The sequence below is a fragment of the Nicotiana sylvestris genome, chromosome 5 (genome assembly GCF_000393655.2).
Source record: "Nicotiana sylvestris chromosome 5, ASM39365v2, whole genome shotgun sequence".
NCBI lineage: Eukaryota > Viridiplantae > Streptophyta > Magnoliopsida > Solanales > Solanaceae > Nicotiana > Nicotiana sylvestris.
The window spans coordinates 39,679,585-39,751,673 of record NC_091061.1 but is presented as its reverse complement, the minus strand read 5'-3'; the positions used below and the strand labels follow the sequence as shown (position 1 = coordinate 39,751,673).

The window sequence follows — 72,089 nt, the reverse complement described above, 5'->3', positions numbered from 1 at the left end:
ACTCGAGCGGACAGCTCGAGCCGAGGAGGAGGCGGCAATCCGGGAATACAGAAGCTTCACCGGCTTTGCGACTTATCCAAACCTCGTTCTAAATTGGGACTTGACACTATACAGAAAAGAAGTCGTACGAAGTACACCCTTCTTCATGATTCAGAAGACTCAGAGAGAAGATGGGTTTCGGCACAATTTATATACAGTTCACATAATATCAAAGCGGTAAAAGCAACATTTAGCACATTAGGCTCAAACATGTAAAAATCAGATAAAGTTGAACATAACAATTTATTCTAAGCTCGATTTCTAACCCTGAACCAGTGGTTCTGGGTTGTTTCCCCAGCAGAGTCGCCAGAGCTGTCACACCTCCTTTTTCCGCCCCCGCGAAGGGTGAAGGAGTTTTTTCCAATTAAAGGACAATCGAAACGGGATTTATTTATTTATTTCAGAGTCGCCACTTGGGAGATTTAGGGTGTCCCAAGTCACCAATTTTAATCCCGAATCGAGGAAAAGAATGACTCCATATTACAGTCTGCGTACCAGAAATCCGGATAAGGAATTCTGTTAACCCGGGAGAAGGTGTTAGGCATTCCCGAGTTCCGTGGTTCTAGCACGGTCGCTCAACTGTCATATTCGGCTTATTTATCTGATTTTAATACAATTATGAACCGATGTGCCAATTTTAACTTTTTACCACTTTATTATTATTATTTTTAAAAGAATGTGAACATCGCTTAAAACACGTCTTTGGACTGCGTCACATGAAATGCACCCACAATCCGGAACACATTTTATTTGATGTTTTGGGATTTGGATTTGGGTCGCATGAAATGCACACCCAAGCTTAAGAAAGTAAACTATTAAACACGCGCCTAAAGAGACTATCGCGTTATTATTTTGGGAAGGCCATGAAATTCGCTAAACGGCCCTCCCAAATTCTAAGTAATTAACACATATATTTTTGTGAGGGCCTCGCAATCTGTGTGTTTTATTTGGCGAGGGTCATCTCGTTTTATTTAAAAGGATAAACCTATAGTGACTACATTTCTTCTATTAAGTTCGTCTCTAAAATAAAAGGAAATCCCTCAATTAATTACATGCTGAAAAAGTCGAACTTATTAGTTATTAGTTTACGGCTAATGCAAATGGAAAATTGCAATTGAGTTTGTACAAAGAGAGATTGCTTCCGTTCTATATTCTATTATTTAATAACACTGGAACATGAGATTTACGCACAATAATATCAAAACAGATTACTTGTTCTTTGATTAATTTAAACTAACATTATTAGATGAAGAAGTTATGCAACCTCGTTACTCATTAATCAGTCAACTACATTTTTATACAAAGAAAGGAAAATTATATTCAAACACAAATCTAAACAGGAGGAATTCAACAGGAACAAAGCCTGATTAATATTTCATTTCGCTTCAAGCCGAGAGTGTACAACTGTGTACCTGGAAATGGCAGTACAAGAACAAAAGAAGGAGGAGTAAGCAGCAGCAATAACACAGCAACAGAATCCCACAGCAAATAACAGCAATAACCAGTGTAACAATGGTCAGAACCAAACTAAAAAAAAAACAGAAAGCCTAACTAAAAATCAGTAACACTAAACGCAATCCACAGAGGCAGTAACAAAGTTCTGATTTCAGTAGTAAAGAAAAGGACCTCACTTTCAGTTTTTAGCTCTCAAAGACTGATTTTTAGTTCTGAAAAATTAGCCTATTTCTCCCTTTTAAGTTCTGAAAATTTTTCCTCTCTGAATTTTTTCCAGTCCCTATCTCTATATCAACTCCAACTAAACATTATTTATTCAAATTTTTCACCTTCAGCCTATATATTCCCTCCCATGTGCATCTATACACTTTTATCATTAATCCCATGCTTATTTTCTGATTTTCCACCCTTAAAGATACCAGACAGGGTGTATTCTGCACTACTAATTCCCTTTTCATTAAATAATTCATTAATTATACACTGAATATTAACTGGCAGACTACTAACACTAATCATTTTAAATCTTTTAACACCCAAAAGTACCCCTGAAAATCCCCTATTATTATTGCCTTGCCCTCACTCTTAGCAATATGTATTTAAACCTCTTTGATTTACAACTACACCAAATCACTACACAGCTACAACCAATCTTTAAGTCAAATTCACACAAATGATTCAAGCATCAAAACAGACCAACAAAGTGATTCATGCTGTATTCATCCAAATAAAGCAGTCATAAACTAACTATTCGATGAAGTTGTTCAAATCGAATGTAGCTTATAACGCACACTCAAATAAACAGAAGAAATATCTTGACCAAATAAAAAGGTCTTGAAGAATAAGGAGAACTAATGAACAAAACAAGATTACAAAATAACACTTTAAACAAAGAATCAATAATCCGAAAAATAGAATAATAAAAAAAAACAAGATTATGAACAACATTTAAAACCAAAACCCATAACAGAAGATAAATCAAATGAACTAAATAATCTTGAAAGAAAAACCTAAAACTTAAACGAACCCAAGTCGAGCTCGGAGTTGAACTATTGGAGGTCGAACGGACTGTTTTGTGGACGTCGAAAAAGGACGAAGCAGAAGCTGGACGTTTGGACTGTGGCGGATCAACATGGAAGGACGAGGAGCAGCAGCGGCAGCAGTTGATTCGTTGTTGCCATGGCGTCGCAACAGTTAGTCGACGGGGAGGGGCAGCAGCGGCAACAGTTGATTTGCTAGGCAGTGGGGTGGTCGACGGGATGGTGGTCGACAGAAGCAAAAGTGGGTGGTGGTGAGGTTGAGCGTGAGGTCGTTTTGGACGTGAAAGAAAGCGACGGGGGTGGTTGACGGAAACAGTAGCAGCAGCAGCACTGCTCGCTACTGGTTGACAGAATGAGGGGTCGCTTGGTGGTAAACGACGATGGCAACGCAGCAGCAATTGCTGCTGGACGGAAGCTGAGGGTGAGCGAGTCGTTTTGGACGTGAAAGAAGAGGAAGCAGTGGGCTAGCCTTTTTTTGGTATCGTTTCTTCTTCTACAAAAATGAAGAAGAAGATGAACAGTTGTTCTATTTTGCAAACAATTCTCCTTTTCTTTTCCTTTGGTCCGTGTATCCTTCTTTTCCCCCTTTTTTACAAATCTTTCGCGTAAGTCCAAAAGTGAAAGGCTCTCACGTGTAAAAAGCGTGGGAGACAAATGTCTCAAAATATGAGTCCATCCCATTGTGTTCCGTCCGTGTTCCCCACGCGTGTCCCCCATGTATGGTGGGCTCGGATTATTATGGGCTAGGTCCGAAAATTAGGCCTAAAAACGGGTAGTTTGAACCCAAATATTAATCTTTTGCCCGGACCCGAGAATAAAACACGATGTTATTCAATTAATCCTGTCACACCTCCTATTTCCGCGACCGCGGGAGGCGCGTAGGGAGTTTTCTCCAATTAAAGGACAGTCGAAACGGAATTTGTTTATTTGTTTCAGAGTCGCCACCTGGGAATTTTAAGGCGTCCCAAGTCACCGGTTTTAATCCCTGAATCGAGGAGAATATGACTCTGTTTGTTATTCTGTGAACCAGAAATCCTGAGTAAGGAATTCTGTTAATCCGGAAGAAGGTGTTAGGCATTTCTGAATTCCGTGGTTCTAGCACGGTCGCTTAACTGTTTTTATTCTTGGCTTAATTATCTCGATTTTACATTTTTATTGCATGATTTTATTACCGCTTCTATTTATTTTGTTTATATAATTAAAGACCCTTCTTCGAATCGAATCACGCGTACGTATATTCGTTTTATATATTATATATTTTTAAACATGAGGAATCGTGTCACGCGTACGTGTACACAATGATATTGATAATATATTTATTAAAATAATTATTTTCGAAATTGTGTTTTAAATACAATCAATAACATTCACACTTTTTGTATGATTAAGTAGTGAACCGCACATCTCGGGTTTTTATGAAGTTAATATTGATAGTCTCCGAAGAATCCCTTTTATTAAATATTCGCTCGAAGTTGCGCGAACGCATAATCCGAATTGCTTTTAGAAATATAATCAGGTTACGCGAACGTATCCCTAATTACAAAAATATTCTTGATGGTAGTATAAATTTGTTTACAGATTGTTTATTATATCCACGTATTTTTATGTGAACATCATGAGAAATAAATATTCCTCTAGTCTCTAAATTCCTTGAAAAGAATTTACAATTTATTGGACGTTGATTGCAAATTATATTTTTCGCGTATGAATTATATTCTTCAAACCATTTGAATTTAAGGAGTAAAAATAAACAACGTGTGATTAATACTACCATTTAGTGAATACAATATTTGCCTACCCAAATAAACAACGTGCGAATTACGTATAAAATTGGGAAAGAATTGATGTAAGAAAGGAAATGATATTTTCGAAGAATTTTCATTATTCTATTTGAGGCGAATGCTATTTTTATATTTTTTTTAAAAAAAAAAAGTTATAATGTATAAACCTAATCACCTTCTACATTACTTGTTTTTAATCCAAAATTGTAATCGTTTGGTTAATTTGTTTACGATGGTAGATAGGCATCAAGTTGGTAAGAAAGGGAATTATTATACAAATCGATTCAATAAAATTTCCTTACATGCAATATAGTTGTACGTCTGAAACATTCATAACACTCTAACATCGTAATGAGCTATATCAAATCACCTTCCACTTATGGTTCTATATATATACCTGTTACCATGCCATATATGAACGTACAACTTACATCATTCAATCCACAACTAAATCAGATATTAGAATAAACTAGCAATATGGTTTTTGACATTTTCATACTATTCTTTATTTAACTAACAATGCCACAAGGCTTAGTTAATGGCCAATCTTTATGCCATATTTTCCTATCTTGGCAATCCAATCATAACTATGCTTTTAATGAGATTCCGAAATAGGCAACATTATTACTACGCTCATACGAATTTCAAAAGAGAAATGATCAACTAATAGTTATTCTATCAAGCATATTACTATATTAATCAGTATGAAACAAAACTGAAATTTAAAATAATGAACTTAGACGAATGGAAAACAGAATTATAATTCCCAAGCTTCATTTATTTGTCATGTTGAAGCTTTTCACAACATGAGTTTAAAAGATATGTACCTGGAAATGAAGGTAGAAGGAGTAAATTTCAGCAGTAGCAGCAGTAACAAAATCAGCAGAATACCAGTATTTCCACAGATTTGAGCAATAATAGGACCCGAGGAACCCAGATGCACAGTAACAGTATTTTTAAGAAATTTCAGATTTTTAACTGAACAATGGGATCAAATAAATCCGGACAGATTCAATGAAAGAATAATATTTCTGATTTTGAGACTTAGGACAAAGCGGACTGAAAAAGCTTTCAATTTCAAAACACAGAATCAGCTTCAATACTAGTTTCCGATGTAGAATTCTGTTTTACTGTTTCTGTTTTCCTTTCTTAACTTCTATCCAGATTTTTCTCTCTGTGTATATGTATTTCTGTGTGTATTAAAATCTCAGTCTCTCTCTCTTAAAAAAATCTCCCTTCTTCTTCCTTAAAAAAACTGCTTCCTGTATTTATACAGGTCTGCCCCTTTCCTCTTAGTGCTGCTTGGACCCCTTTCTTCTTTTAAAAATCAGAAAGTCCCATTAAAATCTGCTTTTTCTACTTTAAATCCGATTAAGTGATCTTATCCTGAATTTCAGCAGCCCCATTACCCTTTGTTTCCCATTATCTCATTAAGTAATAGTCATAAACATTCCACTTTCAACCCACTATACTATCATATTACCCTCACTGTTCTATCCCAGAAATACCCCAGAAATCCTACTGTAATTACTGTTATTACTGCCTTTAAACTAAAATTCAGAATCTGATATAGAACAGACTTTATAATCTGTTTAAGCATCTATAACCAATCCTATACTTAACCTCCTAATACAATTGTATCTAAACAACACTTTGTAAAAATTGAAATTAAACCTAATCATTACAATAACATCACACTGAACAACAGAACAATTTAAACTGAATTTCAACATTGGACTAAAATCAAACAAACACAGGAGCATTGTCAATATACTGACAATGCCCTGAAACTTAATGTTCAGGAAACAATATATATACACAACATTTATTTTGACAGACTCATTGAAATATAAACAAGGGTGATTTAATTGACGAGTATTAATTAAACTGATTATCTACAACAATTGTCAACAAACAGTCTATAAAAATTGAAACAGATTGTTTCAATCAGTATTATCATAAACGAGAATTCATAATATAACTAATCGACGAACTTAATCGAGTCGATTACACACATTGTAAATAATCATACCAATAGAAGCAATAGTATAATTTTGATCAAATAGACGGGTATGAGACAGAATCACAGAACCAACTAAACAAATATGAAAAATTACACCAGCTACTGAAACAAACAACATTACACACATAGGAAACAAAAGAAAAATAGGGAAAATACCTTTACTTCTTCAAATTCACACGGACATAGGGGCAACTTGGATTCGAACTTTTGAAATCAAACAGACCTTAGTCGAAGTATTCTCAACTGAAAATACTTCGACTAAAGTCGATTAGACCCCAACCTTTTATTTAATTTTGGGCAGAACCCAAAAATTGAAATTTTTAGGGTTTTTGATTCTTTGATTTCAAATCCGAACATTTCTAGGTATATTCGAATCAAACCAATGGTATTCTAGGCACGAGAGAGGTCAGGTGGGTAACTGGTGTGAGTTTGAGGTAGGTTGGGATAGGGTCAGGTTTCACTCGAATCTTCAAATGAAGATTCGAGCAGTTCCAGGAGGATTCGAGCCATGCTACTAACAGATCCGTGGTGAGGGTATTTAGGGGAAGCTTGTGGTGTTACTTTGGAGGCCATTGGAGAAGATAAGGTTTTCAGGCCAACCTTCGATTTAAGATTCGAAAAGTTGGGGCCTGATTCGAAGGAAACTAATGCCAGATCCGTGAAGAAGAGGTTGTGAGGAGTCTGGGGTGTTAAGGTGGTGACCGGCGGCGTTGTTGCCGCCGGGTTTCAGGCAATGGGGAATTAGGGCGGCTAGGGTTAGGGGTGTGTTTTTGGAGACGATGATGAACAGTGGAGAGGGGGGGTGTTTAGTTAGGGGGTCGGGGTATGGTTTAGGATTTATATAGGGATGGGGTGGATTGATACTGGCCGTTAGATCAGGCATGATACACGGTCAAGATCAGTTCATTAAACCAAACGATGTCGTTTGGTTTAATGCCAGGGTCGGGCTGAGTCGGGGCAATGGGTCGGGTAAAAGTTATGGGTAAGGGATGTGGGATTTCAGCCGTTGGTTGGATTTGATCCAACGGTCCTTGATAAAATATGACCAAACGTCGTCGTTTGGTATTGGCCTTGAATTGGACCGGACCTGGGGTTGTTTGGACTGGGCTGTGGGGGGGGTAACTTGGTTTGGGCCTGGATTTCAGTCCAGTTCCGATTTTTTAGTTTTAAAACTTATTTTACATTTCCTAATTTTAATCCTAAGTATAAAAAATCCTAATAAAAATTATAAAACAATTTTAACCTTACAAAAATATTAATTACTTTTCAACAATTATTTAACACATAGACAAAGTGTTAATCACACAGTGAAACATTAAAACTAGAACAAATGCATATTTTTGTGATTTTATTTCAATTATTTTTTAAATGCATAATTAAATCCTAGATATGCATGCAACATGTATTTTTATTTTCGTTTAATTATAACAACGTTAACATTTACGGACAAAACACAAACATTTAATAAACGCAACATAAATTCTAAAATTGCACACTAAAAGAAATTAATTTTATTTTTGATTTATTTTGGAGTAGTTTTCGTGAGGCAAAAATCACGTGCTCACAGCTGCCCCTCTTTGTGCGGAAACTCGAAGAGTTTTCGTGCAAAGATAAAGTGAGCGGATACGAGCGATTTTTGCCCGTTCAAATACTCCGTGGGAAGCATTTTTTGAAAGATTTGACCGAACCTCTGCTTCAAAGGTTTCCTACATATCCTTGGCTATAAAGGAATCAGGTCAATGTAGTTCGGGAAGTTTTGGGTAGCTGGGACTACCATGGGACTGTGATGCTACTGCTGTTTCGTGTTGCTTTTACTGCTTGCTGACCTCCTTATTACACCTTGCTTCAAAGGTAAAACAAAAAGCTAAATCAGACTATGGTACATGAATTATAAAATCTTATCTAGATCATGCCCTTGCGTTTCTTGTTGTCTTGATATCTTGACGACTCTTGGGCATTTTGCTTATTCTGCATTTCCTTTCATTGTGTCCCGTATTTCCTTTCTCTGTTTGGGACTCTTGTGTTTCCTACTGGGGATTTTGTTGGACTCCTCTGCTTTATTGACTCTAAGTGTGCTCCTTTCTTATATGAGCGGGCTTTTGATTTCAATACTTCAATTATATTCTCTTGTTCTCCAGGTGGGCGCCTGACTTCTGTTGCTTCAATTGTATTCCCTTATTCTCCAGGTGGGCGCCTGACTTCTTAAATTCTTCATCCTCATTCTCCAGGTGGACGCCTGATTTCTTCTTCAATTGTTTCATCCTTATTCTCCAGGTGGACGCCTGACTTCTTCTTAATTTTTCATCCTCATTTTCCAGGTGGACGCCTGACTTCTTCTTTAATTCTTCATCCTCATTCTCCAGGTGGACGCCTGACTTTTCCTTTAATTTTTTTATCCTCATTCTCCAGGTGGACGCCTGACTTCTTCTTAAATTTTTCATCCTCATTCTCCAGGTGGACGCCTGATTTCTTCTTAAATTCTTCATCCTCATTCTCCAGGTGGACGCCTGATTTCTTCTTAAATTCTTCATCCTCATTCTCCAGGTGGACGCCTGATTTCTTCTTAAATTCTTCATCCTCATTCTCCAGGTGGACGCCTGATTTCTTCTTAAATTCTTCATCCTCATTCTCCAGGTGGACGCCTGATTTCTTCTTTATCTCTTCATCCTCATTCTCCAGGTGGACGGCTGATTTCTTCTTTAATTCTTTATCCTCATTCTCCAGGTGGACGCCTGATTTCTTCTTAAATTCTTCATCCTCATTCTCCAGGTGGACGCCTGATTTCTTCTTTAATTTTTCATCCTCATTCTCCAGGTGGACGCCTGATTTCTTCTTTATCTCTTCATCCTCATTCTCCAGGTGGACGCCTGATTTCTTCTTAAATTCTTTCTCCGGGTGTTTCCTGACACAAAATGTTGTTTTTGCCCCTGTTTCAAATCAAAGAAAACTTTGTTAGTTTAAAGCAGGGTGGTTAACTGGGGCATTCTTGCCGACAGTGGGGCTTCTCTTCATCTTGTTTTATTGCCTTGGAATGGTTGAAAAGACTGTTTTGTCCTTGTAATTGATCCTTGATTATAGGATCCCCAGCTGTATGTTTTCCTTCAAACCCTTTTAACCGTAATCATATGTCTCTCCTGACATTGCTGATCCACTTTTGATTCCACTTTTCTTCCACCCATATCTTATTTTTTATCCTATTACCTCCTGCCCATCATGGCCGTATTTCTGTCCTATGCAACACTAAATTTTGGTAGTATACCTTGACATTCCTTCTTATTTGTTTGGAATAAAACTTATCTCAAAAAGCTTTAGAAGTAAGATTATTAGTGACGAAAACATGATGATTTCGAAAATCTAGAATGAAAAGAAAAATCCAAATTTGGATGACTGTTGGAGAAAAAGTAAAGGACTTATCTGATTGGAGTCACTGGCACCAATGATCATGGTATGCATTTTGGATTAATCAACCCAGTCTTTTTAACCAACCTCTTTTCAATTGTTTCATTTTGTTTTCCCAAATTTTCCACAACCCAATTTTCTTTTGCCAATTTACAAACCTTATTTGGGTTGCTGTATCTAAAAGAGTTTTCACCGGCAAACCTTCCCCGTTTGTTTATTTCTTCATCCCTTTTCGCCTTATGGTGTCCACGAAGGTTTTCACCAATAAGACTCTCTCATTTTATTTTCTCTCAACTTTCGTCGTCTCATGGTGCCCGTGTGGGTTTTCACCTATAAGACTCTCTCATTTTTACTTTCTTTTCTTGTTTGGACCAGAGTGTTAGGAACCATCTTCATTTGCTCGACTCGGCATTTTTCTAAGATTGGTCGAAAGGTCTTTTTGGTATGGGGTTGGAATGGAAAGGTATCAAAATTTAAACAGTTTTTATATGGGTTTAAAATTACAACTCTTGGAATCTTTTTCTTATCTCTAATACAATTCCTGCCCCAGTTTCTTGACTGGGGTCTCTTGATGTTTCTTTTTGTGCACATTATGCATATCGTGCACCCTATGACCGAGCCGTGAGGCGCCTACGTATCCTTCTTTGAGGAATCAGGTCAAACGTAGTTCACTACGATAATAGTGATTTTTTTTTTAAATTATATTGTTCATATTTGATTTTCATTGATTCCAAGAGAGGGTAGGAAAGAAACAAATGTGGCTCAAAGGGGAAGCAAAGGGTATAGTGTTTGGATAATAAATTGCCTTTGTCATTCCAATCTTCGAAATAATGCTAAATACAAACATTCAAAAAGTTATGCATAATATCTCTTTACCGCGTCAGAATTGATAGCCATGTCTATGCATTTGCCTTCAATATTCTGTTAAGCATAGTGCACCATTTGATAATACTCTGGTCACAATGAATGGTCCTTGCCAATTCGGGGCAAATTTGCCTTTTGCCTCAACCTGATGTGGAAGAATACGTTTCAGCACATGTTGACCCACTTCAAACTTCCGGGGACGCACCTTTTTGTTGTATGCTCTTGCTATTCTTCTTTGATACAATTGGCCATGACATACTGCGGCCAATCGTTTTTCATCAATCAAGTTTAACTGTTCCAGACGGGTTTTGACCCATTCATCATCATCAATCTTTGCTTCGGCGATGATCCGAAGGGAAGGAATCTCAACTTCTGCAGGAATTACTGCTTCAGTGCCATATACCAACAAATAAGGAGTTGCTCCTACTGAAGTGCGAACAGTAGTGCGATATCCCAATAACGCAAATGGTAGTTTTTCATGCCATTGTCTTGAACCTTCTACCATTTTCCGAAGTATCTTCTTTATGTTTTTGTTGGCTGCCTCGACTGCTCCATTCGCCTTGGGCCGATATGGGGTAGAGTTGCGATGTATAATCTTAAACTGTTGACATACTTCCCTCATTAAGTTACTGTTAAGATTAGCACCGTTATCTGTGATGATCACCTTTGGGATTCCGAATCGACATATGATATTTGAGTGAACAAAATCGACCACAGCTTTCTTGGTCACTGATTTGAATGTTTTGGCCTCAACCCATTTGGTAAAATAATCAATGGCTACCAGAATGAACCTGTGCCCATTGGATGCTGCCGGCTCAATTGGTCCAATCACATCCATGCCCCAGGCGACGAAGGGCCATGGTGCTGACATTGTGTGCAAATCGGATGGTGGAGAATGAATCAAATCTCCGTGTATCTGTCATTGATGACACTTGCGCACAAAACTGATACAATCTCGCTCCATGGTAAGCCAATAATAACCAACTCGGAGGATTTTCTTTGCCAACACATATCCGCTCATGTGGGGTCCGTAAACTCCCAAATGTACTTCAGACATAATAGCTGTAGCTTGTCTGGCATCTATGCATCTTAATAATCCAAGGTCTGGTGTTCTTTTATACAAAACTCCTCCGCTTAAGAAGAATCCATTTGCCAATCGCCTAATGGTTCTCTTTTGATCCCATGTGGCTTGTGCTGGATATATCCCCATCCTGATATACTCCTTGATGTCGTGGAACCACGGTTCACCGTCAAATTCCTCTTCAACCATATTGCAATAAGTGTGCTGATCGTGGACTTGAATATGTAGTGGATCTATGTAAGCTTTGTCCGGATGGTGCAACATTGATGCTAGGGTAGCCAATGCATCGGCAACCTCATTATGGATCCTTGGAATATGTCGGAACTCCACTGATTGAAACCGCTGACAAAGATCATGTAGACATTGTCGGTATGGTATGAGCTTCAAGTCTCGGGTTTCCCATTCTCCTTGAATTTGATGTACCAGAAGATCCGAATCTCCCATGACTAAGATTTCCTGGATACCCATGTCTGCGGCTAGCCTTAACCCCAAAATACAAGCTTCATATTCAGCCATATTATTGGTGCAATAAAATCGTAGTTGAGCCGTAACAGGATAGTGATGCCCTGTTTCAGAAATGATTACAGCTCCTATCCCGACTCCTTTCATATTAGCGGCCCCATCAAAGAAAAGTTTCCAGCCAGGTTTTTCAATTTGCTCCATCTCACCGATATGCATTATTTCTTCATCGGGATAATAGGTTTTCAATGGCTCGTACTCCTCGTCGACCGGGTTTTCAGCTAAATGATCAGCCAGTGCTTGGGCTTTCATTGCAGTTCGAGTCACATAGATGATGTCAAATTCTGTGAGCAATATTTTCCACTTTGCAAGTCTTCCCGTTGGCATAGGCTTTTGAAAAATATATTTCAACGGATCCAAACGCGAAATGAGGTAAGTAGTGTAGGACGACAAATAGTGTTTCAACTTCTGAGCTACCCACGTTAGGGCGCAACATGTCTTTTCCAGATGAGTATACTTAACCTCATAAGCCGTGAATTTCTTGCTAAGGTAGTAGATGGCCTGTTCTTTTCTGCCGGTGAGGTCATGTTGCCCCAATACACAACCAAATGAATTTTCCAAGACCGTCAAGTAAAGAATTAGAGGTCTTCCTGGCTCTGGCGGGACCAGCACGGGTGGGTTCGACAAGTATCCTTTTATCTTATCAAACACTTCTTGACACTCATCGGTCCATTTGACCGCAGCATCCTTTTTCAACAATTTGAAAATAGGCTCACAGGTTGTCGTGAGCTGAGCAATAAACCTGCTGATGTAATTCAACCTCCCTAACAAACTCATTACTTCAGTTTTGTTCCTTGGAGGTGGCAATTCTTGGATGGCTTTGATTTTTGACGGGTCTAGCTCGATGCCTCGCCGACTGACTATGAATCCCAGCAACTTTCCAGATGGAACTCCAAATGCGCATTTGGCAGGGTTAAGCTTGAGGTTGTACCTGCGAAGTCTTAAGAAGAATTTCCTCAAATCCCCAACGTGGTCGGCCTGATGCTTTGATTTTATGATCACATCGTCCACGTATACCTCAATCTCCTTGTGTATCATATCATGAAACACTGTGGTCATTGCTCTCATATAGGTTGCTCCGGCGTTCTTCAAACCGAATGGCATTACCCGGTAGCAATAAGTTCCCCATGGTGTGATGAATGCCGTCTTTTCTGCATCTTCTTCATCCATTAGAATTTGATGATACCCGGCATAACAATCCACGAAAGATCCTATCTCATGCTTGGCGCAATTATCGATCAAAATATGGATATTGGGTAATGGGAAATTATCCTTTGGACTTGCTTTGTTGAGATTGCGGTAGTCGACGCATACTCTAATTTTGCCGTCTTTCTTTGGTACGGGAACGATATTAGCTAACCAAACAGGATATCGAGTGACTCGAATGACCTTTGCTTCCAACTGTTTGGTGATTTCTTCCTTAATTTTCACACTCATATCAGGCTTGAATTTTCTCAGCCTCTGCTTGACAGGAGGCACCATTGGATCGGTGGGCAATTTGTGAACCACTAAATCAGTGCTCAAGCCCGGCATGTCGTCATATGACCATGCAAAAACATCTTTGAATTCTATGAGTGCTTTAATTAACTCTTCTCGGATCCTTGGTTCGAGATGGACACTTATTTTAGTTTCCCGGATATTATTCGTGTCCCCTATGTTGATGTCCTCGGTATCACTCAGGTTAGGTTTGGTTTTTTCCTCAAAGTGAATTAACTCTTTACTAATCTCTTCAAAAACCTCATCTTCATCATATTCTGATTCATAATCACAATATATTTCTTGAATTATTATTTCGGAACCAGATTGATTTTTAAGACTGGGCTGAGGATTCCTCATGCATGCCATATCACTAGAGCCAGCGTAAAAAGAACTGTACAGAAAAAGAAGAAAAGGAAAAGAAAACTATCAGGAATGATAATGAAAAAGGAAACTGTATTTTATTGGATGATGAAAGATAACAAGGTTTGCACACTTCAAACAAACTGTAAGATAAGCATTGGGATTACAACCCTGAGGTAACCCAAACAAACTGAAGGAAAATCAAAATAAACTACCAAGACTCCTTTCGAATGGGGAGAGGAGTGGCTTTCCAATTATTAAGCTTTGTTTCTGGCCCAACGAATTGAACTTCTGCGTTGCTACAACCTTCCCCGCTTTCCACCATATTCACATCGTCAAACAATTTCTCGAATCTTTCAATTAATTCCTCCTCAGGATTGACCAGGGATTTAGGAATTGTTGTTATCGGGCGATTTTTAGCACCGGTCTTGACAAAAGACTTTGATAGATGTGGGACTGGTTTTGGAAGAACCCATGCCTTTTGTTTCAGCTTTCTGGCCTTTCTCACGTCGGTGACAGTGGGTATGAATCCCAAACCAAATGTTCCCCAGTTCTCGGGGAGAGATACTGGTTGTATAATTCCTTGCAAAGATGAGCTCAGACCTTTGCCGGGTATAAAACCATTTTTTAACATTTCATAGGCTACCATGACTGATGCAGAGGTTATCTTTGGATTCGGAATGTACTTCCCCTCTGGAATTTTCTCTACCGACACTATGTCGGACACCTGGTAAACCCATGGTCCCTGGTCATTTTCTATTCCCTCGACCGGTACAATGGCACTGCTGTGAGCTTTTAAACTTTCTTCCCCATGCACAACTATTTCTTGATGATCCCATTCAAACTTGACCGCCTGATGTAGTGTTGACGGGACTGCTTTAGCAGCATGGATCCATGGTCGACCCAACAACAAATTGTAAGAAACAGTTATGTCCAGTACTTGAAACTCCATCGTGAATTCAACCGGCCTTATTGTTAGTTCCAACACTATGTCGCCAAATGAATCTCTGCTTCCACCGTCAAACCCCCGTACGCAAATACTATTCTTCTGGATCCTCTCCTCTTTGATTTTTAATTTGCTTAAAGTGGAGAGAGGGCAGATGTTTGCACTTGACCCGTTGTCAACCAATACCCGGGTTACTACAGAGTTTTCACATTTCACGGTGAGGTAAAGAGCTCTGTTGTGCTCAGTCCCTTCCATAGGCAATTCATCATCAGAAAATGTAATTCTGTTCGCCTCAAAGATTCTGTTGGCTATTCTTCCCAAATGATTTACAGAGATTTTATCGGGACGTGAGCCTCATTCAGGATTTTCATCAAAGCCAGACGGTGCTCCTCTGAATGGATCAGTAATGACAATAATGAAATTTGAGCGGGCGTCTTCTTCAGTTGATCCACAACAGAATAATCATGGAGCTTCATTTTTCTTAAAAACTCTTCCGCTTCTTCTTCCGTCACAGCTCTCTTTATTAGTGTTGGATTATTTTTAGTTTTTCTTAACTCTTCGGGGGTAAAACATCTTCCCGAACGAGTCAAGCCTTGCACCTCACAGACTTCTTCCTTGACTTCTTTTCCCTTGTACATTATAGTCACCCGTTCATAGTTCCATGGAATGGCCTTGTTGTTGATCACTGGTAGCTAGGTTACAGGTTTGATAATAACCCGATCTATACGGGCTCCTTCCACGACTACAATGGGTTTGCTGGCAACCCCTGGTACTATCACTTCGGCCTTTCTTGCTTTGTGGCAACTTTGCTAGAATATCCCTTCTCGACTACCACAGATGGTTCATCACCATTTCTATTCTGCTTAGATACCGACTTCTCCTCTGTTAACTATTTATCCGGCTTGGCTTCATGAGACCTGATCATCATGATGGTTTGTGACGGCTTCTTTGTCTCCCCATCAACTTGTACTATTTCTATCATATTAGCCTCCTGATGGGCTGGCATTGGATTTCTATTGATATTGGGAGTTTTGGGGGTTTGAACCTCGATTTTATTAGTATCAATCAGCTCTTGTATTGCATTTTTTAAATGCTAGCATTTTTCTGTATCATGGCCTGGTGTACCGGAACAATACTCACAGTTAATGGTGTAGTCCAGATTCTTTGGAGGAGGATTGGGTAGCTTGGATTGTATTGGTCTTAGCATGTCCAGCTGTCTCAGCCTGTGGAACAGACTAGTGTAAGACTCCCCCAATGGAGTGTAGGTCTTCTTTTTCTGTTCCCTTTCTCCCCTGAATGCTGGCCTAGGCCTGAAACCTGGTCCGGGATAGGCTCGTGGGTAAGTACCTGGTATGGCAAGAGCACGCCAATTAGCGTGAACAAGTGGCTGATTGTATGCTTGCGCATGATTAATGGAAAAATGAGGTTCCGAAGGGTGATAGTAGTGTTGGGATGAATTGTGGTGGTAAGCTGATTGGCGAGGTCGTTGTTGATTATAGTAAAGCGGTGAACCTCTGGGTCCCGACCAAATTCCTGAATCAACTACGGCTGCTTCCTCCCTCTTCTTTCTTCCGATTCCTCCTACCCCGCCTTGAATAGCTTGAGTAGTTGCCTTAATTGCTGAATAGCTCATGATTTTATTTGTCTTGAGGCCTTCTTCCACCATACCTCCCATCTTCACTACTTCGTTGAATGATTTCCCTACCGCTGAAACCAAATGGGCATAGTAAGTTGGTTCCAAGGCTTGGAGGAAGTAGTCTACCATTTCACTCTCCTTCATAGGAGGATCCACTCTTGCTGCCTGTTCTCTCCACCGGAAGCCATACTCTCTGAAACTTTCATTGTGTTTCTTCTCAAATTTTGTCAAAGATAGTCGATCTGGGATGATTTCCAGATTGTATTGGAAATGGTATGCGAATGCCTGTGCCAGGTCATCCCAGGTGTACCATCTCCCATGGTCCTGGCGTGTATACCACTCCAAAGCTGATCCGCTTAAACTTTGACTGAAGTAAGCCATCAATAATTCGTCCTTTCCCCCAGCTCCTCGCATCTTGCTGCAGAAACCCCTTAAGTGGGCTACTGGGTTGTCGTGCCCATTGTATAGGTCAAATTTAGGCATCTTGAAGCCAACTGGTAATTGTACATTTGGGAACAAGCACAAATCCTTGTATGCTACACTGACTTGTCCACCTAACCCTCGCATGTCTCGGAACGATTGTTCTAGGCTTTTGACCTTTCTGAACATCTCTTCTTGTTCAGCATTTTTGACTGATTTGGCAATTTCGGTTGGGAGGTCAAAACGAGGAGTAGTTGAATGGATTTCGGAGGCCTTGAAGGTGGGCTCCGGGGGGTAATATTGGTTGTCCTGGGCCGGTAATGTAGGCTCACTAGGAGATTTGTGGAGTGTAGCTGTGGGAGGTGTCACAAAGATAGGAGTTACAGGTGGAGGAAAGTATGGAATTGGTTTAGGAGGGGGAGACTGCGGTGTTTGAGAGGTGGTGCCTCGGTAGTGTTGGTAGATGGGGAAATTTGGGGATAATTCAGTGGTAAGATTATCCTGAGTTTGGGCCATTGATGGAGCCGGGTTAGTTGGGTAAGATGGGGGTGACTGCCCTGTAGACCAGGCTTGGTACATTTCAGCCATTTGCTGCTTGAGTTTAAACATCTCTTCTTTCATTTTCCCGACATCCATCTCCTCTAGCTCAATACCTGTGTCAACATCTGGGATAGACATACTTTCGGGTATTGGTCCTTTTGATCTCGTGTGATAATGATAATATGCCAGTATACTCTTTAGAGAAACTAACTGCTTGAATTCTGGAAATGAACAAACTTGTTAGTTTTGAGAGTTTAACACATATATAATTACACGTTGAGATGCAATGCTCCTAGACAAATAACCCATTTCTATTATACATTTGCTTAGCTGCTTGTGTCATCCCAGCTTTTCTTGGTCTTTTATTGTTGTTTACTCTTATTTTATTTTATTTTTTTTATATATCTTTTATTGTGGTGGTCGAATCTTATAGAGATTGCCTACGTATCATGCCCCCGCATGAATCAGACCTTGCGTAGTTCGGACCGTAAGGCAAACACTTTTATTCATTATACAAAGATGGAACAGACATTACATTTGAAAACCTTATAAGAAAATGGTTTGAAACACACACACTTAAATCAAAATAAAAGATACAACTCTTAACATCTCACAACATGCCCCACTTTCCACTTTTGTTGTCAATCATTGGATTATCTGCTCAATGTGGGGCTTGACCTGGATGACCTCCCAGCGTACGATACATCCTTTCCAACTCCATAGCTAGATGACGGGCAAAAATGGGTGCATGCTCTGTAAACCTTTCATAATCCATTCCTTGGCAGTTTACATAACTTTGAGGGGTGTAGACCGCCAGGTCGTGGATTTGTGCCCTGAAATCTTGGAGACGTTGGTCTTGGTTCTGCAATTGCTATTGGCGAGTGGTGGATATATCTCTGACACGGTCCTTACGATCTAAAGCTGACTCTAACTGAGCTCGGAGTCTGGCCAGATCGAGTCTTGCCTGCGCTCTTTCTCTGTCGATGTCTGCTTGTTGATGTTCTCTGTTGTATCTTCTCGCCTCTTCCAGTTGTGCATGAAGTTGGTCTTCTGAACGTATCCAATGGTCTTTTTCCTTTTTGAATTGTGCCTTGTCTTCTTCGGATTGCCTTACTTGGCGTTCCTTATTAGATCTGGCTTCTTCGTTTAATTGTTGGATTCTATCTTTAGCTTTGCTCAACGCCCTTTCGTTTTCTGCAAGAATGGAATCATAATCTTGCATTCTTTCAAAAAGATTGGCGATGGTTTTTTGATCCTTCCAACTCCTCATTGGTGTTTCAGAAACTCTTTTCATTTTTTGAAATCGAGCGTGAAGATTTTCATTCTCACAAGCTAAACTCTTCTTTTCGCCTTCGGCTTCTTGTGCTTGCAAATCTTTCTCCAGACTGAGGCTCCTCAGATTTTTCTTTAGGGCATGGATAGTTGCTTTGTACCCTTTTTCCTTTTCTCCCCAAATCAACCGCTCTTGGATTTTATCATTAAAGTTTTGAACATGGGGTCTTTTTGTTGGCCTACTTAGCTCGGGTTCTGGTACATCATCCACGCGAGACCGTTTCTCAAACCACCTTGCATACCCAGGATTTATTTCACCCCTTGTAGTGTCTGGGACTTGAGTATCACTTTTCAAGTATCGACATCCATTCCACATCTGCTGAATTAGAGCCTCGGGAATAGTGGCTTCAGGGTGTAATTCGATTACTTGCATACTCAAATCTTCATCATCAGGAACTACTTGGTATCTCCCTAGTTGTCTTAGGACTCTTAGTGGCGCATATGGCTGGATGCTTCTCAATCCCAATAGTAGCAAATAACTATTTGAGGTTGACATGTGTATCACTTCCCTCATCGGGAGCCATCCCAAAGTCCACTCAATTTGATTTGCCGTTAAAGCCCTTAGATGAGATACCCATGCTTCTATCCCTTCTGGGGACTTATAATCTTTTGTTCTTTCCTCATAACTCTCGATGCAATTATCATTGCTTGGCCCATACTGTATGATCTTGGGCTGTTGTTGGAGATGTTCAATCACCCACATTTGCAACAAAATTTTGCATCCTTCGAAGACTTTTGCTCCTGATTTACATAAAGTCAACGCCCGATAAATGTCTGAGAGAATGATTGGGACAAGGGTGTGATTTTCCTTGGTGGTGAGGACCTGCACAACTTTCGCGGTGCGAATATCAATTGTTCGCTCTTTGTTTGGGAAGACCATGATTCATAGAAAAACCACTATGAAGGCGAAGCGACGGTGAATCTGCCAGGTGTCTTTGTTTTGCTTGTTAGTAAGGCCTTTCTTGTGAATTTCAAATCCATCTGGCTTTCCGAACCTTGAATACAAGAAGTTGAAAGAACAACATCCGTTGATGACATTGCTTTTCCTGATTTGATTACTGATGTTCAGAAGACCGAAGAATCGATGTACCGAAGGAGCCTTTGTAAATATTAGGTTTTGATTTCTTAGACTTCCGTCAAAACCAGCATATCCATCTATCTCCTCTAATGTAGGAGTAAGCTCGAAATCAGATAAACGAAAGACATTGTGAACAGGGTCCCAAAAAGTTACTAACGCCGCAATCAGATCATCACGGGGTTTAACTTTCATAATATCCGTGAGATTTCCCAAATGTTTGACGACCCATTTTTGACCATCTTCGCCTAATTCATACCACCACATTTGAAGCTGAAATAGAAACTCGTTTGTATTCGTGGATGGGGGGTTTTGTGTGGTGCTCATTTTGTATCTGAAATTTAATTTTAACAAAGTCAAGACTCATTTTGAAAATATACACTAAAAAAATCATTTTCAATTTTTATTAAACACTTTTTATTTCAAGATTTAAAACTATTTTTTGGGAATTTCTTAAAACAACCCATTTTATTCCTCGGTCCTCACAATGATTTCGATTAAGCTGGTCAACAAGCAAATCCGAGGCAAATGAATGCACAGGTAACAAGTAGGATGCATCAGGATGGTCTTTTTATTTCGGGTTCACCTGTCCTAGACAGACCCAACCCTTGTGTTGAGTCTCCAAGGCCAAATGTACATGATGCAAATAGACGTTCCTACTAGGGATCCGGTACATGGCTGAGTTATTCTAGGTGAAAAACCTGAGGCATATTGTTCTAAACCTGGCTCACCCAAACGGACAGTTTGAGCCGAAGTGGGGGCAACGTACCTGTCACACCTCCTTTTTGCGCGCCCGGCCCCGAAGGGTTTAAAAATGCGCGAGGGGAGTTTTTCCAATTTAAGTGACAATATTCGAAATGGGATTATTTATTTAATTCAGAGTCGCCACTTGGGAAAGGTTTGGCTTTTGGTGTCCCAAGTCACCGGTTTATCTTGAATCCCAAATCGAGGAAATTTTCGACTTTTCCAAATGAAGTCTGCGAACCAGAAATTCTAAGTAAGGAATTCTGTTGACCCGAGGGAAGGTGTTAGGCACCCTCGAATCCCGTGGTTCTAGCACGGTCGCTTAAATTGTTATAATGGCTAAATATCTGATTTAAATACATGTTATGACTTACGTGCTTTTATTAAGTTTAAACCGCTTTTATCATTATCACTTATTTTTATAGAATTGCAACGTCGTGAAAATGCATCTCGAACCACGTCACAATCAATGCGCCCGTGATCGTCAACACATTTTGACTTCGTTGAGATTTGGATTTGGGTCACATCAATGTGCACCCGAATTTAAGAATATGATTTAATTAAGCCGCGCCTAAAGAGTCTAACGCGTTATTATTTTTTGAGAAGGCCATGAGATTCACTAAACGGCCTAGCCTGAATTCTAAATATTATGATTAGTTGTTGAGGGCCCCGCAATTTGCATTTTTATTTGGCGAGGCTCGTCTCATTTTTATTTTAAAGGATAAACCTATAGTGACTATATTTTCTATTAAGTTCGTCTCTAAAATAAAAGAAAATCTCTTAATTATTTACATGCTGAAAACGTAACTTATTAGTTATTAGTTTACGGCTAATGCGATTGGAAAATTGCGATCGAGTTTGTACAAAGAAAAACTGCTTTCATTTTTATATTCTATTATTTACTAATGCTGGAACATGAGAGGGATACACAATAATATCAAAGCCGATTAACTATTCTTCAAGTAATTTAAACTAGCATTATTAGATGAAGAAATCATACATATGCAGCCTCATTACTCATTAATTAATCGACTACATTTTTATACAAAGAGAGGAAAATTAATATTCAAACACAGATCCAAACAAAAGAATTCAACAGGAACAGGAGCCTGATTAATATTTCATTTTTCGCTTCAAGCCAAGAGTGTACAAATGTGTACCTGGAAACAGCAGTACAAGAACAAAAGAAGTAGGAGTCAGCAACAGTAATAACGCGGCAACAGCAGGTTCAGCAACACCGCAAAACCAGTAAAAACCAGTAGAATAACCCAGTAACAGATTGAAAACTCAGCAGTGCAAAAGTACAATCGCAGTCAAAGCAGAAGAGAGAAAAGATACGAGATGCAGTAGTTTCTGACTTTTGAATAACACTCGAAGAAAAGCAAACAGAATTGTTCGAGTGAAAGTTCAAATTGTCTTTCTCTTTTACTATCACAAACTCTCTCAAGTATAAAAGTATGTCAACTCTCAAGTGTAAAAGAATCTGTCAACTCTCTCTAAAAATCCTCTCAATAATATTCAACTCTTTTTCTCTCCCCCAAAAATCCTTCTTAAAACTCTCTAGTCTTCTCCTCAATGTCAAGAAATGACTCTATATTTATAGCAAGACTTTGCCTTGAATTCCTAAACCCAAATTATTCCCCCAATGGCATGCTTTGTCACATTACCAACCCATTACAATATGTCCCCCATGCCTACATTAAACAAGTGCAAGATTCCTCCCCATTATGTTTTGTCTTGTCCCCCATTATATTAAACAAGTACATCAAAAACCCCACCCCATTATATTTGTCCCCCATGCTTAACATAAAGAATCAAAATAATGTTCAATTACCAAACTACCCCTCCGACCTTATTGCAATTACAAATCTACCCCCGAATGCAATGCAATTTACCAAATTACCCCCATCAGCTCTAAACACTCAATTAATCATAACTTGACCAAAATATAGTCAAGATGACCAATTTCTCAACAATCTTCAACAACAATTATATGAACACGATGAACAACAACAACTCAAAATCAATGGAATGAATTAACCATATCGGGAACCAATCCTGGTTAATTTAGACCATGAATGTATGAGCAAGAACACAACAATACAAACAACAAAATACTAAATTAACAAATCAAAGACAAATATAAACTCACATTAAATCACTGGATTTAATCATGAACTTCAAACAAAGATGAACATGAATTAAATCTATTTTTCAAACAACAAAACATGACGGATTCACATGACTCAAACAACATTAATATTTTCTGGAAAATACATAACAACATGAAACAAATTGAAGAAATAATCAATTAAATTTCAATTTGAATCTAGCAAACATTAAACTAGCAAATATTCACTTAAACAATAATACAAACATGAAATAAACATGAAAAATAACTAATTAACTTCCATTTGAAATCTGAAAATTAATTCAACTAAAACACATGAACATGAACAAAACCAAAAATCAAATATTTACCGATTTTACATGAACAAAACAAACATTTGCCGATTTTAGATTCGAAAATATCAAAACAAAATACGGACAAAATAAAACTCAAAAATCTACTAACCGGACTGACATGAAATATGTATGGACTGACTCGACGAACTTCGACCAAAGTTCAACCACACGACGATGAACGAACTTAAGAAGCTATATCGGGAGTTGACAACTGAATCCACGCCGAAGCTATATCGGCAGTTGGCGCGGCAGAAGTGAAGCAGCAAAGGCAGCTGTGGACGACGTCCATGGCGGAACGGGCAGCAGTCATGAGGGCTAGTGGTCGACGCCGCATCAATGGAGGTTCGTTCAGTTGTTCGCGCGAAGGCGAAGCAGTCTCGACCAAACGAAGCAGTCTCGGCATGAAATATCTAAACATTTGCTCAAGCTGAAGAAGATGAAGTGAAAGCAGCAGCACGGCAGCAACCAACGGTGAAGAACACCGCAGCAGCAGCCCGCTACACGTTTGGAACGGGAAGACGCAGCAGTAGCTGCTGAAACAGTGGCGTTTGCCGGAGGAGTAGCAGCGATGAGCTCCGATGAAGCTGGAACGAGGTCGGGGGCAGCTGGGTCTGTTTGGACGTGATGGTGGTTGACGACGACGACGCAGCAGTGGCGACCATGGACGTCGAGCTCAAGCTTGAGCTCGGCGGAGACGCAGCAGTCGCGGGGTTTACTTGGACGCGAGGGAGGTGGAGCTTGTGTGTGCGTATGTTGTCGATAGGGAGGCAGCCATGGGAGTTGCTCGTGTGGAAGGGGAGGTAGCCATGGATGGCTTGGGGTGTTTGGTGTTTTGGAGAAGAAGAAACCAAAAATGGGGGCGGATGGTTTAGGTCTCTTTTTTAGGGTTTTTTGTTCTTTCTTTTTTTTCTTTTGTTTTGTGTCTTTGAAATGCAAGATAGGGGTATTGGGTTATGGATTGGGTTAATGGGGTGGACCGGGTCAACCCATGTGGAGATGGACTGGGTCATGGAGAAGGTTGGACAAATGTTTGGGCATGGGGTTGAAAATTGAAGAAGTGACCCAATCCGATTTTTATTTGTATTTTTGTTATCTTTTCTTCTTTTATTTTCTAAAACTAAATTATAAAAATACTTAAATTATTATTAAGAACTAAATTAAGTTATAAAATTGCAAATTAACTCCCAATAACAATTAATGCACAATTAAGTAATAATTAAGCATAAAATTGTTCATTTGGACATTAAATGCTAAAAATGCAAAAGATGCCTATTTTTGTAATTTTAATTTTTGTAAAACTAATTTAATTACTAACAATTGTAGAATGAAATCCTACATGCAAAATGCGACATATTTTTATATTTTTTATTAATTTAACAAATAAGCAAACACAGACAAATACAAATAATTATCCAAAAATATCACAAAAATACTCAAAATTGCACACCAAGGAAAATCATTTTATTTTGCATTTTTTGGGAGTATTTCTCATATAGGGCAAAAATCACGTGCTTACAGCTGCCCCTCTTTGCCCGGAGACACGAAGGGTTTTCGTGCAAAGATAAAGCGAGCGATTTTTGCCCATCCGAGTACTCCGTGTGAAGCATTTTTTGAAAAAATTGTATAAGCACAATTCAAATAATATTAAAGCAGTAAAAATATCATTTAGCATATTGGGCATATATCATGTAAAAATCAGATAATAAATAAAGCCAACTATAACAATTATTTTAAGCTCGAATTCTTAAACCCTGAACCAGTGGTTCTGGGTTACAGTTTTCACATCAGTCCCCAGCAAAGTCGCCAGAGCTGTCACACCTCCTATTTCCGCGCCCGCGGGAGGCGCGTAGGGAGTTTTCTCCAATTAAAGGACAGTCGAAACGGGATTTGTTTATTTGTTTCAGAGTCGCCACCTGGGAATTTTAAGGCGTCCCAAGTCACCGGTTTTAATCCCTGAATCGAGGAGAATATGACTCTGTTTGTTATTCTGCGAACCAGAAATCCTGAGTAAGGAATTCTGTTAATCCGGAAGAAGGTGTTAGGCATTTCCGAATTCCGTGGTTCTAGCACGGTCGCTTAACTGTTTTTATTCTTGGCTTAATTATCTCGATTTTACATTTTTATTGCATGATTTTGTTACCGCTTCTGTTTAGATTGTTTATAATTAAAGACCCTTCTTCGAATCGAATCACGTGTACGTATATTCGTTTTATATATTATATATTTTTAAACGTGAGGAATCGTATCACGCGTACGTGTACACAATGATATTGATAATATATTTATTAAAATAATTATTTTCGAAATTGTGTTTTAAATACAATCAATAACATTCACACTTTTTGTATGATTAAGTAGTGAACCGCACATCTCGGGTTTTTATGAAGTTAATATTGATAGTCTTCGAAGAATCCCTTTTATTAAATATTCGCTCGAAGTTGCGCGAACGCATAATCCGAATTGCTTTTAGAAATATAATCAGGTTACGTGAACGTATCTCTAATTACAAAAATATTCTTGATGGTAGTATAAATTTGTTTACAGATTGTTTATTATATCCACGTATTTTTATGTGAACATCATGAGAAATAAATATTCCTCTAGTCTCTAAATTCCTTGAAAAGAATTTACAATTTATTGGACGTTGATTGCAAATTATATTTTTCGCGTATGAATTATATTCTTCAAACCATTTGAATTTAAGGAGTAAAAATAAACAACGTGTGATTAATACTACCATTTAGTGAATACAATATTTGCCTACCCAAATAAACAACGTGCGAATTACGTATAAAATTGGGAAAGAATTGATATAAGAAAGGAAATGATATTTTCGAAGAATTTTCATTATTCTATTTGAGGCGAATGCTATTTTTATATTTTTTTTAAAAAAAAAGTTATAATCTATAAACCTAATCACCTTCTACATTACTTGTTTTTAATCCAAAATTGTAATCGTTTGGTTAATTTGTTTACGATGGTAGATAGGCATCAAGTTGGTAAGAAAGGAAATTATTATACAAATCGATTCAATAAAATTGCCTTACATGCAATATAGTTGTACGTCTGAAACATTCATAACACTCTAACATCGTAATGAGCTATATCAAATCACCTTCCACTTATGGTTCTATATATATACCTGTTACCATGCCATATATGAGCGTACAACTTACATTATTCAATCCACAACTAAATCAGATATTAGAATAAACTAGCAATATGGTTTTTGACATTTTCATACTATTCTTTATTTAACTAACAATGCCACAAGGCTTAGTTAATGGCCAATCTTTATGCCATATTTTCCTATCTTGGCAATCCAATCATAACTATGCTTTTAATGAGATTCCGAAATAGGCAACATTATTACAACGCTCATACGAACTTCAAAAGAGAAATGATCAACTAATAGTTATTCTATCAAGCATATTACTATATTAATCAGTATGAAACAAAACTGAAATTTAAAATAATGAACTTAGACGAGTGGAAAACAGAATTATAATTCCCAAGCTTCATTTATTTGTCATGTTGAAGCTTTTCACAACATGAGTTTAAAAGATATGTACCTGAAAATGAAGGTAGAAGGAGTAAATTTCAGCAGTAGCAGCAGTAACAAAATCAGCAGAATACCAGTATTTCCATAGATTTGAGCAATAATAGGACCCAAGGAACCCAGATGCACAGTAACAATATTTTTAAGAAATTTCAGATTTTTAACTGAACAATGGGATCAAATAAATCCGGACAGATTCAATGAAAGAATAATATTTCTGATTTTGAGACTTAGGACAAAGCGGACTGAAAAAGCTTTCAATTTCAAAACACAGAATCAGCTTCAATACTAGTTTCCGATGTAGAATTCTGTTTTACTGTTTCTGTTTTCCTTTCTTAACTTCTATCCAGATTTTTCTCTCTGTGTATATGTATTTCTGTGTGTATTAAAATCTCAGTCTCTCTCTCTTAAAAAAATCTCCCTTCTTCTTCCTTAAAAAAAACTGCTTCCTGTATTTATACAGGTCTGCCCCTTTCCTCTTAGTGTTGCTAGGACCCCTTTCTTCTTTTAAAAATCAGAAAGTCCCATTAAAATCTGCTTTTTCTACTTTAAATCTCATTAAGTGATCTTATCCTGAATTTCAACAGCCCCATTACCCTTTGTTTCCCATTATCTCATTAAGTAATAGCCATTAACATTCCAGTTTCAACCCACTATACTATCATATTACCCTCACTGTTCTATCCCAAAAATACCCCAGAAATCCTACTGTAATTACTGTTATTACTGCCTTTAAACTAAAATTCAGAATCTGATATAGAACAGACTTTATAATCTGTTTAAGCATCTATAACCAATCCTATACTTAACCTCCTAATACAATTGTATCTAAACAACACTTTGTAAAAATTGAAATTAAACCTAATCATTACAATAACATCACACTGAACAACAGAACAATTTAAACTGAATTTCAACATTGGACTAAAATCAAACAAACACAGGAGCATTGTCAATATACTGACAATGCCCTGAAACTTAATGTTCAGGAAACAATATATATACACAACATTTATTTTGACAGACTCGTTGAAATATAAACAAGGGTGATTTAATTGACGAGTATTAATTAAACTGATTATCTACAACAATTGTCAACAAACAGTCTATAAAAATTGAAACAGATTGTTTCAATCAGTATTATCATAAACGAGAATTCATAATATAACTAATCGACGAACTTAATCGAGTCGATTACACACATTGTAAATAATCATACCAACAGAAGCAATAGTATAATTTTGATCAAATAGACGGGTATGAGACAGAATCACAGAACCAACTAAACAAATATGAAAAATTACACCAGCTACTGAAACAAACAACATTACACACATAGGAAACAAAAGAAAAATAGGGAAAATACCTTTACTTCTTCAAATTCACACGGACATAGGGGCAACTTGGATTCGAACTTTTGAAATCAAACAGACCTTAGTCGAAGTATTCTCAACTGAAAATACTTCGACTAAGGTCGATTAGACCCCAACCTTTTATTTAATTTTGGGCAGAACCCAAAAATTGAAATTTTTAGGGTTTCTGATTCTTTGATTTCAAATCCGAACATTTCTAGGTATATTCGAATCAAACCAATGGTATTCTAGGCACGAGGGAGGTCAGGCGGGTAACTGGTGTGAGTTTGAGGTAGGTTGGGATAGGGTCAGGTTTCACTCGAATCTTCAAATGAAGATTCGAGCAGTTCCAGGAGGATTCGAGCCATGCTACTAACAGATCCGTGGTGAGGGTATTTAAGGGAAGCTGTGGTGTTACTTTGGAGGCCATTGGAGAAGATAAGGTTTTCAGGCCAACCTTCGATTTAAGATTCGAAGAGTTGGGGCCTGATTCGAAGGAAACTAATGCCAGATCCGTGAAGAGGAGGTTGTGAGGAGTCTGGGGTGTTAAGGTGGTGACCGGCGGCGTTGTTGCCGCCGGGTTTCAAGCAATGGGGAATTAGGGCGGCTAGGGTTAGGGGTGTGTTTTTGGAGACGATGATGAACAGTGGAGAGAGGGGTGTTTAGTTAGGGGGCCGGGGTATGGTTTAGGATTTATATAGGGATGGGGTGGATTGATATTGGCCGTTAGATCAGGCATGATACACGGTCAAGATCAGTTCATTAAACCAAACGATGTCGTTTGGTTTAATGCCAGGGTCGGGCTGAGTCGGGGCAATGGGTCGGGTAAAAGTTATGGGTAAGGGATGTGGGATCTCAGCCGTTGGTTGGATTTGATCCAACGGTCCTTGATAAAATGTGACCAAACGTCATCGTTTGGTATTGGCCTTGAATTGGACCGGACCTGGGGTTGTTTGGACTGGGCTGTGGGGGGGGGTAACTTGGTTTGGGCCTGGATTTCAGTCCAGTTCCGATTTTTTAGTTTTAAAACTTATTTTACATTTCCTAATTTTAATCCTAAGTATAAAAAATCCTAATAAAAATTATAAAACAATTTTAACCTTACAAAAATATTAATTACTTTTTAACAATTATATAACACATAGACAAAGCGTTATTCACACAGTGAAACATTAAAACTAGAACAAATGCATATTTTTGTGATTTTATTTCAATTATTTTTTAAATGCATAATTAAATCCTAGATATGCATGCAACATGTATTTTTATTTTCGTTTAATTATAACAACGTTAACATTTACGGACAAAACACAAACAATTAATAAACGCAACACAAATTCTAAAATTGCACACTAAAAGAAATTAATTTTATTTTTTATTTTTTTTGGAGTAGTTTTCGTGAGGCAAAAATCACGTGCTCACAAATCCTATGCAAGCAAAATAACTACAAAAATAAGACTAACTTTTAAAACAAAACTATTTCTTTCTTCTTCTTTTTTTAGTATTTTTTCAAGATTAAAATAGCTACAAAGCATAAATAAAACTATTTTTGTCATTTTCGTTTTTTATATAAAGATAAAATATAAAGTACTATTTTTTGTATTTTTCAAGATTAAAATGGCTACAAAACGTTAATAATTCTTTTTTTTTATAATTTTCGAAATTATACAACGATAAAAATATAAAGTACTATTTCTATATTTTTTAAGTTTAAAATGACTACAAAACATTAATAAAACTATATTTTTTATAATTTTCGAAATTATATAAAGTATAAAAAATAAGGTACTATTTTTTTGTATTTTTTCAAGTTTATGAGAAATACATAAGCTAAAATTTACATATATATTTTTTGTAATTTTTCTTTTGCGACGAAATAAGGTAAAATAGTCAAAATAGCTATATTAGACTCAATTCAAATATTAACGTTTTGTAGCCCTCTTTTTTTTTTTTTTTTGATAAAACTAAAATTCTAAATTGAGCTACAAACTAAATTAACTCCAAAAATACTAATTAAACTCCTAACAAAAATTATCATACACAATGAAACACCAATTAAAATAAAATTGCATAATTTGACATTAAATGCTAACAATGCAAAATATTCCTATTTTTGTGACTTTCATTTTTTTGTAAAACAAACTTAATTAAATACTAAATGAAAATGTGATATATTTTATATTTTTATTAATTAAAACAAATAAACATGCACTCATAAAAATACAAATAATTATACAAAAATACTACAAAAATAACAAAAATTGCACACAAAGGAAAATTATTTTATTTTGAATTTTTGGGAGTAATACTTTCATAGGGCAAAAATCATGTGCTTACAATGGGCAGGTGGTGTGCGGTTAATTATTGTGTAGTGATTGAGATGCGCATGCGACGACATAAGGGTGGTGTATATATTAATGCGCATACGGCGAGATAAGGGGGCTTATGCGCGTGGTGCAAGTAAAGGGAAATACTTTATTGTGATGCACACACAACGAGATAAGGGAGCTAAAGAACATGAAGCTATTTCGAAAAAAAATATATTTTAAATAAGAATCTCACGCAACGTCATAAGGGTGAATTCTGATTTGTGATTCTGAGGTGTGGTACCTCGGGGTGTCTTTTATTGTTATACTTGTGTTGGAACGGTTCCTTGTATGTGTCATGCTTTTACGTGATTTGTTGCGTTGTTTCTAATATTCTAATATATGTCTTTGTTATTACTTGATAACTTGGTTGCCAAAGTGAAATTTCCTACGTATAGTTGTTATCTCATATTTTGTTGAGTTGTTGGTAACATAATGGATTAAAGCAAAAGAAAGTTGTTATCATGCATTACTTTATTTGATTCTTGATAAATTCCACTTGAGCATGTTATTGGCAACTGACACGGAAACAATATACGTGGTGGGAGATCTCTGTCGCGCGAGTGTGATTTATATTGTGGCACAAGATCTTTGTCGTGCGAGTGTGACTTATATTGTGACACGAGGTCTTTTCCATGCGGGTGTGACTTATATTATGGCACGAGGTCTTTGTCGTGCGAGGGTGATTGATATTATAGGCACAAGGTGTCGTGTGTGTGAGTCTATTTGATGACTTACTGTTGAAGCTAGACCTTTATTAGTTCTATATGGTTATCGCTTATCCTGATGAGATCATAATTATTGCTTCTTGTTATTCTTCATGTTGACTGATGAGTGTCTTAATTCGAACCTCATTACTACTCCACCAAGGTTATTCTTGATACTTATTGGGTACCAATCGTGATGTACTCGTACTACACTTCTTCACATTTTTATGCAGATCCAGGCGTTGGAGGTAGCGGATCCAGGCTGTGAGAGCTTCTTTGATCGCACGGATTTAAGGTAGAGCTGCTTGTTCGTTGCGGTCCTTTGGAGTCCATTCCTTACATTTATACTGTCAATACTCTATTCGAATAATATTGTATTTTGAGATATTTTTTTAATATGTATTTATTGAGAGATCCTGATTCTGTACTATCTAGTATTGGGGATTTATTGTGATTATTATCGTGTTGGCTGGTATCACCTTTATTTTAGCATTTGTATTGAACTCTGCTTCATAATATCATGTTTTGTTAGTTTAACTGTTGTAAGTTATCGGCTTACCTAGTTTTAGAGACAAGGTGCCATCACGATCCTTAAGGTGGGATTTTAGATCGTGACATATATCTTTTCCATTTCCTTGTTATGTATATGCATGAACTGTACATGTATATTTTTTTAGTGAGTATCATATGAATTGAACATCGCCAGAACTTCACCAAGATTAATCTTGATACTTACTGACTACACGTTGCCTTTGTACTCATACTATACTTCTGCATATTTTGTGTAGATTCTGGTATTGGCATTGATAGATCTTAGGAGGGTGCCCAGTAGCTTACTCAGGAAACTCGAGATAGTGCTGCTTGATCGATCGCAAACCCTTAAGTCACTTTCTTTTCACTATCATACTATTTATCTTATTCAGACAATACTCTTATAATTATGAGACTCGATTGTATTTCCCTTTAGTGGCTCACGACTTAGTATTACCGAATTTGGGAGTCAACCAAAGAAGAATCCATACCTAAGGCTAGTGTCAGTGCATAGTCAGAGTCTTCTTTGCGTGCATAACATCCACTCCTTCTAGTCGAGTGTTGTGATATTTTTCGTTTTGGTTGTTGTTGTGAGATTTATTTATTACGTTTATTTATATCATGATAGTTTATTGTATCACGTTTTCTCGATTTTGATTGCTTATGATTGTTGGCTTACCTACGCGATTATTAATGGAATTTTGGGCCGGGACATTAAGAAATAGCTCGACCCTACCCTAACTAAAACTCATTTGCATAAATCAAACTCTGATGCTTTTTTTTATCGTTCTGGAATACTCGTATCGTTCTGCATACTCATATGGATGTACAAAGCTACTTTGTCTATTACTTGTTTTGTTATTGGGTGGAGCATTTAATCCCAGAATCTTCAGTTTTCCTTTTCCATTGTGATAGTTGTTGCATAACTTTATCAGTGGAAGGAGACAACTCAACAGATACTCGGGAATGACCATAATTTTGTTAGTATCCTTCGTCTCAATTTATGTTCCATTTCAATTCATGTAAAAAAGAATGTTCCCTTTTTATATTTGGAAATAATTTATCTTTATGCAATGATTTATAGTCACACAAAATATACGTGCCTCATTTTACACTACAAGTAATAGTCTTCTTTTTTTCTTAAACTCCGTACCCAGTCAAAAATGTTCACATAAATTAAAATATAGGAAGTATATTTTAAGAAATACTTTCTAAATAAATAGGGTCTTTCTTTAATAAATTTCATGACTGCTTTTTATTGGAAGAGCTCGGTTCTATTTCTTTAATCGTTTAATTTTGTAGATAGATTTTGCGTGGGATCCTTTTTTTATTGGATCTGTAGATTAAAAAAATAAAATAAAATATAAAGCAAAAGTTATCAGTCAATTGGAAGGTTGAGTGATCCGGGAATTATGACTTTTTGTTAGTATGAGAGAAGTCTTGTAATTTTTTTGTCACAAAATAAAGTTATATGACTTTGATGGAAAAAAAATTATAGTAAAGTAATATTTTATGAAATTTACCCTACAATCACTCAAAAGGTTTCTTTGATGTCGTTTATTCAATTCCTGCGACTAAAAATTAAGCAATTTTATGATACTCACGAGAGCTAAAAACTTTAATTTATCAACAAAATTATTACCACGTTCCGCAATGAAATGGATAAAAAATAATCGTTAAACAAAAGTATTGTAGATACAATTTTGTATCAAGAACTAAGATGGTAGTTTTTGAAGATCAAGAGATGCATATGCATTTCATCACATTTTGTATCACGTCAATCAAGTCAATAAACACGTGACATGTATCTTTAACATAAAATTTTATTATTTAACAATTATCAATTAAATCTACTAGTATAATTTTATGCTAATTTATTCCAATTTATCTGGCACATTTTTCTTTTTATTTATTTAAAATTAATTTAACTTTATAATTCTTAGTTTACCTTAATAGATAGATTTATAAACACATGAATATTTAAAACTTGTTTTAGATAGTAAATTTAAAAAATCTTCTACCCTGCAATTAGGATTTAGGGGTGGCAAAACTAACCCAAAGTCATTTGACCTGCCCAAACTTTAATGGGTTTGGGCTAGAATAATTTTGCAAATGGGCTATTTTGGGCTAGCCCAAGTTAACCCATCAAAATTCATCAGCCCAAATGGACCCATGGAAATGCTCAATAGAGTTCTACTTTGACCCATATTTTGGAAAATATTTTCTAGCTTTCCCATATTTGCTTGATATCCTCAGGAAAAAAAAATCATTTTATTGAAATGAAAGAAAATATTTTTTTACAACATGAAAAGAAATTACTCTTTTGTTGAAACAAAAGAAAATACTTTTTCTACAACATAAAAAAGAAAGAACGCATTTTGTAAAAAAACAATAATTATTTTCTACATCATGAAAAAAATATTTATTTTATTGAAATAAAAGAACTTTCTACATCATAAAAAGAGTTCATTCATTTTGTTGAACAACATATAAAGAAAGTACTTTAAATAAAATTTCTATTTAGGATGGACGTAGAGATGGGGTTTAGCGTAGGGTGGGTGGGAAGGTCTAATTTTACTAATTTTTATTATTCCGATTTTGTTAGTATTAAAAGATGAAGAACTATCAAATAACATTCTAAATCCAAATTGAGCAAAGAAATTATTTAGCATGAATTGACATTTATTCCAAAACACAAGTTAACTTTTATATGTGTTTGTTTTAAAGGTTGAGAATATTGCAAAGATTTGGGTCAAATTAGGTGGGTTGAGTTACAACCCATTGTTTAGCCCATTTTGACCAAGTCCATCTTAATTCAAGTAAACTTGGAAGAAATTCAAAAATAGCCAGATTTACAATTGGTCATTCAAAAATAGCCACAATTTCAAAAGTAATCGAAATTTATCCACTTTTCATATAATGATAAACCTGAACGAAAATACTGTTCAAAATCCGGAAAATACTCCAGCATAATATACTGGAGTTCCAGCATAAGTATACTGGAACTCCAGCATATAATAATGGAGTTCCAGCATAAGTATACTGAAACTCCAGCATAAGTATACTAGAAGTCCAGCATAATATACTGGAGTTCCAGTATAATATACCAGTCTAATATAATATGCTGGAAGTTAATACACAGGTGCTCCAATCTCTAGTATATTATGCTGGAACTTTCCGCGTGTTGGAGTTCCAGCATAATATGCTGAAAGTTCATACACAGGTGCACCGATCTCCAGTATATTATGCTGGATCGGTCCCTGTTGCAGCAAAATAGTGGCTATTTTTCAATAATTTTGCAAACGCTGGCTATTTTTGAATGACTTGTCCGAAAACTGGCTAGCCCGTGCTATTTTTACCGTTTTTTACATTCCTATTCCATATAGGAAACTATATTACCCTCAATGTTTAAGGTTTGATTTAATTGCATTTAGTATACCTAATTACCAATTCTATACCATAATGTGTTTTAACTATACAATTAATGTACCGCATATCACTCCTTAATTAACGCTACCGTATATTCCTCCAAATCCCTCCCCCCCCACGTTTCTCTCTCCCAAACCCACACCCACATATCTCCACACACCCACGTTTCAAACTCATTATTCCCTCTGCTAAAACCAGAGAAACATATGTTGTTCCTTCCATTAACGTCCAATTTCAAGCTTTTTTCTTCTAAAACCAGTCAAAATTGAAGTCAAATCTTCAAAGTTCATACACACATTTACCTTCAGCTTCAAATTTTCTCAATGAAAAAGAACAAACCTTCAAAGAGACAAGAGAGTAGCAATTCCACCATTGACAGCCATTAAAAAGCTTTGAAGCTTTGAATTCAAATTTGAGTTTTCAAATATCATTATTTGTATTGGTTGGGTGTTATTGTAAATAATTGGGAATATGTTTTGGAGTTTATATCTCAATTTTGAGGGGTTTTGGTGAAGATTTAGACTTGATTTTGGCTGAATTTCATATTGAAACTCGAAGAAGAAGACATGACATACATTATATTGCAGCAATTGTAGATAAATTGTAGAAAAATTGTAGACTGTTTTTTGCATAAGATATGTAGAAGTTTTAGTCGTTTTTTATTTGTGTAAACAGAAAACAAAGCATTACAACCAGAATACAAATAATCTGCAATTTAACCACAAAATATCTACAAACTGGGTACATTGAATTTTAATATCACAATTCTCATTCAATTGTAGCTTAATTGGTATTTTCGACATAATTGCGTTTTTTGCAGAAGATTTGTAGAAGTTTTGGTCATTTTTGATTTGTGAAAACAGAAAACAAAGCATCTACAATCAGAATACAAATAATCTACAATTTATCTCCAAAATATCTACAAACTGGGTACATTGAATTTTAATATCCCAATTCTCATTCGATTGTAGCTTAATAGGTATTTTTAACATAATTGCGTTTTTTGCAGAAGATTTTGTAGAAGTTTTAGTCGTTTTGGATTTGTGAAAACAGAAAAAATGCATCTACAATCAGAATACAAATAATCTACAATTCATCTACAAAATATCTATAAATTGGGTATATTGAATTTTAATATCCCAATTCCCATTCGATTGTAATTTAATTGGGTTTTCGACATAATTGCGTTTTTTCAGAAGATTTGTAGAAGTTTTAGCCGTTTTTATTTGTGAAAACAGAAAATAAAACATCTACAATCGGAATACAAATAATCTACAATTTATCTATAAAATATCTACAAACTAGGTACATATTTGGAATCGACATGCTTCCCCTAAAATGTATGTTTCACTTTTTTTATACATATTTTTGTCCAAAACAGTACTAAATCATCCACTTTTATACAATTTTTATACAATGTTGTTCAACTTTCATACAATAGGTAAATGAATAAAAGATAAATAAATAAACAACTGTCTACAATTTATCTACATTTTTTCTACAATTTCTGCAATATGTCTTCTTCTTCTTCTTCTTCTTCTTCTTCTTCTTCTTCTTCTTCTTCTTCTTCTTCTTCTTCTTCTTCTTCTTCTTCTTCTTCTTCTTCTTCTTCGAGTTTCAATCTGAAATTCAGTCAAAACCAAGTCTAATCTTCACCAAAACCCCTCAAAATTGAGATATAAACTCCAAACCATATTCCCGATTATTTTCAACAACACCCAATCCAAACAAATAATGATTTTTGAAAACCCAAATTTGAATTCAAAGCTTTCAAGCTTTTTAATGGCTATCAATGGTGGAATTGCTGCTCTCTTTTCATTTGCTTTGTATTACTGACATTTGCGATTGAGAGATAAAGAGAGATGTAGAGAGAATTTCTGGAAACAGAGTGTATCGCAAAAACAGAGTATGGAAAATCTTGTTCTGCGTTGTGGAAGATCAGAGTGAAGCCGACGATAATTATGGAATGTGCGTGATTTGCGTTGGGGAAGATCTGGAAAATATTTAATTCCTCCTTTTTAGCGTGCAAAATAAGGAATCATAAAGCTACATTGATTCCTTATTTAATGCATTATATATATTAGGTAGAAATACTATTATCATGAAGGATAGTAAGCAAACTATGAACATATTTGGTAATATAATTTCATATATGGTATATATACGAAAAAGCCTCAATAAATAGGGTTGGGCGATAATCCATGAGGCAGTCCATCTTGAACAACCCAAATACAGCGAAATAGTCCATTTGCCATCCCTACCTACACTCTGAGTGCGCACTCATGATAAAAACAGAGACTGCGATGCACTTGATTTCCACCCAATGCCCTTTCAGGGTTTTCCAGTTTCGAATAAAACAGAGCGCAAAGAACTCAAATCTCGGACGGTGAAAGTTCAGCGTTACCTCTGAGCTACCCCCCCTCCTTCCCCGTTCGCGAACCTCAGTATCTCCGAAGAGCAAAAATCTAAACTTTTCCACTCTAAAGCACTATTCAATCAACAAAATGCACGCCCCAGTTGTTGTTCTCCGTAAGTTTTCGTTTTCCCTGTTCTTATTTTCCACATTTCCATTTCCAAGAAAGTCTCTATTCGAGAAATTAGTTTCAGGAGAAACTTGAAGTATGAGCTGGATTGCACCAATCTGAGAATTGAGATACTCCAATACTTACAAAAGTTTAGATGATGTAAAAATATCAAGAATAGATTCACTCGTTCCAAGTCACTTTTTATGCTAACTTGCTAAAAGCTAAGGAAATAAAGGTAAAGTGTGGGAAGGGAAGAGTTTCAACTGTAGAACAGGAATATTTAGACACCAAAAAGAGATACTTTTAGTAGCAAACATAAGCCTTTTTAGAACAAGAAAGTGATGCTTTTCCCACGAGGCATGTTATATAAGAACAATAGGAGAGATCAAGACTACCTAATATGCAAAATGTTCGTTAGGCAGGAATCAGATGCCATTAAATCAATAAGACTTGAAAAAAAGAAATGAAACAATCCATAATCTTTCCAAATCTTGGTACTCCATCATCTCCTTCTGAACTCTGAAACATAACATTTTCCTTCTTCATGACTGGGAACTCGATAGTTTCAATCTTTAAGATTCGTATTTCACATTTTCATATATTTTCTGTATATCCATTTCCTTAAAAACTCGTTCTTTGTGCAAGATTGGTTTTTGGAATGGGTTAAGTAAGATGCCCTTAAAGGGTCTTTGAGGATGTAGTGTTTGCTATGATTTTGAGCTTTTTAGTTCCTGTTTGGTTGTGCTTTACGGAGAACTAGTCTTGGTATAAAAACGAGCATTGCATAAGGAGAATCAATCAATGTATAGAAAATTACATTGTTTGGTTAGCATTTTACTTTCCTTCTAAAATAATACTTGCATAAGTTATGAGAATTTCTATATATTATTTTATGCGGATAAAATGTGTAATAAGAATACAGGTACTAGTAATACATGGATTGAAAAAACAAAATGACAAAAATACCCTTGTCACTTCAAACTTATTATCTTTACTTTTAAAAAATTTGTCCAACAAGAAATATTCTCTGCATTGTTAATCCCTACATTACAATCTCTTCATTACTAATCCCTGCATTACTTGTCTTCGAACCAAATGTACCCTTAATGTTTTAGTTTTTGGGACCCATCTTGGTAGTTATTTTTTTTACCATGGTTTATATTGAGCAGAGGATTCTATGAAGCGCGAGCAAGGTGGCAAGGTGCAGCGAGCCAATATCCAAGCGGCAAAGGTGCACTTATGTGCATATTTTTTTCTATGCTTATTCTTAGAATGAGTAGACATGATTTTGTATAATTTTATTTGTATGCTGATATACTTGGTTTTCAGTTTCACTAGTCATTGAAATGGTTTGTCTAATGTACACATTTGATGTTTTTTGTGGGACATTTAATTGAAGGAAGAAATTGTTGATCCTTTTGAAATTGCACGTGCCGCACTAGTTTGAGTTCTTGATGTTTCCTGTTATACATTTATGGACGATTCATGTGCTTATTAGACCATGCTAAATTGGCTTGCATTTTGGCTGATTACTTGATGATATGCTTTCAGTTCATTTGTTGGAGCTTCACAGTCAAACTGCATAAAGTGGTTATCTTGTACAAATCTCCACTCTTTGCATTAGATGCATGTTGACAGGTGTTCTTGACAGGGGAATTATGAATTCAATATGTGTTACATTGGGCCCTTCTTTTTTTCATTATGTTGTTAGTTTGATAGATAAATAGTAGTAAATAACTCTAATCCCATATGTATTAGCAGGACATGTATTATATATATAAGGCTCATTGTATCATTGTCAATATTAATCATTAATATATTTTCTCCTGTGCATTCTCACATGGTATCAGAGCATTGGTGAGATAATTATCGTTGTGCATCATTCCAACGACATCCGGGAAGAAATCAGTCGTCACCGTGCAATTTTCCGGTGACCCGAGAAGCTGTTTGCATCAAAACCACTTTTTACCGGTGTTGTGCATAAACCAACACCACCACAGTGTTCTCCGTCTCCAGGCGACCAAACCCACAAAATCCCACCGGAAAAAACCCATCACGTGCCGACCGGAGTGATTTTTTCCCGGCGAAATCTGTCCACGCGCGGCGCGTGGACCTCCTTCCGGTCAGTTTCTGACGAAACTCCTTTTGGACAGCCTTCTCAGGACATTATTCCGAGCCTACCCATCAAGTTTACATCAGATTCCGACGACTTTTTTTTTTCCGGCGAGCTACAGTGTTTTCGGTGAACAGTAACAGTGAAACAGTGATTTCCAAACAATTTTCTGACCTTTTTCGGCGTGAACATTATAATGTCATTCTCATTAGAAGCCTTAGACTCACAATTCGTTGGATCGAATGCATTAAATCCAATCCAGATGGTTTCTTTACCGGATTATATTGAGTTCATTCAGTACAAAGCACATAAACAGACATCTTCAGGATTAGCCTCCGTTGTTCCAACAAATAGTAGCATGACTTGTGTCTCCCAATCTTCACCTTCTGAGTCTTGGATCATTGATTCAGGTGCATCTGATTATATTTCTGGTAACAAATCTCTTTTCACTAGTATTTCATATTCTCAATCTCTTCCAACAGTTACAATGGCCAATGGGTCTCAAGCCATGGCAACTGCAATAGGTCAAGCAAGTCCACTTCCTTCCTTACCTTTAGACTCAGTTCTTTATGTTCCTGGTAGTCCTTTTAATCTCATAGCCGTTAGTCGCTTAGCCAAATCACTTAAATCTGCTGTTTTATTTCCTGATGACCTTGTTTTTATACAGGAATGCAGTACGGGGCGGATCATTGGTACTGGACGTGAATCAGATGAACTTTATTACCTTATCCTTGCAAAATCACATGGACTCGCATCTTGTCTTCCTCCAATAACTTGCCCCGTTACAGATTCACCAGATTTATTACATAAACGGTTAGGACATCCCAGTTTGTCAAAACTTCAGAAAATGGTACCTGGCTTATCTCACTTGTACACTTTAGAGTGTGAGTCGTGTCAGCTCGGTAAGCATACCCGCTCCCATTTCCCGCGGCGTCTTGATAATCGAGCAGAGTCACCTTTTACTTTAGTCCATTCAGATGTTTGGGGTCCTAGCCGGGTTAGTTCTACCTTAAGATTCCGCTTCTTTGTCAGTTTCATTGATGATTATTCCAGGTGCACTTGAATATTTTTGATGAAAAATCGATCTGAGTTGTTTTCTATTTTCTAGACCTTCCACGCTGAAATTCAAAATCAATTTGGGGTTTCTATCCGCATATTTCGTAGTGATAATGCCCTAGAGTATTTGTCTTCCTCATTTCAGCAGTTTATGAACTCCCATGAGATTATTCATCAAACATCTTGTCCGTACACATCCCAACAAAATGGGGTAGCTGAAAGAAAGAATAGACATCTTATTGAAAATGCTCGTACCCTACTCATATAATCTCATGTTCCGCTGCGTTTTTTGGGGGATGCAGTTCTTACATCTTATTATCTTATTAATCGTATGCCATCTTCAGCTATCCAAAATCAAGTTCCATTCTCTGTCATGTTTCCCCACTTACCTTTGTTCTCTCTTCCACCCCGTGTCTTTGGGAGTACATGCTTTATTCATAACCTTACTCCAGGAAAAGATAAGTTAGCTCCTCGTGCTGTTAAGTGCATATTTCTGGGTTACTCGAGAACGCAAAAGGGATATCGATGTTATTCTCCTGACCTTCAGCGATTTCTTATGTGTGCTGATGTTACCTTCTTTGAAACCCAATCATACTTCACAGGTCCAGTATCACTTAGATATTTCTGAGGTGCTACCTGTTCCTTCTTTTGGAGATTCAGTCCCTATCTCCCATCTTCCTCCATAGCTCCACCGCCTACAGTTCCACTTGCAGCTCCACCACCTATAGCTCCAGTGCCACCACCGAGTCCAGTTCCACCAACTATAGCTCCAGTGCTACCATCTAGTCCAGTTCAACCTTCTACAACTCCACCACTCCTGACTTATCATCGTCGTCCGCCCCTAGCATCAGGCCCAGCTGATTCACGTCCTGCACCTGACCCTGCTAATACTGCGAACTTGTCTCCTCTTAATCAACCGATTACACTACGAAAAGGTATACGGTCCACACTTAATCCTAATCCTCATTATATCGGTTTAAGTTACCATCGTCTCTCATCATCCCATTGTGCATTTGTGTCATCTTTGTCCTTTGTTTCCATCCCTAAGTCTACAGGTGAAGCACTGTCTCATCTCGGATGGCGACAGGCTATGATTGACGAGATGTCTGCTTTACATACAAGTGGTACTTGGGAGCTTGTTCCTCTTCCTTCGGGTAAATCGACCGTTGGTTGTCGTTGGGTGTATGCAGTCAAAGTTGGTCCAGATGGCCATGTTGATCGACTTAAGGCTCGTCTTGTTGCCAAAGGATATACTCAGATATTTGGACTCGATTACAGTGATACTTTCTCTCCCGTGGCTAAAATTGCATCAGTCCGCCTTTTTCTATCCATGACTGTTGTTCGCCATTGGCCTCTCTATCAGTTGGACATTAAGAATGCTTTTCTTCACGGTGACCTTGAGGATGAGGTTTATATGGAGCAACCACCTGGTTTTGTTGCTCCGGGGGAATCTAGTGGCCTTGTATGTCGGTTGTGCCGGTCTTTCTATGGTCTAAAGCAGTCTCCTCGAGCCTGGTTTGGTAAGTTCAGCACAATTATTCAGGAGTTTGGCATGACTCGTAGTGAAGCTGATCACTCTGTATTTTATCGACATTCCGCTTCAAATCTCTGTATTTATTTGGTCGTTTATGTTGACGATATTGTTATTACCGGCAATGATCAGGATGGTATTAGTAAGTTGAAGCAACATCTCTTTCAGCTCTTTCAACACTTTCAGACTAAGTATCTGGGCAGATTAAAGTATTTTCTGGGTATTGAGGTCGCTCAGTCCAGCTCAGGTATTGTGATCTCACAACGGAAGTATGCCTTGAATATTCTTGAAGAGACAGGAATGACAGGTTGTAGACCTGTTGACACTCCGATGGATCCGAATTTTAAACTTCTGCTAGGACAGGGGGAGTCTCTTAGCAATCATGCAAGATATAGACGGTTGGTTGGTAAATTAAATTACCTCACAGTGACTGAACCTGACATTTCCTTTCCTGTGAGTGTTGTGAGTCAAGTTGTGGATTCTCCCTGTGATAGTCATTGGGATGCAGTTGTCCGCATTCTTCGGTATATAAAATCTGCTCCAGGCAAATGCTTATTGTTTGAGGATCGAGGCCATGAGCAGATCGTTGGATACTCAGATGTTGATTGGGCAGGATCACTTTCTGATAGACATTCTACGTCGGGATATTGTGTCTTAGTAGGAGGAAATTTGGTGTCTTGGAAGAGCAAGAAACAGAATGTGGTTGCTCGGTCTAGTGCAGAAGCAGAATATCGAGCAATGACTATGGCCACATGTGAGCTAATTTGGATCAAACAGTTGCTCAAGGAGTTGAAATTTGGTGAGATTAGTCAAATGAGACTTGTGTGTAATAATCAAGCTGCTCTTCATATTGCGTCAAATCCATTGTTCCATGAGAGAAATAAACACATCGAGATTACTGTCACTTTGTTAGAGATACTCTCGGGAGATATTGCTACAAAATTTGTGAAGTCGAATGATCAGCTTGCTGATATTTTCACCAAGTCCCTCACTGGTCCTCGTATTAGTTATATATATAACAAGCTCGGTACATATGATTTATATGCACCAGCTTGAGGGGGAGTGTTAGTTTGATAGTTAAATAGTAGTAAATAACCCTAATCCCATATGTATTAGGAGTATGACATGTATTATATATATAAGGCTCATTGTATCATTGTCAATATTAATCAATAATATATTTTCTCCCGTGCATTCTCACATAGGCAATTCTTGAAATCATTGCAATTGATAGTTCTCGTTGGGCAGTATCAACATTATACATGAATGAATGAGAGATAGTAGAATTCTTAGCCGTATTTTGGGTGTTCTTGAACTTCTATTCGCTAGCTCAAGTGTCTTCAAGACATTTATTTGATTTGCTGCTCCCAACCTAAAATAACAAACTGCATGAAAAATAAATTAGAAAAGAATACATTGGACAAACAAGGAGAAAAAGTGCGAACAAGGAATCATTTATCTCAAATTAAATCGCTTTTCACTGCTCACAGTAGCATGTATGTTAGTTCTTTTATCTTTCATTTTGCTGCCAGGCTGTTGCTGACATTATCCGCACCACTTTGGGTCCACGATCCATGTTAAAAATGCTCCTCGATGCTAGCGGAGGTAAATATTTTGTACTCATATTGATATGTTTCATGAATCTGTGTCTCTAACTTGGTAATTTTGGCGTGTGACATGAATGTTATTGAATATTTACAGGAATTGTAGTAACCAATGATGGAAACGCAATTCTCCGTGAGCTAGATCTTGCTCACCCTGCAGCAAAGGTATATGCTCTCTCTCTCTCTCTCTCTCTCCCTCCCTCCACCTATTGACCTCTAGAAACTCATGTGTTTTTGTGTGTTCCCTTGTTCAGCTCATGGATTTTAGTTTCGGTTGTCTTAATATTTGAATACCTGCCATACTCTCTAATGAATTTTTTTTATGGTAACATTGTTGCGTGCTCGCTTTCTTGTTTAAAGTGTCACATTGGTTATATCTTTCTGCTGCTGCAGTCCATGATTGAACTAAGCCGCACTCAAGATGAAGAGGTAGGAGATGGAACAACATCAGTCATTGTCCTTGGTATGGCTCTATTTAATTTTTTTTCACTTAGGTGGTTGATTTTATAAGTTAAATTGTTGTCATGCAACTCATTTTTGCATTCATCTTAGGTATCTTGTTAATCATGTAAAGCTTAATCAATTGATTCATATTATCTAACTGTTAAATAATTCGAGGGTTGTCCAATTTGGTAGGTTCAGTTTGCCTAAATTCTTTAGAGATAAGCAACCAGATTTAGTGAAATTAATAGCAAACAATTTGCAAAGCTTTTGCTAAGCTTATTCTATAAGTATTTGGAGCTTAACAGTTTCACGTTATTCAAGTCCTTTCCCAAGTTCAAATTCATTTGAAAAAAAAAATCTACTTGAATCAATTCTCAAACCAAAGCTGTGAATTGGAACATCGATGGGATAAATGCACATCAACTTTGGCATCTTGGTGTAAATTTTTGTATGTAAAGGATTCAGATAGGCTGATAGGTTTCCGTAGTTCCCTACATCTGCAGTTAAGGAGCTGAATTTTGCTTTATGTAACTGCACTCTACACACCTTTATGTACCAGCTTGGCGCTTCTAGTGAAATAAAATTTTACCTTATTTGATAAAAAAATTTAGAACATCTAGCCGTCAAGATTGTTTCATCTGTAGTCAAGCAACATATTTTATCTCTAGCCCGTGTACTTTTTCGGTCAATTTCTAGTGATGTTTGAAACCTACCTAATCTACTTATCCATGTTTAAGGTTTTGAGGCACTAGATTGTGGTGGAGGAATGGTGTTTGAGAGTGATTATGATGTGTCATGTGTGGGTGCGAAAGAGGGAGGGAGGGAGATGAAATTGGATATGGAAAGGCGTGGAGGCTGAAATGGACAAGAATTAGGGACGAGAAGCAAAAAAGAGGAAGTCCGAGCAATGTTGGAGCACAAAAACAAAACCCAAGCGAATTCTCTACTTTTTGGTATACCTCTTGCACGTGGGAGCTTATCATAATTAATAAAATAACATTTACTTGATTAGGAAAAACAAAAACAAAAACCAAGCCTATGCGTGATTGGGGTGGATGGAGGTAGTAAGAGAGGAAGGTTACGGGTGACGGGGTGAGAAATCTGGCCTCAAGACTTATTAATTAAAAAAAGAGGGAGTAATAGAGGAAATACAAGAAGAGGGGCAGACTCTTGTCTTGTTTTTGAAGTTAAACTGAAAGGGCATATTCACATCTGTTTCCACTTCAAGTTTCAACGCCTCTAAAGTGAGACAAAGGAGAGGAAGTAAACTTCTTTTGCTTTCTTTCTAGACTAGATCTGCCAAACAACCTGATAGGAAATATAAGGAAGTAAAACAGTGAAATACATGAATAGCCTCTTTACGTTGTCCACAATGAGATCAGATAGACACTTAATGATGCTAATGACCAGATAGACACCTCTGCTTAGTTATAAGTGTGTCTTCTAAATACCTGCATCCATTAGACTATTTGCGTGAAGCTGACTCTCTAATGACATGTCAAATAGACAAAAGAAATGATGACGCATGTAATTTTGAATGAAAATACAACTTGTTATTGAAAAAAAGAAAATACAATAATAAAAAAAATCAAAAATCAATTTTCCTATCTCCAACTTCTTCTACGTAAAGGCACCCATCACATCAGTCACCCTATCTTCCATTTCCCCCCATAATTTCACCTTTTAATAGAACATAAAAGGCAACAAAGAAGTGAATGTCGCTGTGTCCGTCGGCTCCCACGAAGTATCATATTAACGCTTCATAACAACAGCTCACTCTTCCAATTGCAAAGCTTGGCTGGTTCAATCTATTCCTGCCGCCATGCCTAAAATTGGTCAAGAACCCAGCAGACCCAAAAGAATGAATGTGAAAATCATGTTGCCAAAATTAATTCATCGCTTCTTTTTATTTGTTTCTTTGTTTCTGGATCGTGACTGCTTCCTTTGTCTCAAATTAGTGTCTAGTTTTCTAAAATTTCCCCAGAACTATATCCAATCTTCTTCTGCTCCTTGGTAGTGTGTTTTGTGGATATGTCGGCGATGTCAGTGGTGCTGGAGATGGGTCTTATGGAGTTGAAGGTTGTTTAGATGTGTTGGTGGCGGGCTCTTTGGAGTTGTTGGCGGTGTCGGTGGTGGTGAGTTTTGTGGAGTTGACGGCGGGGGCGATGAAATACCATGTTGGGGGAAATGAGGATGGACGAGGAGAGAAAACTTGGATAGCAAATAAGGGTAAATTAGGAGATTTGTTCTTTTTGTAGTTGGCCATGGGTGATAAATACCCCTTACGTGCTCAAAAGCGATTGTATTCCACGCGTGTTGGCTGTTGCCATGTCATATCAAGATGTTCAAAAGAGACACTTATAACCAAGCAGAGGTGTCTATCTGGTCATTAGCATCATTGAAGTGTCTCTCTGATCGCTGTGGACAACTTAGGGGCTATTTATGTATTTCGCGGAAGTAAAACAGTATGTTCTCTTCTAAAACCCTCCCCTGGACCTCAACTAGTGCATGTTCTGCAAAATTCAGATTGACTGAACTGGAATGGCTCAAGCTGTGATTGCAGTTTCAACTAGATAATAATGACCCTACTTGGAGTGAGAGAAATAGAAGAACATCAAAGGCAATGGGGAAAAAACATTGGTACATAAAGTCCCCACTTCGGTGGATCTTACCCAATTTTTCCAGTTCAAGAAAACTTTGGCACATAAAGGTTTTTTTTTTATCTTTAATTTTCGTGAATTTCTTTTAAGTTAATAAAAGCAGACTTAGTTTCTGGCACAGTACTATGCTGAGAAGTTCATAAAATTCAATACACTTTAGATTGCTTAGTCCATCTCATTATTAATTCATCATTAAAACAATTTGAATATAAGAATTTTTGCCAATAATTCTTATTGTATAGGTTTACGACACGTGTAATTAAATAAAATAAAATTAAAGAAGGGCGAAATGATTCCCTTTCAATTGATTTTATTCAACAACTGATCAAAATATTAATAATTAAATATTATTAACTGTAAATAAATGATATGAATAAATAAATTATTCATGTTTTTATTAATAAATGCCTATGGTGGCAGCTTGTTGCTTACTCCTTTTACAGTACTAATTATTTTATCAATATCTTTTGCAGCTGGTGAGATGCTCCATGTTGCGGAAGCTTTTATTGACAAAAAGTATCATCCTACTGTAATATGTCGAGGTAAGAGATGATCCTCAAGTTTATAAATCCTTCGGCTCAAGTTATCTGAGATTAATACATGTGCTCCTGTGACCAGCTTACACTAAAGCTTTGGAGGATGCTGTTGCCGTGCTTGACAAAATTGCAATGACAGTTGATGTCAATGATCGTAAGCTCCCGTTGCTTCTTACATTTCCTTGTTTTATTGCAACTCCATTCTGAGTACTTTTATATTTTAGTAGTTCCATTCCTTTAACTTACAGGATTAGATAATTACCAGACTGCTAGATTTTTTGATTGACTTTCCAAGAACTTTTGGCATTTCTCATTTCCCCAAGAAGGAATTCTTTTGAATTACAGGCAAATTTAAGCTAAAACAGGAAAAAAATATTAGTTGAGCTTGCTTAATTGCTTTTAAGTTGTAGTGCCAAAGGAACTGATTTGTAAGGCTGCTGGAATTGCTAGGTCTAGAAATGGAATCCTAAGCAGAGAAACGACATTCCAAAATAGAAATTCTTGAAATAACTGTTGGTTTACTGACATTGGATTGAGTTTGTGGAAGTTATGCATTAACTACAACAACAACCCAGTAAAATCCCACAAGTGGGGTCTGGCATTAACTAATAAAGGAATACTCTAGTGAGATGATAATGTAGGCAGATAAGCTTTGCTTTTTTGTTGGATGAGTAAACTTCTGGGAACTTACGATCAGAATTTTGTGCTTTTCATTTAACTTAGTCCTCCTTGTCTTGGATTTTGATCCTCTCATCGTTCCCTGCTCTTTTGCAAGTTTGAATTTTTCATGCTGATTTAATACAGTAAGAGATTTTGTCCATTATTGTAGTTCACGTATAAATTTTCTGAATGTGATGTAACATGCAATTATTAATCAAAATAATTGCTATTGTGGCAGGTGCAACAATGTTGGGGCTAGTGAAGAGTTGCATCGGAACAAAATTTACTAGTCAATTTGGTGATTTAATTGCAGTAAGTATTAAGTTATTTCTAATAACCCCCCTCCATAGGCCATGAAGAAATGAATTGAAAAACCTTCATCTAGAAATAAATATTTGCCCTGAAATGTTTATATGTACCTGTTTTTCACAGCAAGGATCTAAGACTTATCATTTGAAGAAATTTTCTTCTCCGTTAACCTGGGGATTTTCTTTCATGAAGTTTATCATTGCAAGTGAACAAGAGGAAATATGAGAGTCCTAAAATCAAGAAATCGTTGTTTTCGAGCTCTTAGCTGGTTCTGCACTATTTCGTTAGCAATAAAACAATGCAGTAGTTTTTGGTTTTCTTCTATCATCTGAACACTGACAACCATCAAACAGTAAAATGGTTTAACTTAGTATGGTGTCTTAATTTTGTATAGATCACGTCTTCTTGAAGATACGTACTATAACCTACAAGTGGGAATGACCGAAAGCATAACATACATTCGTGCATAGATATCTTTCTCATGAGTTCTATTACCCCACATGAAAAGAAGTCATGGTTTGAATATGAAGAAGATATGCATATATGATCAGTTGACGATTAATGTCGTAGTTATGTTGAGTTCTTTTAACCAACCCCCACCCCCACCCCCAAAAAAATTAATTGTTTGAAGATCAAGAAGAAAGACATGCATACAGACTAATTGACTACTAACGTTTCTTATAGGTCTCTTATAGTTATTGCTCTATTTGTTCTTCCATTTCTTTCCGTAGGATGTTATTAATAATATTTTAGAAGTTTCTTTTTGGCAGCTAGATTGAGATTTTTCGGATTGAAACATAGTTGACTTGTATATATATGCGTGTGTGTGTGCGTGTTGGGGGGGATGGGGGACACAATGTGATGGGAATTTAACCTTAGATCTCTTCTTCCCAGCACCTCTACTGTGGTTTGGTAACCACTAACCACTAGGTCAAGTCTTCTATTTGAGAAGTCCTTTACTGTAATAGGATTGAAAAGGTCATGTATTACTAAATTAGTGTTTATGGTCTAATATTTATTATCTCAGGATTTAGCTATTAATGCCACAACAATAGTTGGTGTGGAAGTTGGCCAAGGGCTTCGCGAGGTGGACATCAAGAAGTACATCAAGGTTGAGAAGGTTCCAGGTGGGCAGTTGGAAGACTCAGTGGTGCTTAAAGGAGTAATGATAAATAAAGATGTAGTTGCCCCTGGCAAAATGAAGAGAAAGATTGTAAACCCTCGCATTATTCTTCTTGATAGTCCTCTGGAGTACAAGAAAGGTGAGAACCAAACCAATGCAGAGTTGCTTAGAGAAGAAGATTGGACTGTCCTCTTGAAAATGGAAGAAGAGTACATTGAGAACATGTGCGCACAGATACTTAAGTTCAAGCCAGACGTGGTTATTACTGAAAAGGGACTTAGCGATCTGGCATGCCATTATCTGAGCAAGGCTGGTGTCACTGCAATCAGAAGGCTAAGGAAGACAGACAATAACAGAATTGCCAAGGCGTGTGGGGCAGTTATTGTTAATAGACCCGATGAGTTGCAGGAATCTGATGTTGGTACTGGTGCTGGTCTGTTTGAGGTGAAAAAAATTGGGGACGAATTCTTTACTTTCATCGTTGATTGCAAGGATCCAAAAGCATGTACTGTACTTTTAAGGGGTGCGAGCAAGGATCTACTGAATGAAGTGGAAAGGAATCTACAGGTATGTTCTCAGTTCCACATATTTAGCAGAGGATCTGTTAAGTACATTGTTTTGAGCTGTTTCATATACTTTTGCAGGATGCCATGTCTGTTGCCAGAAACATCATCAAGCACCCTAAACTGGTTCCTGGTGGTGGTGCAACAGAGTTAACTGTATCTGCCATGTTAAAGCAGAAAAGTTCATCCGTTGAAGGCATAGAAAAAGTAAGTTGTTTTGTTCAACTTTTGCTACTTTTTGCAGCGAGATACCAAGTCATGAAGTGGAAATTGGAAAAAACAAAGGGAGTCTAAAACTTTCATCCTTCTATTGTCATATATGCAGTGGCCTTATGAAGCTGCTGCAATTGCTTTTGAAGCTATACCACGAACTTTGGCTCAGAACTGTGGTGTTAACGTGATTCGCACTATGACCGCCCTTCAAGGAAAGGTGAAAATTCTACATGTTTGAGGTTGGATATGCTGCCTTAAGTATACATTTGTGTTCTTCATCTAATTCTTTTCACATACCTATAGCATGCAAATGGTGAGAATGCATGGATAGGCATAGACGGAAACACTGGTGAGATTGCTGACATCAAAGAGCGTAAGGTATGATATTACTTTCTTTCTCTCTCATACACTCCAACCCCGGGTCACATGAAATCAGATTGCTAAAAATACTGCAAAAACTAGATAAGGGTACACTTTGTATGTTAATTAGATTTTGTTAGGTTAATGAGAACTAAATATAAGTTCAGTAGTTAAAATAATTATTGGACAACAGAGATGGAAATTAGGAGATTGACTTAAATACAGATAATGCTTTTGTAGAAGGCTTTATATTTCAGTTATACTAAACCCAATTTGCTCTTCAATATGCTAGTACAAATTATTTTTGAAATCTAATTTCGGGCAATTGCTTAACTCAGCAGAACTATGAATTTTGTTTTCAAAGTGCTTCAGCTGTTGTCATCTTTTACTACCTTTTGCGTAATGAAATTTAGGAACTTATATTAATTAGAGAAACTTTAAATATCCAGATATGGGATTCCTATGCTGTAAAAGCACAGGCTTTTAAAACTGCTATTGAAGCAGCTTGCCTGCTTCTGAGAATTGATGATATTGTGAGTGGAATAAAGAAGAAGCAGGCTCCTGGAGCAGGGCAAGGTCAATCAAAACCAAAAATCGAGGAAGAAGGCGATGCAGACAACGACCAACTAATTCCAGAATGAACATAAAACACCATGCTGAATGGGAATGCTTTCAAAATTCATACTGCAGCTGCAAACCATTTAAAGTTTTGTTATCTATATGGACTTTGGTGGAGGCTAATCCTGGCTGATTGTTCAAAAATTTTGTGCTTGACATGTACCTTCTGCTGTTTTGACTACTGACTTGTGGCATTATATAAAAAATTTCTTCTATTGAGGTTTTCTAGTGAAAAGAAAGTCGATCAAATAGTTCTTTGTTGAGGTTTTTCTCCAGTTGAGGTTCGTTTTATTAAGTTTGTTGATGCAAGAACGATGATTCTCTGCGGTTGTCATGAAATTATGTAGAATAAGGTCATTTTCTGGGCCACTCACTAGACCCCAGATGAATGTTCCCATGCTTCTCATGGTCTGCCTCATCAATTATGTTGCTTCAAGAGCTGGCGCTCAAACCAAAGGGGGGTGTGATGGGATGAGAATCTCCTTACTGATTTATCATGTTCAAATCGTGGGAATGGAGGACCCTTGGATAAGAGTGCTTTAGGGGACATACTCGGCACGAATCGGATTGTTGGGGTCAATGGATCTCGGATACCTGAAAAAAAAAAGGTTGGCACTCAAGTTGAACCCTTGATAGGAAGGTGTGGAGGTCGAGAATTAAGATAAAATGCTTGTAGGTAGTCGAGAGTATTTCTTTCCCATCCAAGGTGTTACTCTTGTATTCTATTATTGTTAGATTTCTATTACTACATGTTCCTTTCGCTTTGTTTTCTTACTATCTTATTATTACTGCGTTCTTTTCATCTTTCCTTGAGCCGGGGTCTATCGGAAACCACCTCTCTACCTTAAAAGTAGGGGTAAGTTTTGCGTACATACTACTCTCCCTAGACCGCATTTATAGGATTATGCTGGGTTTTGTTGTTGTTGTAGTACTCAAGTTGAACTCTTGTTTAAAATCAGAGTTGGTTTGATTCATTGGAAAAGTTGGTGACTGTTGAATTCTCATATCATAGGACAATAGTCTCTTTCGGATTTGGTGATAAGACATAAGGCATGCTCTCCAGTGTTTACCTAAATCAATTTCAGTTTGAGCTTAGGTGTTCAAGTACTAGAAGTTTCTAAGCATACCCAAATTGCATTAAGTTTTCTGTTCACTGACTTGAACAACTCCCCAGTTCTATTTTAGAGTTCATACACAACAGATAATAAATAGAGAGAGGAGCCACTCGCATCAAGAGATTTGTTTGCAAAAACTCACTTGTTTGTGGTCTTAGAACAAAATTTGCTTAGTTGCTGCTCTAAAAACAAAAGAGATTAATGGAACAGAGAAGATTTTGTGGAGTCATACCGATGAAAGAACCTCTTGTTGGCAAGGGAAAGAAAAAACTATGATAAGATTTAGAAGAGGATAGAGCTTTGGCAGTTGCAGTATCACAATCCCACCAGTGATTAAAAATTTATCAAGTTTATAAAACCTTAGTATTAGGACTATGGTGCCAAAGATGCCTCCAATATATTCTAGTGCTCCCTCCGGTCACTTTTACTTGGCACCTTTTGACTTTTCACACCCCTTAAAAAATAATAAATGAAGTGTATAATTTACCATGATACCCATATTAATTGATGCATATTTTATTGCATTTGAGAAAATGATTTGAAATGAGTAATAAATACTATAGATAAAACAGGAAAAAATTTGTTGTCTTTTCTTGATATGTGTAAAGTGTCAAGTAAAAGTGAACATCTATTTTTAGTATATATGCCAAGTAAAAGTGACCGGAGGGAGTATAAGCAATGAAAAGCATAATATTCAGTGGTATCGAATTACCAAAACTACTAAAGCAAGATGCATAATACTTACTATTCCATCTGTTTCATTTTAAACGACTGACATATGATCGAACATAGAATTAAGAAAAAAGACTTTTACACATGCCAAAACCACCCTATAGAACTTGTGATTCTAAACATACCATGACAGTTCTATGACTACAAGAGCATGCTGTTAAGGATAAATGTAGAGTTCAAAGTCAAATATACCAAATACAATAGGTGTCATTCTTTTTAGAACCTACTAAAAGGAAATAGTTACATATATCATGGAACAGAGCGAGTATATAGTTACGCAAACCACCAAAGGAGGATTTGAGTCTCGGACCAATTCTGAGACTCAAGATCTCTCAACAAAGATAATAATATAGAGAAGTGTTTGCTTGTTTTTTTTGTTGGGGCGTGGTTGTTTGGGGTGGGGGGAGGGGTGGGGGCATAAACTTTATTTATTGTGGTCGGAACTTTGGCCTAACTCTGATAACCCCCGGCCTTGTCTCCTCATAACGGTATCTGCAGAACATAATATTCATGTTTCATTTAGTTTGACTGGGTAAAGTGAACATTTGCTAAATGTTGACTTAGAAAATTAGAACCGCACAAACTAGAGCACTTGGAGGACCTGTATGCCTAAAGGAAGAGAATAATACCCGTTTTCGATGAGAAAGCTTCTTATGGCCAATGGAAGGGCAGCATGTCCCCGGCTATGAGTTCCTTTACCTGTGAAATTGGATACAGCAACACTTCAGACTAGTCAGACGAACCTATGCTTGTAATCAGTTAAACTAGTAAACAAAAGATGCTCCAATTAATAAAATTCAAAAACAAATGACGATCCATGAGAAGTTTTGCCACGCTGGGAAGAATGATCAACATAACAAGTATGCTTTATTAAAAGGAAGGATTACAGACTCATTTATGTACGTGATGCTATGACCTGATAACATGTATGAAATTGAGCTCTTGATACTGATTCATCACGTATCAAGCTTAGCAAGTCACAGCAGGCTACTCAATCTTCCGAGTTAAAGCAACTAATGCACAACATTTTTAGAAAACACACCATTCTCACAATACTTCCAGATAGCAACAGAATGCCTAGAGCTAAAGATATAGAGTGAGTGGTGAAGTGACAGTCATCCAGATATAAGTGAAAACAGGTTCAAACACGCAACTTATAACTACAACCACATTGAAGAACATGTTGCTGGTGAATACATCTCTACTTATAAGATGTATCATATCCTTGAGCAACACTTTTCAAGAGAAAAATACCTGTTATGACCTCCAAGAAAGCTGGTCGCTGCTTATTCATCAGGGATCCTTTGCTCTCATTATCCACATCAATACGATCTGAAGTTTCAACAGATACAGCAGCTCCAAAGCTGGGCTTCAAGTTCACTTGATTCATATGACCAGCACGATTCACCTGAGATTCAATCTTTTGCAAATGTTCTCGTAAAGCTTCAACTGCCTCTGTTGCATGAAGACCATGCAAGTCGAATGTCCATTCATCATTCTTACAGTTGCGGACACTCAGAATTTCCTTTGCTGCCTGGGCATTTAGCCTGTTAGCGACAACCCACTCTTCTTGGGCTTTTAGAGAAAAATGTTGGGCAGATAAGTGGTCACCTCTGAGATACGCGTCACTGGCAGCCTTAGAGTGTCGAGCTGCTGACCTGTTTATAGAAGAAGAGAGGATCTCAGAATGATTTAATAATAACGAGGATAAGAGCTTAACACGTTCAAAAGCATGTACCTTCTAAAAACTACGGTTGCAATGAAAATATAACAAAGAACGAAGATGGTTTGTTTCATCATATTATGTTGCATAACTTAGTTTGCAAAGATGATATTTGCTATTGAAGTTGTTTGGCCACTAAAATTCTCCCAATATTTTCATACTAAAGTATGCCATCTCCAAATGGGCCACATATGAATAATTCTTTATTTGACAACCAAACCAGGCCGAGCTTTGAGAAGATATCTTTGGCTCACAGGATCTTAGAGAGAGTATCACCTCAAGTAGAGAAATATCACTAATAAAAGAAAGATTCACCAACTACCACAGTCTCACACGTATGTAATATAAAAGATTTCATGAAACACAAACTCAAGCCACCAGTCTTAGCTGCACTGATAAATAGGACTACTGTTCAGTTGCACCTGTAGAGTTTTACTATATTCCCCGCTAAGTATCTGTATCAATAGATGATCGAAATCTTTGGTATTTAAATAGTGGAATATTCAGCTTGTGCCCTATTGTGTTTTAGCTGTAAATTTTCTGCATCCCATCTTTCCACTTGCTTCTATATTTACTTCGAAAAAGGTGTTAATACTGGCAATAGGTAAAAGAAAGGGGAGGATAGATGAAAAGGGTGTTAAATTCTTTTTCCTCTCACGAATGTCGTCTTATCTCTTTTTGGATTCTTCAAATTGGTGCATGGTTCAGACTTTCAGTAACAAGAATCAAAGTTTTTTTGTGAAAGAAAAACAAGAGTCACAGTTTTAACACATTTGACTAAAATCTTAACGCTTTCGTTTTTCCAATCAAGTTACTGGCATGAACAAAACCCAGCCAACGCTTGATTATCCTTATCTTCATTATAAACCATCCTTGCAATCTTAAATGAAATTAAAAAAGGGAAGCAAGGAAATGGTCATTTACTCATATTATCATTCTAAAGGTAAATGCCTATACACAAGTGCAAGTAAAATTTACCTCGTCATTTTCATCGCGTCCTTCCGATGGATTGAGTAAATATCATCCTCTTCCCACTCAGGCTCAACTGGTATAAACTCCATACCCTCCGCTGCTCCATCAAAATGCAGTTTGTTCTCATTAGAAACAAAGTTGTTTATTAGTTCTTGACTGTTGCTCTGAAGACACTTAACGAACACATGACTCAAGTCATCCAGATTCACGCTGTCGGTCAATGTCGCACCTTTATTAGCAGCAAAGTTACTATTATTCGTGAGAGGAGCCTCATTATTAGACTTCACACCTTTAGTATCTGTCTCTCCTTCTTTAAACTTTTGCACGCAGGGAGTATTTGCTTCTTTTGGGGTTAAAAAATTGTCAATATCAAATCCCTTGGTTTTTCTGTTGTCATGCGCAACGTATGTATGATCAGGAGATATCATTGCTTCCAACAATGTTAAGGCCGTATTGAAATCATTTACACCAGCCATGACATCTGCAATCAAGGTGTCATCAGCCCATGGGTGGAGCTCCTTAAGCTTTTGACACACCTCAAGAAAACCTCTTTCTTTGATAAAACCATCACTCTGGTTGAGACGAGAATTGCCAACTTGTATTTGATTGGCATCAGACCCTTCAGTAGCCATTAAGGATGGAAAACTTACAGATGGTCGCAGCAGGGATGAAAAAGGTTTCTCTAGCACTGCTCCACTATTCTTTGTGATGCTTTGAGATGGAACACTTAAGGAAGTGGGAGGAACGGATAAGAGCGGGAAGGATTCTGTTTCAGGCTCTGGCTCAAGACCTTGTTGCTTCCGTCTCTCGTTATGGTCAAATGCAGCCCAACCAGAAGTCTTAGCTCTCCTCCCAGACATCTTCCTATGAGGACTAGTCACACTTGTAGAAGCAGCCATCTTTAGTTGCACATAGAAAGCACTTAAATCATTTTAAGTGCCACACCACCTCCTCTTCTTGGCTGTAACTCAGATAATGTCTCCTAAATTCAAGCTCCAGGTTTTGGAAAAAATGACAGCTTCACTGAAAGAGTTTAAACTGCAACAAAACTTTGAACTTAAATTAAATAAAAAAGCTAGAATTATAGAACTAAAAATGTAACACATGCATATAAGGCCGGTTAGGAAACACTGTTTAACTTTACGGGTCCAAATTTATTCTAGACTACCAACCATCATAAGCTCTCCACTTTAGATCAGTCTACATTTTTTTCCTTTTTAATATCTATGGTGTTATGGCTAACTTATGACCACCTCGATTAATTCACAAGACATCCTGTCCAACCCACAAGTATAGGTTGCTTCTGTAATCTTGTCTACCAAGGTTAGAACAGGTGGGCTCACCAAGCGTTTTAACTAGGATTCAAACTTGACATCTCTAGGTTGTTACTCCCATGCCTTAACTACGAGGCCTTTCTCTTACGACCTTTTGATCAGCCTACTTTTATGCAAATTAATTTTAGTACTTCAATCCAATTAAGACTCTTTTCATGTTGGTTCTCAAATAAGTTCTACAACCATACTTGAAGGACAACAATTTGATTCAAGGCAGTATAATATTTACCATTGCACTTACATACATAAAAGTTAAAATCAATCATCTTTACACAGCTTATCTCCTACAATAATCACCTTGGTAAAACATTTAACTTTCTACATTTTCAGAACCTTTGCAGAATTCAGAAGCAGAAAAATCCAACCTTTACCCGTGCTTTTTCTTTAATTTATTTTTCTTTTTGTGGATAGAGCAGTATAATACAATCTTTACTCCTACTATTTCTTTTCTTTCTTTGGATAAAGCAGTAAAATTCCAACCTTTAAATCAAACTAAGGAGAACTACAATTAACTTACCTTCCTGTTTCAATATACTTTTCTTTTTTGGAATATACTACTATTCTAAATTTGAAAAAGTAAGCAGGTTCAAGGGTAAAATAGTCAATATACCTTCTGCATTTTTATGAAGCAGTAAGATTCCAACCTTTAACTCAAATTTAGGAGAGCTGCAATACAATTAACCCTTGCACCATTAAGAAACAGTAAACTTCCTCATTCTCCTTTTGTTCATTTAAACAAAAAACAATAAAAATCCAACCTTAAGCTAATAGTTTAAACAGTAAGCGGGAATCAAGGGTAAGATAGTCAATATACCTTTAGAGACAGAGTAATTGAAAGGGAAATCAGGAGAAACTGAACGGGAGGTATCGTATCCAAGGGGTAAAAGGAGTGAATGAAGGTTTAGAGAGCTGAGATGAAAACTGCAGAATCGTAAGAAGCAAAGATTGATTGTTGGCGGCGGACGGCGATGCTGAAAGGGATTTGCTTCTGCAATCCATAAACGTCTTGAAAAATTTTCCGATTGAATCTCCGGCGACCGGCGAGAACAAAGAGAATTTGAAAGATGAGAAGAGGAATGACGAAGAAGATTTGTATTCTTTTTCGGGTGTTGATATTTTATTATATTCCCTTTGAGTTGGATAACCAAACGGAGAAAAACCAAACAAGGTCAAGAATAACTCAACTGCCACTATTTCCTTTTTGTTATAAAATAAAGACTATAAAGTAAACGACAAGTATAGAGAGAAACTGATATATTATTCGAATTCAAACTGATGTACATAATAAACTGAAATCTCTTCTATTTATAGAAGAAAGGAAGTTGTTGTGTAAGCTGCTACTATATCAGATATGGATAATTTTCTACTGAAAGTAATGTTTATCCATAACTGGGTACTAAAAGAATAAGCTTATTATACCCGGTATGGATAATCTTCTATCGGGGATAATATTTATCCATAACTGGGTACTGAAAGGATAAGTTTATTATACCCGGTATGGATAATCTTCTACCGGGGATAATGTTTATCCATAACTGAGTACTGAAAGGATAAGCTTATTCTACCCGGTATGAATAATCTTCTACCGGGGTAATGTTTATCCATAATCGGATATCGAAGTGATAAGCTTCTTCAGGAATCTTATTTCCAATAGAGTACTTAAATAGATAAACATATTTACGGTGGAGTCCCATATGGATAAGCTTCTTCAGGAAGCTTATTTACAACGGAGTACTAAATGAACATCCATAATATAATATATTTATAACACTCCCCCTTGGATGTTCATTAAAAGATAATGTGCCTCATTAAAACCTTACTAGGAAAAACCACGTGGGAAAAAATCCTAGTGAAGGAAAAAGAGTACACATATTTAGTAATACGCATTACTAGGTGCCTCATTAAAAACCTTATAAGGAAAACCCCATTAGAAAAAACCTTAGTAAGGGAAAAAGAGTGCATCGCGTATTTTACTCCCCCTGATGAAAACCTTGTTTCAAATATTTGAGTCTCCGCATTCCAATCTTGTATACCATCTTCTCAAAAGTTGAAGTTGGCAAAGATTTAGTGAATAAATCTGCTGGATTATCACTTGAACGGATTTGTTGCACATCAATGTCACCATTTTTCTGAAGATCGTGTGTGTAGAATAATTTTGGTGAAATGTGCTTCGTTCTATCTCCTTTTATAAATCCTCCCTTCAATTGGGCTATGCATGCAGCATTGTCTTCGTATAAAATTGTGGGTCTTTTCTCACATTCCAAACCACATTTTTCTCGAATAAAATGAATTATTGATCTCAACCATACGCACTCCCTACTTGCTTCTTTGAAATCGAGCTTTATGGGTATCGGATAAATAACCTGCATCTGCATTACCAATACGATCTGCACCACTTTTGTTAGCATTAGCAAGATAAATAAGTGCACCATCTACACCGAGATAGAGTATTTCAGGACCAAGGAGCTCCTCATCCTCTTCTAGAGGTTGGAACGGATCCTTATTCACTTCAAGTGATTGAATATTCATTGGTGTACTTAATGGGTACACTTTGTCCATGTAAAAGTATTTTTAAGACCCTCTTGGAGCTCTTCCGGAGTTCCAATAAGATTTATGTCACCAACATAAACAGCAAGTGTAACAAATTTTGATGACATTTTCTTTATAAAAATACATGGACAAATAACATAATTTATGTAACTTTCTTTCAGCAAATATTTACTGAGGCGATTATACCACACGCGCACAGATTGCTTTAAACCGTACAAAGATCTTTATAATTTGATCGAGTACATTTCTCAAGACTTTGAATTATATGCTTCGGGCATTTTCAATCCTTCAAGGATCTTCATATAGATTTAGCCAAATAAGTCATATAGGTTAAGACTTGTATCTAAATGGTATGACATCTTCAAGTGTCTGGACTGCTGGTCCGATCCTCACAATCTTTTATAATATTGTGCACTATATTATATCAAATATATCGTCGACGAACATTTTGTGTCAGTTCCGAAGCGACATAACTTGTGGAGATCTCATCACTTTCTTTATTTTCAGGTACCTGAACTTTTTCGGGAGTTTCATGAAATGTTATGTCGTGGGCTCTTCTAGAGCTTATTTCCTCCTCATTATGATCATTTTGATCATTAGCTCCTACTATTTTTCAAGGATTGTTACCTTTGGAACCGATTGGTCTACCACGCTTCATGCGTACAGTAAACTCTATCCTTCAGGGACTTTAATTTTAATAGGAGCATTTGTAGCTGAAATATGATATTTAATTTTGGATCAGCAAATGCTTCTGGCATTCGACTTGAATTATCTTCTAAGTGAGGATCATATTAATGATAATTCGATTCATATAGCATATTTTTCAACTGTTTATTCCATCCCCCAAATGTTAGAAAAACTAACATATATCCCCAATCATCTTTGGGAAACATATCTTTGTGTATTATGGTAGAGAAATTAATCATATACCACACAACAAAAGATAGTAAAAATATTTGGTTTCTGATCCTAAACCAATTGTGAAGGGAGGACTTATCATATATTGTTGATCTGATGCATACAAGTGCTGCTATATGCAATTTAGAAAATCTTAGACCAACACATGAAGCTTTGTTCTCATAAGCAATGGTTTAGCCATTAATAGGAGGTATTCAATGCTAAACCAGCTTGGATATAAACCAGCATTATCAAGATGAACTGTCTTGATTTCATAATCTGAAAATTATGCTCTTAATCGAGAAAAGCAATTCCAAATGCCAAACTGCAGGTTGACAATAATTACACATGTAACCATCTCATATATGCACCTATAAGTGGTTCACATGATAGGTGAACGGGCCCATATTCACCTTTTATATATTTCAGAATCAGGGGTCTTAGTCCCAACTTTAGCTGGTATAATCAATTCATTATGAGAACAAGCAACACATGAGAATTCCTGAAGAATCTTCTAGTTCTTTAGTATATGCTTATCTGAATTCTCAAATAGCTCATTTAAAAATGGCAAATGAAAACTTCAAGTTTATCATGTCATGTGTTATCTCTTAGTAAACTTCTGGTTTACTATGGCATAAACTTTTGCTTTAGTAAACTTCTGGTTTACTGTGATACATGATATAGTACAAATTAAAGAATAAGACGGGTAACTTCTCACATACATATTATTTTACCCCCTATGATTGTGGAAACATGAAGATTATCAATCTTCCAATCATTTGTAGTCTCAATATGATAGCCATTTGTATTAGTAAACTTCAGGTTTACTACAACATATGTTTTGACCATAATCATATAATATGAATGACATATTTGTATATAAGCTCTTCGAGAGCCTTCATTTATTATCCACAATCTAATATTTATCGGGCACTACTGGTGTCATGTATCCTTTAGGCAAACAGTTAGCTCTTCAGGAGTTGTTGATACATTTTGTACTATCAAATATTTCTCATACACTTCTGGTATCATGAGAGAAAATCACAATCAAATAAACAATGTAAAACAATTGTTTAAGCACAAGAAAACTCTTCTTCATAATATCTTCCTACTTCAGGAGGCAATTTCAATTGTGTTACTTCTTCAGGAGCAAATTTAAAATACGAAATATTGAGTATATATTCTCTCAATTATATTACCTCTTCTGAAGGTGAATTGTGATATGTTCACATCAAGAGTGCGTTCATATTTACCCGATTTATTAATATTGTCACATTCACTTCAGGGAATGGATTAATATTATCCAAATTTCTCATCCTTCAGGAAATCGAACATAATTATCTGAATGCGCATTAATCACATCAAATTGTGATGCCTCAATCTCTTTTAAAATATTTACTACTTCAAGAGCAAATCGAGGCGTGCATTTAATATAAAGAATATTTATGTAGCTTATCTTCAATTGTAACCATAGAAAGCCTAAATTATCACTTCTGGTGATCATAGACATATACCACTTCTGGTGGTCAACAAAATATAATTACAATGAGATATATGAAATATAACTACTTCTGGTGGTTGTATATTTCTTGCAAACCCTGCTAGAGTTTAAGTTGATCTAATAATATTATTCATATTCTTCAAAATGACATAAATAAGATATATTATAGTAAACATCATTATCAAATCATAATTTTTTCTTTATGTACAACAATTACATAACCATACTATCTATTACAAACAACAAAAATTAAAATATTTACATTTCTATAGATTCACCACCGATTACATGACTTGTTTCTCCTTCTGGGAGTGCAAGGTAATCAGTTACATCTAAATGCATGAAGTCTAAATTATCTTCAGAAATAAAATTTGCTTCAACATTTTTCTCTGTCTTCTTTAGGGAGGCTTGATAAAACTCAACCAGGTGCTTTGGCGTACGACAGGTACGTGACCAGTGCCCCTTTTCTCCACATCTATAGCATGCATTTTCTGCATTTGGTGCTTGCACCGCTTCATGCTTTTGTTCTTTCCTTTTCCACTGCTGGTGGTGATGAGTGTTCTTTGGTGCATTATTATTACCATGATTAGAGTTTCTTTCCCGACCACGACCATGACCACGACCTTTTTCACGGTTTAGCCTAGTGGAAGTTCGTCTCATTCACTTCAGGGAATGGACAAGAACCAGTAGGTCGGCTTTCATGATTTTTCATTAATAGCCCATTATGTTGCTCGGCTATAAGAAGATGTGAGATAAGTTCAGAATACTTTTTAAATCCCATCTCTCGATATTGCTGCTGCAGGAGCATATTCGAGGCATGAAAAGTGGTGAAAGTTTTCTCCAACATATCATGATCAGTAATATTATCACCACATAACTTCAATTGGGAAATAATTCTGAACATAGCAGAATTATACTCACTGATAGATTTAAAATCTTGTAGCCTTAGATGAGTCCAATCATATCGTGCCTGTGGAAGAACGACCATCTTCAGGTGGTCATATCTATCTTTCAAATTATTCCACAGTATGACTGGATCTTTAACAGTAAGATATTCCATTTTCAGGCCCTCATCAAGGTGATGGTGTAGGAATATCATTGCTTTGGCACAGTCTTGGTTTGATGCCTGATTTTTGTCTTAGATGGTGTCTGCCAGACCCATCATCAAGATGAATTTCAGCATCAAGCACCCAAGACATGTAGCTTTTGCCCGATATATCCAGGGCTACAAATTCAAGTTTAGAAAGATTTGATATTATTTAGGAAAAGAAAGTTCTTACCTCAAATACTTTCAAAATATTTGCTCGAGATGGCAGAGTCTCGTGCTGATAACGTGTTATAAAATAAAGACTATAAAGTAAAGACAAGTATAGAGAGAAACTGATATATTATTCGAATTCAAACTGATGTACATAATGAACTGAAATCTCTTCTATTTATAGAAGAAAGGAAGCTGCTGTGTAAGCTGCTACTATACCAGATATGGATAATCTTCTACTGAGAGCAATGTTTATCCATAACGGAGTACTGAAAGGATAAGCTTATTATACCCGATATGGATAATCTTCTACCGGGGATAATATTTATTCATAACTGGGTACTGAAAGGATAAGCTTATTATACCCGGTATGGATAATCTTCTATCAGGGGTAATGTTTATCCATAACTGGGTACTGAAAGGATAAGCTTATTATACCCGATATGGATAATCTTCTACCGGAGGTAATGTTTATCCATAACCGGGTATCGAAGTGATAAGCTTCTTCAGGAAGCTTATTTCCAATAGAGTACTTAAATAGATAAACATATTTACGGTGGAGTCTCATATGGATAAGCTTCTTCAGGAAGCTTATTTACAACGGAGTACTAAATGGACATCCATAATATAATATATTTATAACACTTTTGCTTTTTTTTTTTAATTTTTTTTTTGTATAGTCCAATTTTTTCTTTTACGTGTGGCTTGGAGAAGAACAGAACAGTTCCCGCAGACCACAGGTTCATAAATACTTATTGTTTGTGCCAAACTCGGAAAGTCAACTTTGGCATGCTACATTCAGAATTAACCAAAAATAACTTTGCAATTACTTTTTTTTCCTTATAATAATTGAGAAATTTCTAAATATCAGTTCGAAATTTCACATATGATGAGTCCGTGCTTCTATTTTTCTTACTTAAATATAAACTTTTATTCATGGCAAAGTTTAAACCTATGGTGGCAGAGGCAAAGTCACGATTTGAACCTAATGGGTTCGGAATTGTAATCATACTGGGTTCTAAATTAATAAATTATACATATTCAATGGATTTCTTAAGACAAATACTTGGTTTGAACAAAAGCTACTGGATTCGGCCGAATCCGCATCCCGCACTCTACCTCTGCCCCACATGGTGGCCACCCAAATATAGATCAATTGCCTCCTTTTCAGGGCTATTCATAACTTGTATGGTTACAAGCAGTTATATGAGTTTTTGTAGTGAATTATACTCATTACGTGCATTCTTAGGTGTAGGAGCAAGTTGGACCAGAGATAAGCAAAAGAATTTGATTCGTGTAATGACCCAATCGGTCGTTTTGAGCTCTAGCGCGTCCCTCGACGGGTTGAGGCCTTGGGTAGCTTCACTTCATGTATTATGACTTGTACGTATAGCCGGATTTGAATTTTTGGAAAGTTCGGAGTTGATTTGGAAGAAAAATTCTCAATTCACAAGTTTTAAGTTGAAAGAGTTGGCCAAGGTTTGAACTTTGAGTAAACGACCTCGGAATCGGGATTTGAAGGTTCCAATAGGTTCGTGTGATGATTTTGGAGTTGGGTGTATGCTCGGATTAAGTATCGTATAGTCCGGCAGCATTGCAACGCCTATTGTGGAAAGTTGGCATTTAAAAGTTTGGAAATTTTTCTAAGTTTGACCATGGTTTGACTTTAAGGCTATCAGGCTCGGATTCTGGTTTGTGGACTTGGAATATGCTCGTTTTGTCATTTGGAACTTGTTTGCAAAATTTGGTGTCATTTGGAGTTGATTTGATGTGGTTCGGATGCTTGGTTGCAATTCTAGAAATTCTTGAAGTTCATTGTGATTTTCATGCGTTTTGGCATCCGATTAGTTATTCTAGAGGTTATTTTGGTGTTTTGATCACGCGAGCATGTTTGTGTTATGTTTTTAGATTGGTTTGTGTGATTGGACAGGGTCTCGGGGGCTCATATGTGTTTGGGTTGTGTTGCGCTCTTATTTGATATTTCGGCGTTGTTTTCTTGGGTATAAAGGATATTATATTGAACAAATAACCTTTGATTTGTGATTTGATTGAACCATTAGATCCGTATCGTAATTACGGAGTCATAGCAACAAGAATCATCAAATTCCAATGTCGTATGAGAGAGTTATGCCTATTTTTGTGTTGGAAAAGATTGCTGGTGTTGCTGGTGCCCAGGTGTCGCAATTGCGAAGATTGTAGATTTTGCCTTGGTTTGCAATTGCGAACATTTGTTCGCAATTGCGAAGCCTGTAGATTTTTGCCTTTGTTCGCAATTGTGAAGCTTGTAGATTTTTGCCTTAGTTCGCAATTGCGAACACTTGTCCGTAATTGCGAGGGTCCGCAAATGTGAAACCTATGTCGCAAATGCGACATTTGCACCTGGTAAAAGGGCTGGGAGATGGGATTTTGGAGACATTCTCTCATTTTTGGAACCTTAGGCCCGGTAGGAGGCGATTTTGAAGAGGGATTTTCATAATTTCATCTACAATCTTTGGGTAAGCAATTTTGTTCAATTTCTAATTATTTTACATGATTATACATGAGATTTAACATCAAATTTTGAGAATCAAAGTGAAATTTTGAGAAACTTTGACTATGTTTTGAGAAACGAGGATTCGAGTGTTGAGAGTCGGTTTAAACTCAGATTGCGAAACAAAATGCATGCATAGACCCCTGAGGTTGTGGGTAACATTTATTTAATAAACAATTCGAAATCCGAGTACGTGGGCCCGAGGGTTGTCCTTGTTGACTTTTCAAGCAAAGTTGCGAATTGTTATAAATTGATTAATTATGAGTATTAGAGTATATTTTTAGTGGTTTGCACATTGTTTGACTAGTTTCGGATAGATGGACATCAGTTTGAGGTGTTAGAGAGGCGTTGGAGCCGGTTATGGAACTTCAGAGCGAGGTAAGTCTTCTATCTAACTTTGTGAGGGGGAATCTACCCCGTAGGTATTATATCTATTATGTGCTACATGTTGTGGGAGCTACGCGCGTATGAGGTGACGAGTATCCGTGCGTATGCTAGAATTCCTGATCATGTCCGGGTAGACTTAGACTTACGCCATGCCTTAGTTGTACTATTTGAGTTATTTTTTTGTTTAATGCTTTAATTCGCATTATGACCTGAGACTAGACTCGCGTAGAGTAATGGACCCGCTATTTTAGATATTTGACGAGCTACTTAATTAGCCATAGAAATTGTGCTTCCCATACGAATTTCTTCCGCGTTGTGCGTATTCGTCGAAAAGCTCCCTTAATTTCATAACTCACACGTATATTCGTGAGTGGGGTCAAGGACTCGTTAAAGCTTCTTATTCTAATAGGATTGAGTCGTTCGCCTCAGCAGGATATTGTAACACACTCTTATAGGATCGGGCCATGCGCCTTGGCAAGATATTGTAACACACTCCTATGAGATCGGGCTGTTTGCTTCGGCAGGATATTTGTCACGCCCCAACCTCGGAGAGCGCGACCGATGCTCAACCGAGTAGATCCGGTCGAGCAAGCCTGTTAGAAACTTTCTACCAAACTCACATATGACTAAGAGAAGGCGTGTTTCCATTAGTTTAACAATAGAATGATTATATATATATATATATATATATATATATATATTACTAATTCATTTCATTTCATTTTGCCACACTATTGCTAGGTTCCCAACACTTTACTATTTAGTGGAACAAGAGTCCACAACACATCATAATCCGACTGACCTTTCCAGCACCCATACACAGCCCACATAATGTCTATGGAGCCTCTAAAGATACAAAAGATAGTTATGATAATGTCGGCGGCAAGGCCCCGACTATGCTTCAAAATGTGGGAAAATTATGAACAAGAGATATAACACATGACTCCGGGGTGAAATGGGGCTTACCAAGACTGCTGAGAAGAGGATACATCACTAGCTGTGACCAACACGGTCTACTATGGAACCACACATCCATTTAAAGATATAGCACCCCGACAAAAGGGACGTTAGTATTGTCGAATAGTACTAGTATGTAAAGCTAAACCACCAGCTTAATAGAATGAACAATGATACAAAGGGGAAACAATCATAATGTACAATAAGAGCTTCAAACAATACTAAAACATCAAGTAAGGATCACATAAGTTCTCAAATCAATTTCCATCTTATTAGGTTGGGTGATGTTTAGTACCATATGCCACAATCCACAATACTACCGTGTTCTTACACGGAGTCCGATCTCGACCCGATCGGCTAGGTCATCTCATTTGAGACATCAACCATATCCACAATTTCAATTATCATTTCCAGCACGGTTACCACCATGTGTGTGGCATGGCGTCCGATCACAGCTCGATCGGCTAGGCCATCTCACTTGAGACATCATCCTTTCAATCAATTATCTCACATCATATTTCTTTCCCATCTTTCAATACATTGGCACGGGTGGCCTCATTTATTAAATCATTCTTGGCACTTGGCCGTATTTCACAAATCAAGTTTTCCTTTTTACACATTCAATAACATTATCATCAGCAACAATAAGGCCTATCACATAAGGCCTTTCTACACATAAGGGAAAAACTTGGAAAATTCTAAGCACATAGAGGTTTTTTATACAAATTGGCATAACAACATTTATTCGATTTTTGAAATGAAGTCTTAACCTTTCTTAACACATATTCCACATTTTTAAACATATCCTCAAGAGGGCAATATGACATGGTAAGCATTTAGAATAAATATTGAACATATATCATTCAACACAACACATTGGGGATAGTCAATTCTAGTATGATCAATTCGGGGACTTACACCAACTACACGAACACCAGGAGCTTCGATTCTAAGAAGAAGGGGGTTTAGCCATACATACCTCAATTGAGATCCCTTAAACTTTAAGATGTTCCAGAATATTAGGAACTTCAATCTAATTTAATAATATAGCAAAATTGAACCAAAAATTAGGAAAGCGATCATGATTCTAGCTCACTTTAGCATTTTATCAAACACTATGTGTGTGTTAATGTTTGATGGCCCTTTTTATGAAAAACTACACCAACCCATGCCCCATTCTTTTCCATCTTTTACTCACAACCTCCCACACACCTTAAAAACACATGCATGCAAGGTAAGCACTCCCGTCCCCATGAATTACCTTATTAATGCCCCATTCTAGCTACATTTTGAAATTAGGAGTTTGTGTGATAGAACCTTACCTTTTGGGAAGAAGACCTAGGTTGCTTTCCTTGATAGTCTTCAAAGTTTTAAGCAAGAATTGAAGAGTAGTTGATGAAGACCACTTTCTCACTCTAGGGCTCTTTCTTTCACTCTATAGTATCAGAAAATGATCTCAAAATAGACTATGACATATGTTTTATCGACATAAGATCGGGTTTAAAATAAGAAGTTAGGAGCCCCGACACAGATCTCTGATCGCATATGCGATCGCATAATACATCCGCGGTCCGCAAAATGGGCCGCACAATGGCCCTCCGAAATTGGGATTTTCTGATTCGGTCTGCGATGAGTCTACGATCCGCAGTCCCGTTCTGCGGTCGCATGATGCGCCGCAGAACCACCATTTAAGAAATCTCGAGGCTGGATATGCGATCAAAGTGCGGCCTGCGAAGTAGTTCTGCGATCGCATAATGAGCCACAAAAGTGACATAAAAAATGGCCCAAATGACTGCCTCACTCTGCGGCCATTCTGTACCCACAGAGTGATTCTGCGACCGCATAGAGGGCCACAAAAAAGCTTTATTCTGCCAACATTTTCTTTAACTCCTCGATATTAACCTTTAACACATAAGCCTAACTCGACACCACGAAATTCCGAGTTTTTAAGTAAAATTTTATGGGGCCTTACATCCTCCCCTACTTAAGATCATTCGTCCTCGAATGAGGATCAAGGTCCACTATTAGCAACTTATGCAACTCGTTTTTCATACCATACACCAGCAGCCCCAAATTTGGCTAACTCCCTAAATTTCCAAAATTTTTGCCAGAGTTTCCTTTGTAACAGGCCTATCCACCTGCCAGAGAGCCCTAGAAACACATCTTACAAATATATGCATAACCCAACAACGTAATAAAGCTCATAACAGTACCAACCATGGAATCATAAGCAACATATAACCCAAAAGAACACCTTTACATTAATTGAACAAGTGATACAAAGTTTATAGGGAGTAACTTCATAGAAACTATTACATGGCTATTCAAACAAATAAGGGTACTTCTTTTTCATTTCTTCCTCGGCTTCCCAAGTGGACTCTTTAACCTACTGGTTTCGCCATAGCACTTTTACGGGGGCAATTTCTTTATTTCTCAACTTTCGGACTTGCCTATCAAGAATGCAATTGGAATTTCTTCATATGACAATTCTTTATTGACCTCAATGGTCTCAACCGACACAATAACAAACGGATCTCCAACTACCTTCTTCAGCATGGACACATGGAATACCGGGTGAACTAATGACATCTTGGGTGGTAGCTCAAACTTGTATGCCACCTAACCAATTCTTTAAACAATTTTTTACGGTCCGACATACCACTCAGTTCCCCTTTTCTCCTAAATCGCATAATACCCTTCATAGGGTAAACCTTCAAGAATACCCAATCATCTTATTTGAACTCTAAGTCTCTGCGACAAACATACAAATAAGATTTTTGACGACTCTGAGCATTTTTCAACCGCTCCTTAATGATCTTAACCTTCTCCATGGCCTGATGTACGAGGTCTGGCCCTATCAACTTAGCTTCCCCAATCTCGAACCACCCAATGGGATATCTACATCTTCTACCATACACTGTTTCAAATGATGCCATCTAAATACTAGCATGGAAGCTGTTGTTATAAGAAAACTCTATGAGTGGCAAATGATCATCCCAGCAAACCATGAAATCAAGAACACAATCACACAACATGTTTTCAAGCGTCTGAATAGTCCGCTATGCTTTCCTGTCGGTCTGTGGACGGAAGGTTGTACTAAGATTTACATGCGTACCCAAACCTTGCTGAAATTTCTTCCAAATATTAGTGGTGAACTGAGCCCCTCGATCAGAAATGATGGAAACTAGAGTGCCATAAAGCTTGACTATTTCCTTGATATACAACTGAGTATACTATTCCGTTGTATCAATAGATTTAACTGGCAAGAAGTGTGCTGATTTCGTGAGTCGATCCACGATCACCCAAATTGAGTCAAACTTGCGCGAAGTGCGTAGTAACCCTACCATAAAATCCATATTAATCATTTCCCATTTCCATATTGGAATTTCTATGTTCTGTGCCACCCAATAGGGTGTTGATGTTCGGCCTTCACTTGCTGATAATTCGGACACCTTGCCACAAAGTCCGCCACATTCCTTTTTATTTCATTCCACCAATAGATTTCTTTGAGGTCATGATACATCTTTATAGAACCTGGGTGCACGGAATAACTGGAAGCGTGAGCCTCGGTCATGATCCTTTCCCGGAGACCATCTACATTTGGAATACATAGCCTCCTTTGGTACCTTATAGTGTACCATCATCTATGCCAAGACAAAAGCCATAGTTTTATATTTATGAATCCCCTCCTTCAGCTGTACTAACAATGGGTCATTGTATTGCTTCTCCTTGACCTCCGCCACAAACGATGATTCAGCCCTATTCTGCATAACTACTCCTCTTTCATTAGAGTCTATAAGACGAACTCCCAAACTAGCCAACTGGTGAACCTCTCTGGCCAACAGCCTTCGACATGCCTTCAGGTGAGCCAAACTACCCATAAATTTCCATCTAAGAGCATCCGCCACCACATTGGTTTTCCCTGGGTGATATAAAATATCGATGTTGTAGTCTTTGAGCTACCCAAGCCATCTTCTCTACCTTAAATTAAATTCCCTCCATTTGAAAATATAATGAAGGCTCTTGTGGTTTGTAAATACATCCACATGGACCCCATACAAGTAATGACACCAAATCTTCAATGGAAAAACCATCGTCACAAGCTCTAAGTCATGTGTTGGATAGTTCTTTTCATGATTCTTGAGTTGTCTAGAAGTATAAGATATAACCTTGCCATGTTGCATCAACACATATCCAAGCCTGATCCTTGAAGCATCACAATATACCATGAACCCATCCGTACCCTCTGGTAGAGTCAACACCGGTATCGTAGTCAGTCTTGATTTCAACTCCAAGAAGATCCTTTCACAAGCATCAGACCATTGGAACTTAATTGCTTTCTGCATCAATTTAGTCAACGAAGAGGCAAGAGTAGAGAACCCCTCCACAAACTTCCTAATAATACCAAGCTAAGCCTAAGAAACTGCGAATCTCTATTGGAGTTATAGGTCTAGGCCAATTCTTCACTGTTACAATCTTTAGAGGATCAACCTTTATTCTTTCTCTAGAGATGACATGACCCAAGAATGTAACAGATTCAAGCCAAAATTCACGTTTCGAGAACTTCGCATACAATTGGTGCTGATGAAGAGTCTGCAGAACTAACTTGAGGTGATCGACATAGTCCTCTCAACTTCGTGAATATACAAGAATGTCGTCAATGAACACTATCATAAAT

At 37.1% G+C, this 72,089-nt stretch overlaps 2 protein-coding genes across 6 annotated transcripts; one reads left to right on the top strand and one right to left on the bottom strand.

Annotated features, from left to right (window-relative positions):
• The first annotated feature begins 37,462 nt into the window (after window positions 1–37,462).
• On the top strand, window positions 37,463–51,718 carry LOC104227872 (T-complex protein 1 subunit gamma-like). Its single transcript, XM_009780235.2, has 13 exons — window positions 37,463–37,669; window positions 38,835–38,896; window positions 43,898–43,970; window positions 44,067–44,134; window positions 44,363–44,432; window positions 47,547–47,615; window positions 47,692–47,763; window positions 48,508–48,581; window positions 49,606–50,268; window positions 50,346–50,471; window positions 50,590–50,694; window positions 50,781–50,855; window positions 51,287–51,718. Exons 1-13 carry the CDS (start codon window positions 37,645–37,647, stop codon window positions 51,476–51,478), a joined length of 1,674 nt encoding a protein of 557 aa, XP_009778537.1. The 5' UTR covers window positions 37,463–37,644; the 3' UTR covers window positions 51,479–51,718.
• A 1,669-nt stretch (window positions 51,719–53,387) lies between these two features.
• LOC104227873 (uncharacterized) lies at window positions 53,388–58,470 on the bottom strand. Of its 5 annotated transcripts, none has more exons than XM_009780239.2 (6): window positions 58,146–58,470; window positions 57,942–58,051; window positions 56,004–57,035; window positions 54,557–54,960; window positions 53,932–54,001; window positions 53,388–53,794 (listed from the first exon to the last, which is right to left on the bottom strand). In XM_009780239.2, exons 3-6 carry the CDS (start codon window positions 56,894–56,896, stop codon window positions 53,731–53,733), a joined length of 1,431 nt encoding a protein of 476 aa, XP_009778541.1. In that variant the 5' UTR covers window positions 56,897–57,035; window positions 57,942–58,051; window positions 58,146–58,470; the 3' UTR covers window positions 53,388–53,730. The 5 variants fall into 5 exon arrangements, with proteins under 5 accessions (XP_009778541.1, XP_009778542.1, XP_009778539.1 ...); XM_009780240.2 differs by having other exon boundaries at window positions 57,942–58,014; XM_009780237.2 differs by having other exon boundaries at window positions 57,942–57,997.
• Between the last annotated feature and the right edge of the window lie 13,619 nt (window positions 58,471–72,089).

What these genes read in the sequence shown, in the direction of transcription:
- LOC104227872 (XM_009780235.2), top strand. Translation starts at nt 37,645, where the DNA reads ATGCACGCCCCAGTTGTTGTTCTCC. An exon ending in AATTTGGTGATTTAATTGCA is followed by an intron (nt 48,582 to 49,605) that starts GTAAGTATTAAG and finishes TTATTATCTCAG; the next exon opens with GATTTAGCTATTAATGCCAC. An exon ending in TGACCGCCCTTCAAGGAAAG is followed by an intron (nt 50,695 to 50,780) that starts GTGAAAATTCTA and finishes ACATACCTATAG; the next exon opens with CATGCAAATGGTGAGAATGC.
- LOC104227873 (XM_009780236.2), bottom strand. Translation starts at nt 56,896, where the DNA reads ATGGCTGCTTCTACAAGTGTGACTAGTCCTCATAGGAAGATGTCTGGG. An exon ending in GACGCGATGAAAATGACGAG is followed by an intron (nt 54,961 to 56,003) that starts GTAAATTTTACT and finishes TTCTATAAACAG; the next exon opens with GTCAGCAGCTCGACACTCTA. An exon ending in AGCTTTCTCATCGAAAACGG is followed by an intron (nt 53,795 to 53,931) that starts GTATTATTCTCT and finishes TATGTTCTGCAG; the next exon opens with ATACCGTTATGAGGAGACAA.